This window comes from Sprattus sprattus, assembly GCF_963457725.1.
Source record: "Sprattus sprattus genome assembly, chromosome: 9".
Lineage (NCBI taxonomy): Eukaryota > Metazoa > Chordata > Actinopteri > Clupeiformes > Clupeidae > Sprattus > Sprattus sprattus.
In genome coordinates, this window is record NC_137928.1 from 25,936,388 (window position 1) to 26,008,476 (window position 72,089).

A 72,089-nucleotide genomic window follows, 5' to 3' on the forward strand; every position below is an offset into this window, starting at 1 on the left:
AGTCAAATCTCTAAATTTTCAGGTCTTTTGACCAATTTGCAGTGAGGACTGCACCATTAAAGTGTCTTGAGCCTCTGTTTTGTTGGATAAACTATTGAAAACTTTGAAAAGATCCACAACCAGAGAAGGAGAGGGGTAAGAGTGAGAGGAGGAAGAAGATGAGGACAAGAAGGAGGAGGAGTAGGAGGTTGAAGAGTAGGAGGACAGAGAGAAGGAAGAGGAGGACAGGGAGGAGGAACAGAATGAGGACAAGGTGAAGAAGGAGGAGGATCAGGAGAAAGAAGAAGGAGAATGGTCATCTCTAATGAGATTTGGGCCGCTGTGGTAGACCATGTTTTCATGGTTTTTCATTAGAACCTTCAGGATGGAGAACAAGTACGAAATCTGTTTGCCTTGTGTACTGTAATACTGCATATCAATATAATATACGTAGTGTGCTCACAGTATTTGTATTTTGCAGGACTGAAAGAGAACCACACTGTGGAGGAAGAAAACACACTTTCAATATTTTTTGAAAGCAAAGTAGCATTTTCCAGGAGATATAAAGGGTTTTGCATTTTCAGTTAGTTGCTTTGGAATTTGTGTTTAGAGTTTTGAGAACGAGGCATGCTTTCAAAAAATGTGTGTAAGCAATTGAGAAAAACTATAAGCATTTTGTATACAATTTTATGTCAATACAATCTGGTGGAACAGGAGACTAAAATTGTAAATATGGTTTGTGAGAACAACGGTATTGCTGTTTTATGTTTGACTATGAAAAATGTAGGCCTACACTGATACATTTTACAAAAGGAGAAAGGGCTCAATGAGTCATTGTCATTCATATGGTGTGTTTCGATGATTGTGTTTTCAATTGTGCACTTCTGTGTGCTGTAAATGCTTGGTAGTGTGCAGCTAATGCTTAGTTGTGTGTACTAAATGAATGTATGTGTGTGTGTTTTGAAAATATGGCTGTGTGTACCAAATGAAAACACGAGTTCCATTTTGTGAACAGTTAAGAGATTTGATAGCAAAGAGTCATCTTGCAAAGGGAGTGTCAGGTTTAGCATTTTGTGTGTGAGGTTTTCAATTTTCTGTGTGCAGTTTTGAGAAAGACGTTACTGTTTTGAAAAACGGGTTTTAGCAACAGTGAAAAACTGTAAGTTACTGCCACCATGGAGATTCGAGGAAGAAAAAACTAAGGTTCAGCGAAGAGGAGATTATGGGTCACGTTCGCTCAATCACTTATTGGGTTATATTGTTTTTCTGCCCGCCATCACCTACAGCGAGATGTTTAAAAGAACACGATTATAAATAATATGCTATTGGTGGCATTAATGCATAAACTGTCTTTTATAACAATATAGATGTGTATATGGCTAGATTAATACGTTCTACAAGGGACATGGGTTCACTTCAATATATCCCCACTGAAACAAATACATTTACCAAGTAGCCAGGCCTCTCCAAAATCACCGTTGCTCAATCATGGATAGATGGCACTATTCCTGAAGATAAAACTGTCATGGACAGACCACTACCACGTAAGTAATGGTCATGTTGGCATCACATATGACCTGGACATTCATTGAATATGTGTGCTTTCTGTTTCGGTAAATGTGTTCGTGGATTAAAGGTGGGACTGTTTGCATGTGGTGCGATCAATGGCTCCAATTACGTTCGGAAAGTTTAATTTCAGCTATCGTAGTGGGGAAATGTATATTGACCAGTGCGCCGTAGCAATGCGTCGAGTACCTGGGTGAATATTTGGCTGAGTGAAGGCTGAGATATACCAACTGCAGATGCTATAACTGTTTGAAATTATCCGGAGGCCAATATTTGCAAATGTTGCCAGGAGTTTAACAACTGATGGAATGGAATGTGATCGCCAGGTGGAGGGTTCGATGTCGTCTCTGATCTGGTCCAGTAATTGATGTATTGCGTGGCTGGTTAACCTGTACCGTCTAATGATTTGTGGTTCGCTTAATTGAAAAGTGTTATACGGGTTGAAAAATTATTTCTGTGCGCTGTCTCTGTCTTCTTTCTTCACCTTGCTCTTATAACTGCTGCCATATCAACGTTTTCAGACTCAATGGAAATACGCTTCCTGGTTAAGACGTGCTTTTATGAGGCGGAGAATTAGCCCGCAAATCAGAGACGTGCGCTTGCAGGCAGTTTTAGTAAATACCACGCTATACATCATTAGACGCACTTACCTTCTCTCCTCCCATTAAATTGCGCCTCACGCCCACGTTACCACCCACGTTTCCGTGCCATCCCACCTGTTTTCAAGTTCACACCCACAAAGCGTTACAGTTTTTTACAATTGCTAAAACACATTCTTGAAACAGTCACTCATTTTCTCTAAACTCTAAACACAAAACCTCATCTTCAAGCACTATTTACAACACCTCTGAATCCTCTTGCAAAATGAAACTTTCGCCTCAAAACAGTTTTACCTGTGCTCAAAATCAAACACTGCTGTCAAATCATAAACAAAGTGTTCAAAATTATATACACTTTTCAATACACCAAAAAATAGAAAACACACTGTTCAAAACATATAGTTCTCAGGGAGAAGTGCATCTTTTTTTTTTTTGCCTCAAAACAAATTTCATATCTATCATTGACTTTGATGAATGAAAACATCTTCTCTCATAGTAGCTATACAAATGTATCAGAAATTACTACTTTGCTTTGCTCTAATTTGTGTTGGTTCTTTCTCCTTTTTGTACCCCTATAGTACTGTACCCTGCATCTCACTACTCACTACTCACAACTCACTCTTGTTCTTGGTTGATATGAACCTGCAACCAGTCAAAATCTATTGAGCAATCAGTACTGTTACTGTACCAAATATAAAGCACAATGTTCAGGGCCATACAACTTGTTTACGTATTGTCCTTATACAGCCTACAATGCACTGTAGGCCTACTACAGTATACACTACCACAGTAAAAGGGACAAAAATCAAAGGAGTCAACCTGGTGTTTACTTGTCCTCCTCCCCTCACATTGTTTCTTCTATTCATTCTCAGACTTTCTCCTTCCCACCTTCAACAACCTGTTTGCTCCCTAAACTGGCTCATATTGGTTGTGTCACATCAGTTGATACAAGTTAAATCAATTTTGAGTGGTTGTGTTCAATCAATGACATTTGTTCTCTATTTGTATTTGATTGTTGCCACTTGTGTTTACCAGTATGGATGACATGTGAATTAGCAGAATATGTTTTACGTAAGACTGATAATGTGTTTAGAGTTTTGCTGAAAAGTCTAAGGGCCTGATTTACTAATATGCGAGCGCTGCTTAATCTGCGTTCGCAAATTAACGCACGGTGTTTTTGCGCATTTTACCTGGTATTTATCAAACCAGATCGCGCTGGGCAATCTGTGTTTACTCCGCCCTATATAGGGCCTGATTTACTAACACTGCGACCGCTGCTTAAACTGCTGTCGCAGATTACGCACAGTGTTTTTGCGCATTTTCCGTGGTATTTATTGAGGAAGAGAAAATGAAGGGTCAGCGAGGTGGATATATATATATATTGGTTCACGTTCGCTCAATCACTGAACCTGATTCAATGTGTGCGCTGCTATATTGTTGTTCTGCCCATCACCTACAGCGAGATGTTTAAAAGAACACGATTATAAAGAATATGCACAATTGTAAAAAACTGTAATATGCGACTCTACTCAAATGCGCCCCCTTAGTAAATACCGTTTTATGTTTACGACCGCTATTTAAGGCCTGAAATGGGCGCAATCCTGTTAGTAAATCAGGCCCTTAGACTTTTCAGCAAAACTCTAAACATATTCTGCACTCCAATGCACATGTCATCCATACTGGTAAACACAAGTGGCAACAATCAAATACAGATAGAGAACAAATGTCATTGATTAAACACAACCACTCAAAATTGATTGTACTTGTATCAAATGATGTGACACAACCAATATAAGCTTGTCTGGGAATTCCCTGCCCCTTCACTGCATTGCATTTGCTCAGTTAGTCTGGCCAACTCCTCATCAGCGATCCACTTCACTCACGTAATTGGACACGCCTTTAACCAATCAGACCAACGATACTATACAACGATACAACGATCGGTAATAAAGCAAACACATATTTTTTCTGTATGAATTGTTCCAGGGCAAGTTTCTGTTCTGTTTTCAAAGAAAACTTGCCTTATCGAAGTTTTGCGGTGCTTCCGCGGCCACCATGTCCAATGTTTAAAAACTCTCCGTGCAGTAGATTTTGTAACGTAGCCGTGGTAAGTTTAAATCCGCCAATGGCGCGCCAGGTAGCCAAAAGCCAGTTTGTGATTGGCTCCAAGGATTCTGGAAATCTTGAAATGAACGGCTATCCAAAGTTGGCCAGACCCAGTGCAGAGGCAAAATCAATTTGGCCGGAAGAAGTGGGGCGGGACTTCCCAGACTAAATATAAGCCAGTTTAGAGAGCAAACAGGTTGTTAAAGGTGGGAGGGAAAGTCTGAGAATGGATAGAAGAAACAAAGTAGGAGGACGAGTGAACAACACGTTGACTCCTTTGATTTTTGTCCCTTTCACTGTAGTAGTGTATATATGTAGTAGGCCTACAGTGCATTGTAGGCTATATAATGTACAATAAACAAGTTGTTTGGCCCTGAACATTGTGCTCTATTTGGTACAGTAACAGTCCTGACTGCTCAATAGATTTTGACTGGTTGCAGGTTCAAATCAACAAAGAACAAGAGTGTGTTGTGAGTAGTGAGATGCAGGGTACAGTACTACGTATAGGCGTACAAGGAGGAGAAAGAACTAACTCAAATAAGAGAAAAGTAGTTTCTGATACATTTTAAGCCACAAGAGAGAACATATTTTCATTCATCAAAAGACAATGACAGATAAATATGAAATTTGTTTTGAGATAAAACATTTTTTACCTCTCCCAGAAAACTGTATGTTTTGAACAATGTGTTTTCTATTTTTTGGTGTATTGTTTACTGACTGCTTGAAAGTGTATCATTTTGATCACTTTGTTTATGATTTGAGAGCAGTGTTTGATTTTGAGCACAGGTAAAACTGTTTTGAGGCGAAAGTTTCATTTTGCAAGAGGATTCAGAGGTTTTGTAAAAAGTGCTTGAAGATGAGGTTTTGTGTTTAGAGTTTAGAGAAAATGGGTGACTGTTTCAAGAAATGTGTTTAAGCAATTGTAAAAACTGTAAAGCACGCCTGACTTTTAAAGTTGTGTGCAGTGCAGTCAGACTCACAGATTAAGCAACAACATACAGCCACTCTCTGTATTATAAAATCAGAAAGGCCTGAAAAATGCTGGGAAACTAAATCAAGATGAGACGGCCACAGGCCTACTCTGGCTCATTTCACACACTGAATAATGTTTTAGGGCCTTGAAAAATGTCTCGTCTTTCAACCCATAAATTAGTGGGCTTAGACCCCTCGGTGTGAGAACAAAGGCAATGTAGTCAAAGTACCTCAGGTCAACAAACATCTGTAGGTTAATCTGATCACAGCGGCCTCTTTGAAGGGGCACCACAGCTGGATGAGCCAAAGTAATCTTCAATGACTTGCTACTACTTCACATAGATTCACATACTTTAACACATGCATTCAAAGTGAAATAATTGCGCTTTTCAATGCCAAGCCTCATCATCTCTCGACTCATGGTGTGGCCTAGTCTGGTCATATTGCACTACAGGTGGGCTAACATGTGTTTTGCCCCTGCCTGGAGTGACAAATAAGATATTACCTGTTTCTGTAGTAAAGGCAGTTTGGACAGTGTGGTGCCTCTCCTGGACTGTGTTGTGTGTGTGTGTTGGATGTTTTAAATGACTAGGGCTATAGGTGAGGAATCATGTCTGTACTTGATGTTTTAGGCCCCAATTTACTAGGCCTCTGGTTAAAGTTTTGTGGTTTGTGATTTACTAATGAGAATGGCTTAATTATTGAGTACGCTTCAGGACTTCTAACTGGCCACTCAGGTCAGCAGTGAGCTATAAAGAATGTGTAGGCTAATGATGGACCATGAGTGAAATTCGTGCCCGCTCACAGTTGCAGAGGCCTGTCCAAAAATGTTTTCTTGCTACACCACTGGTATGAGGATAAGGAAATATAGGCCATAATTAATTATATGCCCATATTAAATCAATTAGATGCTTTGAAGACACAGCAATTGTATTGTCCAATTTAATGTGACCTCTGGTATGAATCACGCTCACTTCATTCTTCTGTCTTCTATCTGAATACAGATACAGATCATTTTGTGGATTGAACAAATACAGATACAGATATAAATAATGACCTCTCTGTACACCTCTATAATTAAGATGTGGAGAAATCGTGAAAAAAATACTGTGTAGCGTCCACATTATGAAATGACCTTGAATGTCAGCCAACTGTGCTGTCCACAAGTAAACAATCACACACTACAGAAACAACCCTTTGGACCTGGCAGTGTTATTGTCTTGCTTTGCAAACATTTTTCAAGGGTAAGGAGGTGTTTGGGAGGTGGCATTACTCCTTAGTGGTTAATTAGGCCTTAAGAGGGTAATCTTGCCAGCTTGCTATTCTGTAATTATCCCCTACCACCTCTCTAATTAGTTGTGCTGTTCTGTTTGTTTGCAAACCGAGTGGGTTGCATCACAAAGAAGGTTTGGCTACATATTGACCTCACACAATATGTTTGTTGCCCAACGGTATCTCAAAAGGATAAAAGGTACAAATGATGTCCGTTTAATAATCCCAATGGGTTGTCGGGGCAAAACAACAAATTGGCATGCTATTCTTAACAATTGCGACACCTTTCCAAGACATGTATTTGTGAAACTGTCCTTGCATCATGCACAAACTAAGGCCTAATGCATAAGGCTTCATTCATTTCTAATGTGAGAATCTGAGAATAGTAGAGAATATTTAGCTATATGCATCTATATAGTCACAACCAATGTGTATACAGCCAATTATTCAAAGTGTCATTTTATTTTCAACAGACTGTCCATGTTTTAATATTTATGTTTATTGATTTTTTTATTGGATTTCTTTATGATTTTTGTTTATTGAAAATCATGTCTTAGTCATGCTGTATCCAGGGACGGGTAGTAACTACTTGTATGTAACAGAGTTAAATGCAACAATCAATCTCTTTACTGAGCTGAGCTGTCAAAAGTTTGTGCTAAGCTGCGCTCAAGACAACTTGACATCACTAAAAGGTGCCCAGTCATGGTGAATATGAGACCTCTCAGACTATTCCACATTGTTTGGTGTGGAATTGCATCATCTTCATTTACATGCAACACAACTTGTTGATATTCCCTAGCATGAAAACAACATGAAACCAAAGCATATCATTAACTAAAAATACCAAGGTCATTAGCTCAGAATGTGAATAATTTATCAACCTTTGATGAGCAAAACATGGATGAGGTTGGCAACAAACATTCTGTACACTAATTAAAAAGGTATTTAGCATGTTTCCCTTGTGTCCTTTGTGTTTTAGCAACATCGCCTGGACAACAGAACACAAACAATGCAGCCACAGATTTCATCAGAGACGCATAAGAATTGTTATTAAGTCTGAATATGAGAGACAGTCCGAGAGGTCAAGGTCACAGAAGAGACCAGTCTTAATCATTAGTGGGCAAGAATCCAATACAACCCTGAATGTAAAAGAAAAAAGAGAGGCGATGATGATTATAGATGATTAATGATGATGATGATGATGATGATGAACAGTGACACTGAATGAAGCTGTATACTTCTCCAGTTGTCAATAACCACCTGAAAGTGACTTAATTAGTGTATTAGTGAATAAACTGCTCTAGTATAATGTAACACGTCTCACATTGACTGAAACCCATTTTACAGGCTATTAGGCTGAAAGTGATTTAGCAATTACATTCTTCTGTAGGGCTGTGTGGGCTGAATGTTGTTCTCCAAATCAAAGATAAAATGAATGTCTTACTACACTAGGTTCTGTATAATTGAACTCCACATATCAGTGTGGAGAGGCCTGCAGGACATCACCAACTACAGGAAACCGTCCCCCCACACTACAGAGAACCCTCAACTAGCCGACGATCTGAATGTGTTTTACTGAAAGAAGCTGTATACTACTCCAGTTGTCCATAACCACTTGAAAGTGACTTCATTTGTGTATTAGTGAATAAACTGCTCTAGTATAATGTAACATGTTTCACATTGACTGATGTTACAGGCATACCACAGCCAAGTCAAAAGGATGTTTTAAACCTTTTTGCTACCATGCAGAATTATACGAGCAGTAACACAACTCTCATCAGTTATCTCTCCAGGCCTCTCAATGAGAAGATTCAGCTTGCTCAGGTACTAGTGGGCTTTTTCTCTATGTCAACTCTCTCATGATCTTCACCTTCATGAAGAAGGAAGCCTTCAGGACGGACACCCAATACATCCTCTTCGTCCAGACACTCTTCATGGACTCATTCCTCATGGTCCTGACCGACCATTGGAAATTACTTCCAGTTTCCAATCCCCTGGATTCCATGTTGTATTCTCTGCTTTCTATTGAGCTGGTTAAGCGTCGGCAACCTTTTGACCCTTGTTGCCATGTGTCTGGAACGCTATTTGGCCATCTACATGCCCCTGCGGCACGCTGACATCTCCAGCCCCAGGAACTGACGGCAAGGCCTCGTGGTCATATGGCTGATCAGCATGCTTATACCGACTGTCACGGTCGTGTCTTTCCTCTCACTAGTGCAGCCCCTGCTCCTTCTCACCTACGTGGTGTGCAGCATTGAAATTATGTTGGTGCAGGCCTGGTTGAGCCATGTGCGCAGTGCGCTCTTGCTGGTCTACTTTGTGCTAATGTTCGTCGTCATCATCTTCACCTACATTGCGATCCTGAGGGCTGCACGGGTTGCCTCGTCCGGCAAGAAAAAGTCAACGCAGAAGGGACTGAGGACGGTGATTCTGCACACTTTCCAGCTGCTGCTCTGTCTGGCTCAGTTGGTGTGCCCCTTTGTGGAGATGGCCATACTGGAGATTGACTTTGTGTTGTTCATCAATCTCAGATACTCAAACTTGTGTTCCTTATGGCCCCACTTTGTCTCAGCCCACTCATATATGGTCTGAGAGATGAGAAGTTTTATGTCGTGCTGAGACACTATGCTTGTTTTGTTCTCGACACAGCTTTCTTCCCCCTTCTAAGCTCAGAAAAGAACAAGTTAAAAGGCCATGCCAGAACAGGGCCTTTACAGGCTTAGTGTTCTCACTCTTCACCAATGTTTTTATGCCAGGACACAGTGTATCAGGCGTCATGATCAAACAAATGATCAGCCATGTAAAATACAGACGTAATGATATCAATATAGTTAAATTACCTCCTTTTGACATTTGTAGTACAAACGTTTGTACAACGATAAATAATCTATAATCCATCCCCTGTGCATCTTTCTGTATTAAAAAAATATACAATGGATAATGCATACTGGATATTTCAACAGGTTATGAACAATAATCCCTTTACCCTTAATAAAACAGCTCTTTTCAGTATGTCATGTACAAGACAAAGACATGAATTGCATTATAGACTTCAATTGAAGTGAAATTGCAGAATGACAATGTGAAGTTCCCATGCATTGGTATTGTAGGCCTCTGTAACATGTTACATAAGAAACTGAAAAAGCCACACAGCTAATCATGTGAAGAGGCAGTGAACCACACAATGTCTAGTCAGTTATCATGAGTTGAGTTTATTTCACTGATGGGTACTTTCACTAAAACAGGATATGGTTTCAGGCAAATTTGTGACAAGGTGCGCCTACAGGGGTTAATTAGAGATACAGTATATTCGACCACAACCCTCATGCAGATGATGTCAATCACAATGATATTTGTTTGAATGAGGCTGAGGCTATTTAAAGTCACTTTCCTGAGGCAGACGCCAGAGTAAGCTAAAAAGTGGACATGGTTAAGTGTGGAAAATCACATTTAATCACTATGTCCCATTAAATCAATAGTTGTAGCCATTCATTATATCTTCCCAAGGCCGCAACACCTCAGTTTATGTGTGGGTGATTAAGATGGAAGTTGTGTGCGGCTGTTGGCATATTGAAAAATCTATTGTACTAGAAGGCTAGTTATGTCAAGGTTGCTATAATTGGAGATATAACAACGTTTTAAAATGATTAGCATGTTGGAGAGGAAACACTGATGTTGTCTCTTTCCAGTTAACAACATAAATGTTGTGTTTTTTTTGTGAAGGAGGAATAGATAAGTATGTACATGGGGCACTGGCAAACACTTTTTTTATTTACATTTAGTAATTTGGCAGATCCAAAGCGAAGTACAAAGGAGAACAATCAATCTACAAGCAGTAGAGACCTAGTGTAATAATAAATACTATTTTACATAAGAAATACAAAAAAAACACTATGGAACTGGAAATGCAACTGAAAATTGATGGCTAATGTTAGGAGACAACTTCAAGTTGTACAGTCGTGGCCAAGTTTTGACAATGACACAAATATACATTTTCACAAAGTTTGCTGCTTCAGTGTCTTTAGATATTTTTTGTCAAATGTTACTAGGGAAGACTGAAGTTTAATTACAAGCATTAAATAACTGTCAAAGGCTTTTGAGGCATTGAGGTGGATGCAGGAACAGTGTTGCAGTGCAGTGTTGACCCTTCTTTTTCAAGACCTCTGCAATCCATCCATGGAGTTTGCCAGAATTTGTAGGTTCACAACTTCCACCCGCCTCTTGAGGATTCACCACAAGTTCTCAATGCGATTAAGGTCTGGGGATTCCTGGCCTTGGACCCAACATATCGATGTTTTGATCCCCGAGCCACTTGCCTTATGGCAAGGTGCTCCATCATGCTGGAAAAGGCATTGTTCCTCAACAAACTGTACCTGGATGGTTGGGAGAAGTTGACTCTTTGCTTCCACTTCAAGCCTTTGACACTTATTAAATACTTGTTATTATACTTCAATCTTACAAAGAAACATCTGACAAAAAATCTAAAGACACGAAAGCAGCAAACTTTGTGAAAATGTATATTTGTGTCATTTTCAAAACCTTTGGCTACGACTGTACTGTGCACTGTAGTGATCTCTACAAGACCTGACATGGTGTTGTTCTCTAAGTGAATAAATACTTTACTTGGTTGAGTTAGCAATGTTTTTTGAAGATGTGACTTATGACACCTTTGAAAGAAAGAAGGCAAAGTACGCTGAACCAGTAGAGAAAGTTATTAGAGGTTTTGTAGTCTACCACAGGTTTGTAATAGATTTCAATATTGGAGGTGACTTACAGTAGCGTTAACGTTATCACAGGCTCGAGAAAAGGTTAAGCAGAGGTTATTGCATTCACAGACTTCTTGGGGACATGTTTGTCAACCTTTAACATCTGAGGAGGCTTGAACACCTGTCCTCTCACAATGCTCTGGAAATTGGCATTGCATAGACAAAGCCTACATCAACAGTGCACAGGCCAAATCATCGGCAAATAAATATCTGATATATCAATATACATTGAAGTCCGAAATCACACCACACTAATTATGGTTAATTAAGGTTGTAAGTCCAATGTAGAGAAGGAACCTGTAGATTCTCTGCTCAAAAGTAAATGTATTTAATATTTAGACTTGACAGCATGTCAGGTTAAAGGGCTTTCTTCAGAAGGATTTTGCAAAAGCTTTATGTTCTCAAGGTATTTGACGCTGAAACATGATTGATAATCACTGAACTCAGTCATGTTCATAGTTTAGTTTAAGGTGTATTTCACTACATGACAAATGTGAGGCCTGAGTGAGACCTGCAGAGGATTCTGGGTATCAAGAAAGACCATCTGAGACTTTGCATCATCTTCCAAATGAACACAATGCTAATCACCTCTCAGTATTCCCCAAAAAACTATATGAGAATGGTACTAATTACACACAAACAGTACATGACAAGGACGGCAATGATAAGACTTGTGAATAATTTATCAGCCTTTCAATAACAAAGCAAAGAAAGTATGACAACAGTTCTCGTCATCCTACTAATTGGAGCTTAATGATCTAAACATTTTTGTTTGGGGCTCCCTGTGTCTTAGCAATGACACTTAGGCACAAAGATACACACACAGACACACACATACCTCTGGATCTCATCAGACGCCCTGCGGGACTGACACTGCTTCTGTAGTGTCACAGCCTTCTTCTCACAGGCCTGTGCCTCTGACAATCAAACTGACCTACCTGTCTACTCAGTAAGTAAGGGTACTCAAGGTTAGTAAGGCCAGGGAGTTTAGTGGTAATACAGTCAGCAAATAACAAAATATCATGAATATTAGTATTGCTACTACAGTTACTGCATTAGGTGTGGGAAGCACATGTTCAGTGGTGTAGTCCAGGGTAAACGCAGGTATACGGAGAATACCCAATTATTTTTCAGTCAGCATTGCGTATACTCACTTCTCAAAACAGGCCGTTTATCCTGCGCTGTATGGGCTGCTTAAAAATTAAAAAATTAAGAGTATAAGCACTTCTCCAGGGACCACTACACCACTCTACCACATGTTATGTTATTGCCAGGAGTGAAGTTGGCTCAGCCAAGGGGCCGTAAATGGCCCTGGAGCCGCACTTTGCCCAGGTCTGTTCTTGGTCAAATAGCCCTTACATGGCCTGGAGGTGTGTTTGGGGTCATTGTCCTGTTGAAATACAAATGCTGGTCCCACTAAGCGCAAACCAGATGGGATGGCATGTTGCTGCAGAATGCTGTGGTAGCCATGCTGGTTAAGTATGCCTTGAATTTAGAATAAATCACCAAGCAAAGCACCTCCACACCATCACACCTCCTACTCCATGCTTCATGGTGGGAACCACACATGTAGAAATCATCCTTTCACCTTTTCTGCGTCCTACAAAGACACGGTGGGTGGAACCAAAAATATCAAATTTGGACTCATCAGACCAAAGTACAGATTTCCACTGGTTTAATATCCATTCCTTGTGTTTCTTGGCCCAAGCAAGTCTCTTCTTGTTGTTGTTCTTCCTCAGTGGTGGCTTCTTTGCAGCAATTCAACCACGAAGGCCTGATTCACGCAGTCTCCAGTTGATGTTGAGATGTGTCTAATACTCTTACTCTGCAAAGCATTTATGTGGGCTCTAATCTGAGGTGCTGTTAATTTTCATTTTCTGAGGCTGGTAACTCTAATGAATTTATTCTCGGCAGCAGAGGTAACTCTGGGTCTTCCTGTCCTGGGGCTGTCCTCATGAGAGCCAGTTTCATCATCGCGTTTGATGGTTTTTGCAACTGCACTTGAGGATACATTTAATGTTCAAAAATCTTACGGATTGACTGACCTTCCTGTCTTAAGGCCCTTATACAGTACTCAAAACAGTCGTGTCGGATAGTTGGACAGTGGGCGGGCGGCCGGATAGTACGTACTAGTTAGCATTTGTGTCCCTTTATAGTACTCCAACGGCTGTGGGTGCTGAAAACAATTCTCTTCCAGAACAGTAGGGGGAATAACAGTTTAAGTGCCGAAAGACAAGCTACCCCATGACATTTTCGTGCGATGGAAATCGTTAGTTGGCTTTCCCTCTCCTGCTCAACTTTTACTTACTTCCCTCTCACCAGCTGTCGCTACTGAAATGCAACAGGTGTCAGCAGACATACACCTTTCTTGCTTCGTCTAATGTTACATATACACCTGAAAGGGCAAACTTATCTCTTTCATGGTAGGTATTTTTTGTGGGAGAAATAGTTGCAATCTACAACAAAATGATATGCTTATCTTACACTATAGAAACTGTTAAAAAACGATTAAATTAAATGAATACGTTCTTATTTTCCTTGGTATTTTCGTCATATTCAGATTTGCAATGATTTCTGGGTAATTTTTGTAATCTCTATTTGATCATGTGACGATACGATATAGGCACAACATCTGAACGACTGACAGTGTTGTACAAGTCCACACCTTTCATGAAATAGTTAAAAGTTCATACAAGTAAACATGAACTATAGTAATTATTTCCCCCAACGACAGCGTGTCTCGAAGTGTGGTGGAAGCCCAACTTGTGGGTCGCAGAGACGTGACAGGTGGAGCACAATGAGAAGAGATTCAGGAGATTTTCCCGTTGCAATGCCTTCCTTTATATACAGTAGCCTAACTAGAATATCGCACTAAACAACCACACTCAAACAAAAGGAATATTGTAGGCATATTGTTAGAACAATAGCAGGGCAGAGCACACGGATAATCCATATTCACCATCTTGGCAAATTGAGATACTGCGACTGGCGCGAATAAGCATTGAACATTCCATATTTGAAATATCTTTATAAGTAGGCTAGTGAAGTCAACCTGTTGATAGTATTCCCAACTCAATTGTCCTTCATTCTATCACCGTGTTTGAAAGGTATTGGTTAGGTAATAGCCGAGTGACAGCTGTTTTCTTTCTGATTTGACAGTAGCCTATAGGATATACGTGTGTGTTTTAAGCAAATAAAATGTGTAGCAATGTTTACGAAGGGGCAACTGCTATCGTGAATTATACAGTAAATACGTTGTGAAATGAAAGGAAAACACATCACAGCGAGTGCAGTGCATCACAGCGAGTGTGAGCGAGTGCATGTAGTATATGTTGATGCCGGAGTTAAATAAAGGCAGGCTATTCATAAAATACGTCAATGTGTCAGTAGTATGAACAGTTGAGACATTGACTCCGTGGGGCTCAGGTCGTTTGGACAAATTTTTTAATTGCTGTCGCTCGTGCTGGTTCTCTGGCAATAGGCTACTTGGCCGGCTCATGTATTGTGATATACAGGGAATAGTTTTCAAGGAAATGATGTCGTAGTGGGCCAATCACGGCCAAGGAGTATCCGTCGCCATGAGCGGACCGACAGAAATTTTTGCGGGGACACAGAGAGCTGTCCGACGGCTCTGGAGAGCACGGAGAGGGCGTTTCAGCTACCTGAGAAGGCGTTCCAGCTACCTGAAGGCGTTCCTATGTGCCCAAAAACGTGTCGTACGGAGTACCATAAAAAAGCCTTTAAAGTTATGATGGACTGTCGTTTTTTTTTTACTTAGTTGAGTGGTTCTTGCCATAAAATGGATTAAAACTGTAGTCGAATAGGCCTAGTCACTGTTTAGAGCTGTGCACCAACCCTGCCTCTGAACAACACAACTGACGGTCTCAAAAACATTAAGAAGGCAAGAAATTCCACAAATTAACTTTTGACAAGGCAAACAAAGGTGGCTACTGTGACGGCCGTACTCATCAGGCGTGACACTACTTTGAAGAATCTAAAACATATTCTGGTTAATTTAACACTTTTTTTGTTTACCAAATAATTAAATATGTGTTCCTTCATACAGTAGTTTTAATGTCTTCAATATAAATCTGCAATATAGAAAAAAAATTAAATAAAGAAAAACCATTGAATGAGAAGGTGTGTCCAAACTTTTGACTGGTACTGTACCTCTCAGTGTAGTCTTGATATCAGCTGATCAAAACCATGGGATACCCTCAAAGAACTTAAAAAGGCGGGACTCTCAATAGCTGTCTGGTGTTGGCCTTGTATTTCTGGATCAGCAACACATGAACTACCTTACAAAGGGCAAGGTAATGGCAACTCCCATTAGCTAAAATGGCTATTCATAAATTGTTGTGGATAATTATTAAGGAATATCCTTGTATCGCTGCCATTTTTATAAATGGTTATGTGCAATTTTTTTTTTAAATTCCACATATTCTTTTATTGTGTGTTGGGGTGTACATTTTTGGATCAGTAACAAGTTATTTATGTTACAAAGGCTTAGGTATACTGATAACATTCAATGGCTACTCATTTTCATTTATTCTTCTTATATTGTAATAGATGAATATGATGGGAAGGACAGCTTTGTGTGTTTTTTTTTTAATCCACTTATTTATTAATTTTGTTACAAGGTTTTACATATGAGTTCCTGTCTCTGTGTAAGACTTTGTGCTTGAGGGGCAAGGACATTAATGCAACTCAATATTCTCTGCAGGTTTGAGTCGGCAGCTGTCAATTCTGTTGTTTTACACATGAAGTGGTCCTTTACTTATAGCAACCAACTTAGCAACAATGTCAGGATTATATGATGAACAGGAGATGGGGATGGCATTACTGTGTCCTCCAAAAACAAATTGTCCATGACAGCTCCACAATGTTAGGATGTTATGTGTATCATGAATTGCATTTTTTGTAATATGTCCTAAATGAAAAACAAAAACAGTTTTGATGCAGTCACTCATTCCTTCTTCTCTTGGGCAGATTTCAGAGACATGTCTGAAAACAGCAGTGAACAGAAGATCCTGAAAGGAACTGACACCATTCGGCTCAACCTGACCACAGCCCTGGTGCAGATCTTGGTGTGGCCCTTCATCTCCATCAACCTCTTTATGTACTTCACATACCGAAAGAAGCCTGCATTTCGGGCAGAACCACGCTACGTGTTCTTCTCCCAGACACTGCTCGCTGACTCTGCCCTCTTCTTAATGACTGACTTTGTGATCATCACCATCCATGTTCACTTGTTGCTGCCACTAGCTTTCTGCATCCCGTTCACTGCCCTCCTTCACGGGATGACGTACGTCTCACCCACCTTCATAACGATCATGTGTCTGGAGCGTTACGTAGCCATTTGCTTTCCCATGCAACACGTCAATGTTTTCACCCCCGCCAGGACCATATTCGTTTCAGTCGTGGCGTGGTTTCTGAGCTACATGCGGCCGTTTGTTGACCTGTGTATCTTCTTTTCAACTGTGTCCAAGAGCTACTTAAATGGACTGAACTTTTGCTATTATGAAATTCTCCTGGTGGCCCAGTGGCACATGAAAATGAGGGGCAATTTGTTTATTTTGAACTGTCTGGTGATTCTACTAATCCTGTTCTTTTGTTATGCGGCGATCAACAGAGTCGCTCGACGTGCATCAGGGGTGGACAAGCAGGCTGCTTCCAAGGGCCAGCGGACGATGCTGCTTCACCTCCTGCAGCTCTTTCTGTGCACGCTAGAGGTCTTAGGCCCTTACATTGAGGCCCAGTTTATAAAGATCGATCTAGACATGTTTATCATTGTACGCTATTTCAATTTCTTGGCATTCACTATTCTGTCCAGGGCAATCATTCCACTTATCTATGGCTTCAGAGACGAGAAATTTTATGCTGCTATGAAAAGTGTTGGACTTCAGAAGAGGAGTATAGTTCATGTTGGCAAAAAAAAGTTACATAATGTGACAAATAGGGTAGCTCAAATAGAGATTTTATCTTGGAAATGACTGTAAGTGCTCTAAGTGCAGCTGCAAAAAAACAAAACAATGAAAGAAAAAGCAACAAACATGGAAAAAAAATCAGAGAATCAGAGAATACACACAGAGCACAGCAAGTTCTGTTGTTTAAGTAATGCACTATGCAGTCAAATGTCTTAGCTTCCAACTTCAATATAAAGAACTGAGCATCAGAGGGGATGTAGGCTACACTGTAAAAAAAAAATCTGTAAAAAAACAGTAAATTACTGGCAGCTACGGCTGCCAAACAAAAACCGCAAAATTAAAGTAAAACATCCTAATTCAAATAAAGTGCAAAAACCCTATATTTACAGATATTTCCATTTAAGGATTTGCAGAGAAAAACTGTTTTTTCTATAGATTTTTCCTCAATTAATACAATCAAACACCATTAATAAAGTTACATCCCTAACAGTTTAGCAGAGAAAAACTGTTATTGTACAGATTCTTCCTAATTTATTACGAGCAAACACCTTTTATTAAGTTAGGGTACTAAAAGTATAGCAGAGAAACACTGTTATTACAGTGCATGAAATGCCCTGTATTGTTATTCCTAGGCTTCTTCTTCTTCTTCTTCTTCTTCTTCTTATTCTTGTTACCTTTTTCTGCGATTAATTCAGCCCGAACCACTTAACGTAGAAACTTCATTCAAACTTTGTCGCGTAGGTCTTGTAAACGACACTTATGCTATGTATTTTTCACTTTTCTAAACTTTATACTTTTTAAGATATTAAAGAAAAACGAATATAAATTTCTCCCATTGACTTACATTGGGCCATTATGACATCATAATAGGGTCTTTAAACTGGCTTGCACCTGTGCTTTACTCTGCCGTGCTAAGGCAAAAGACCGTAACTTCAAGTTTGGTCAAAAATGAGTTTTTGACGTATTTGTAAAATATCAGCAGTAATTAAACAAATGTACTGATATTAAATGTACTACTAACATGCCATTATCAAATTAAAGCCAGTGACATCAGTATTTTGGTTGATTTCACGATGTATAGGCTACCGACAGTTAGCATACCAAGCTAGGTAGCATTACCATTAGAATTGCATGGCAGATATGCTAAGCTATCGGGCTATTCCCCCACCCAGTGCCTGTGGCTAGTCCGAAAAAGGTGCATCTAAATCGGGTAACTTCGCTTGGCGAGCGGGGGCATGTGGAGGGGGAAAATGGGCCTCATTCTCTATCGTTCTCTCTCTCTCTCTCTCTCTCTCTCTCTCTCTCTCTCTCTCTCTCTCTCACACACACACACACACACACACACACAAACACACACACACACACCCCCCCCCCCAATGGACTGACATAGATGTTTTATGTGTTTCATGTGACAATTCAAGTTCATTGTTTTATGTGCTTAATGTGATAATTCAATGGTGTGTGTGTGTGTGTGTGTGTGTGTGTGTGTGATAATCATTGTATTGGTAATTGTGATAAATGAAATAGTATTACTACTGATTAATTAATAGGGTCATTATTCCATTGTTATCATACCACTGAGCTTTAACATAGAAGTTACTGCCTTCTGCCTTAGTATGCTTCACTGACACCTGTGCCAAATCCAAAGAACCTCTTCTCTCTCTGTCCCTCTCAATTTAACTGTAACTAGGAACATTAAGACACCATCCATTCTCTATTTTTTTTTCTCTCCATCTCTCCATCTTTCTCTCTGTCAACTTTCTCTCACACTCAATCTCTCTTCTTCACTCCATTTTTATCTCCTTTTTTCAATATTTTCACTCTCTCTTTATCTCTTCATCCAGAGCCACTCTTGTTCACTCTTCTTTCCTTCTTCCACTCTTCTTTCCTTTCTTATTTTCTTCTTCCATTTTTCTTTCCTTCTTCCACTCTTCTTGCCTTTCTTTTTCCTTCATCCACTCTTCTTTCCTTCTTACACTTTTCTTTCCTTTCTTCACTCTTCTTTCCTTCTTACACTCTTCTTTCCTTTCTTCTTTCCTTCTTTCACTCTTCTTTCTTTCCTTATTTCCTTCTTCCACTCTTCTTTCCTTCCTTCACTCTTCTTTCCTTTCTTCTTTCATTATTTCACTCTTCTTTCTTTTCTTCTTTCCTTCTTCCACTCTTCTTTCCTTTCTTCACTCTTCTTTCTTTTCTTCTTTCCTTCTTTCACTCTTCTTTCCTTTCTTCTTTCCCTCTTCCACTCTTCTCTCCTTTCTTCACTCTTCTTTCCTTTTGTCTTTCCTTCTTCCACTCTTCTTGCCTTTCTTTTTTCCTTCATCCACTCTTCTTTCCTTCTTCCACTTTTCTTTCCTTTCTTCACTCTTCTTTCCTTCTTACACTCTTCTTTCCTTTCTTCTTTCCTTCTTTCACTCTTCTTTCTTTTCTTCTTCCTTTCTTAACCTTTGCATTTCATGCACTGGTATTTCCTTCAGGAAATGCATTTTCTAGTTTTACAATGTTTTCCTCGATATTTAAGATTAAAAACCTTCAATAAAGTGGCAGCCCTAACAGTTCAGCAGAGAAAAACTGTTATTTTACAGATTTTTGTATCTATTATTAATATCGAACACTTTCAATAAGGTGACAGTACTACAAGTTTAGCAAAAAATGCTGTTATTTTACAGATTCTTCCTAATTTATTACGAACAAACACCATTCATTAAGTCAGGCTTCTTTAATTAAGATTAAAAATCTTCAATAAAGTGGCAGCCCTAACAGTTCAGCAGAGAAAAACTGTTATTTTACAGATTTTTTTATTATTAATATCGAACACTTTCAATAAAGTGACAGTATAACAAGTTCAGCAAAAAATACTGTTATTTTATAGATTCTTCCTAATTTATAACGAGCAAACACCATTCATTAAGTCAGGCTTCTTTAATTAAGATTAAACACCTTCAATAAAGTGGCAGCCCTAACAGTTTTGCAGAGAAACACTGGTATTTTACAGATTTTCCCTCATTTATTACAATGAAACACCTTCAATTAAGTGACGGCAATTCACATTTAGCAGAGAAACTGTCATTTTCCAGATTGCTCCTACATTTTTATGATCAAACACATTCAATAAAGTGCTGACACATGCTCAAGATTGTAAAATGATGGTTTTATTTTGGAAGACAATTATTTCAAACATTGACTTGCAGGGTTTGTGATTGAAGAGTTTCAGGTGATGCAGAGTTTATTGATGGAGTACAGACGGGGAACAGGACACAAACAGAGTATACAAATCAACGAAAGGGTTAACAGACAGAGTTCTAACACAAAGATCTAGGAACATGAACTAAAGATCGCACAGAGTCTCACTCTGGCTACTGTGCGCAAGGGCAAAGAACAGAGGTACACGGCTACAGGCCGGACAAGACAGTCACATTACTCCCGGTGCCGTATGCACGGCACTCTGGATAATGCAGTCCTAAAAGTCTGCCGGCACCGAAATGGCTGACTCGGAAGCCAGCAGACAGGGAGCTTGCGGGGCTGGACGCCCACGGACAGAGAGCTTGCTGGGCTGGAAGCCAGCTGAGAATGGGGTTGTAGTTGCCGGTGGCCGGAAGGCGGAATCCCAGGGACGTAGAGTGGGCCACAGATTTAGAAGACTTGGGCAAAGGTTTCACCCTTGTAGTGACGAGACCAAACACAGAGTGAGGGGAGTGCAGGTTATATATAGGAGTGAATCAGGTGTGTGTGATCATGTGATTTGGGACCTGAATGCAGTGCAGCTGGGATGGTGAATGATACTAATGACATGCAGCTGAGAGCATGAGTGAGAGTGAAACAGGTGTATGTGCTTGTGTGATTGAAGGGGGCGTGGCCGGAGCGGAGCTCAGCAGGAACATCACAATAGCCTCTACCCACAAAAGTTAAAACATTTGACTTCAGACTCATATTAAACTACATGGAGTGAGTCAGTCCATTGCAAAGTAATTTCCCCCTTGTCTCGTCTTTATTGTTCTGCATTGCTCTGGGCCAGCCAGATCCAAGGTTAGGTCAGGTCAAAAGTATTGGGACACCTGATCATCACACATATATGAGTTTCACGCACATCTCATTCCAAAACTACTCTATAACAGTTGCCTCTCTTATAGGAAGTCTTTCCACAAGATTTTGGAGTGGGTCTGTTGGATTTAGTGCCCATTCAGCATTAGGGAATTTGGACAATGCTCTTGTGTGACTAGACCAGGCTTGCCGATGCCGTTAGAATGGGTCCCAAATATGTATAGTGGTGTTTAGTTCAGGGGTGGCTTGATTTTAACCGAATGAACAAAGTGAGTCTGTGACGGGGCACCTGTGTGACCCACCACTGCAGCCTGTAGGCTGCTGCTTTTGTGGACTGGGTGAAGGTGTTTTGGTGTGTGTGTGTGTTACATGTTTGATGTTCATGTCTTTGTTCAGTAAAAATCAGCACACATTCAATGTCTTGTCTCTGAAATTTTCTGTTTATTTAGTTTAACAATAATCATATTGTCATATTTCATACCGTTTGTCAACCGGTGTTTAGTGTCTAAGTTTGTGTTGTGAAGATGGCGCGATATATGGAGTTTATGTTTAATGAGATTTGGCTGCTTTATTATGTGTCGGCTATGCCGGCACCAAGCCTAATTGCTACCATGTGTAGTCTGTGTTTCCTAGTTGATTGGGAGTTTGATTGTTTAGGTATGGCTGCTGTGAGCCACAGGTGTTGGTGCCTTGCTGATTGACACACCTGAAATCAATGATTGGTATGAGCCAATTCAAGGTGCTTGTCAAGGCTACTTAAACTTACCTTTGTTCTTTGTTCAGGAAAGTTGCCAGTTTAATAGGACGTAAGTCCTTGGAGCTCTCACGATGGGCTAGTTACCTTGGTCCTTTTATTTGCTTTTGTTTTGTTTCGTAGTGAGAGTGATCGTGTTTAATAAGGACTCTCACTGACCAGTTAATGGTCCTTTTTATACATGTGGTCTTATGTGAATTGCTTATTTGTTGGTGGCTTCATGCATTTGTCCTTAGTGAAAACTGTATTTTTTATATTGATTTAGTATTGTCAGTGTTTTAACTGCCTTTGTGCCTTATTTGGGTTAATAAAAATACCCATCTTTCTAACATCTTCAACCTCCTGAGTCCTCTTATGAGTAACATCTTGCTCTAAGCGTGAAGGCTATCCCGACCTTTTACAGAGTCTTATCTTATCAGGATAACCCAATCAGCCAGCAAGATACGGGAACCTGTAACTAATATCATAGGTTGACTGACCTGTCAGTCTGACACAATGCGCGCACCCAAGACTATTTTGTTGCTATCATATGTCCATGGTTGCTATGGTAAACTCTGCTAAGTCTGTGCGTGAAAAACATAAACTAATACTTTCCTTGACTGGTCCACACATGTGTCAATCATGACTGTAGACCAATGAGATGCAAAGATATCCGAGTGCACAACAGAGAAGGTGGGATGTAATCAGTAATTCACGTGCATTTGTTTTGCCGTTTAGCCACGCAAGTTTTGACAGTTCTATAACGTAATGCAGGTGCACAACAAAACACATTTATTCTACATCATCATGGCTTCTAAAAATAAAACAGAGAGCCAGCCCCCAAAAAGATTGTTTTTATGGGGTAACAGTAGTATTGGAAGAGCTTCAACGGTTGGATGACGAGAAGATTGAAATAGAGTCTGGTATAATCAAAAAGCAGCAAAAGTCACGGAAGTGTATGGAGGGCTCACCGATTATTTATATTCTAACTTTTGATTGGGATGAGATATCAGTTCCAAATTTGTTCAAGTGATGGCATACCCTTGGGGGCACACAATTATATGACAAAACTGGGCATTTCTATTCATTTTCCTACTTACATCCACAGTAATCTAGATGTAAATGAAAAAAAAATAGGGAGCGCCTACATTTTGGGAAGGTTATCGACATCTTTCTAAAATTTCAGATATCATATATGGTACTCATAGCTTGACGGGTACTCTGTAACATCAAATTGAAATTTTCCACCATACTGTGCCTAAAACTCAAAAGTAAGCCTTTACATTTGGGCATGGAATTTTTAGGTCATTTAGGAAAAAACATCAAGGTTCTAACAGGTTAAATGAAAATGGGTTTGCAAAAATGTTTATGCTGAATTAGTGAAGAATTCACTGTAAATTTACATAGAATCATGCTAAATTGTTAGTATGTACATAAACCATAATATAATGAGCTACATATTAAATTACAGATTATCAGTGTAATTTTATTTACATTTGCATGTATTTCAGAAAAATGGAAAATGTATGTATAAATAATACAGTTATTTTCTGTAAAAAAAATTGAAATCCATGTAATTTGTCATTATTGGCATTATCCTTAAAATAGGAGTCGTGTTTTTAATTTATAGTTAACCTCCATTATTATATGTAGTTTTGTATACAATTTCAAAAAACAGAAAACCACTGTAAAAATGTAGAGTTATTAACTGTAAAATTAGGTTGTTTTTTTACAGTGTAGGTAATAATCATTTAAAATACTGACATGTCTGACAACCAAGCCGGATGTGCGTTAGAATGTTTACATACAAAATGTCCTTTAGCTCTCTTGCCGGTCTCTGCTCCAGCAGTTATAGGCTACCATGGCGAATAGAAAGGCAAAGCAGGTGCCCCAGATAAGGGTCTGCCTAACGTTTAAACATGAGCGGCTAGATGATATAGTCCAAACTGACTGAGGTAGGATAAAACTTTCAGACATATTTACATATGCTCGGAGGCAAACGCGAAAAGAGTTTGCTCGTGGGAAAACATGCAGTGAACAAAAGTGTCATTATTCTGTTTGTCCTTAAAGTTTGTGAGCACTTGGATGCCCGCTTCCCTGACCTGAGTGGGCTGCCTTTGAGCCGGACACGTTGGATCGTGCAGTTAGTAAATTTGATCATGGGCTGAATGATTTGACCAATCTGGCGAAAAGGTTCGCAGCGCTTCTGGAGGAAGCATAATATGCGGACCCGCATTTGTCGAATTCAAGTTCATGGTTATTGAAAAAAGGTGGTCGCTGAAAAGTGAGCATTTTCCAGATCTGGTACAACTTCGACATTTGTGGCACATTCCAAGCATCTAGCGCCGACTGTGAACGCGGTTTCAGTCTAATGAATGCCACTAAGACAAAATCGTGAGGCGAGAAGATTTGAGGTAGAAATTTCCAATATTTTCAATTAGACCTATTAGGCCCTATTCAAAGTGATCTTGATAACTGCAACAACATTTTGACATATAGTCAGAAAGGTGTGTCTTCCATAGACCTGCAGACAAGATGAGCCAAACAGCCAGATAGGCCTAGCTCCCTCAATGTAATTCAAATGACATGTTTTGTAGCTTAGTTTGTTGCAAACCACTCCAGTTATTACATTTATTATAAAGGCTACCTTTAGGAAAAAATACACCATAATTACTATATTTATTGTAAAGCACTGCATTAGCATTTTTCTTTCAATGAAGTTCTACTTAAATGTTGTACCTGCTGAGAAATGACTAAACACCTTGGATACTTTTATTTTGTGTATATATATATCATTATCATTCATAACCAGTGAACCAGTCATAACCTCCCTAAACCTTATTTATTTTCAACCAAAGATCCTTTAAGTTCAACTAAACTGACTGATAAAACACCATCATTAAAATGTTCTAAAGTCCAGCCATTATAAAGGATATTGAATAAATATCAACCTTGTAGACATATTGATGCATTTGCTGTCATCTCTTTGGAAACCTATGGCTAACGCAGGCTCGTGGTCTTGGTAAGGTCACGTGGTTTACGAATTGCTCCCCCCCCCCCCCCCCCCCCCCCCCCTATTTGACCCAAATGTAGTGGATTGTGACACCACTCTATTTGACCATGATATAAGTTACATTAATGACACATCACCAACCCCTAAACCTATCCTTACTGTAACCCAGCGCACATCTTGTAATGACTTGAACTTACAAGCAATGTGCAGTTTACTTGGCCATTAACTACGTATTAGGCACAGATACTTGACATAAGCAGGGCCTGAGTGTTTTCCAAACAAAGCATGTGAATATGAATATGAATGAGTTTGAATGAGAACATTCATCAGAGCAAAGCCAACCCAAGCCCATGTGTAATTCTCTAGCCTAACATTAAGTCTACAAATAAATACAGATACTTTTATCCAGTGATGTGCAAAATAATATATTGAGAAAACACCAATAATCGATATAATAGAGTAGGCTTTCAGTTTTATTTATTTTTATTGTAAGGGGGTGGGGGTTTACTATTTACTCAACTCAACCTAACCCTTAATTAAAATATATAAACATTTGTGTACTAACTTGTGGAACTTGGAACAGATTTAACCATAAGAATAATAAAACCTTAGTTTAAATAAAAAACTAAACGTTTTCCACATTTTTTGACATCACTTGTTTTTGTTGTCCTTTTTGGATATCCCAAACATGAGTAAGACCTCATCTGAAGCCCTGATGGTCCAGCTGCTGCTTCCTCAACCTGCACTACATCTGCACTGGATTTAAAAGTTTCCTGAATGCATTTCAAAATATTGCCTTAATGAACAAAATTACCTAATGAGAAGTACATGTGTCAAGTGCCTGTAAATTAATATGTTTATGTATATGAATGTGTATGGGTTTCTATGCTTACATTTATGTGTCAAAGAGGGCCGTCACTTAAGAGACAATGATTGCTTGGTGTGTACGTGTTTTGGACTGGGGAGGAGATTCTTCACAAGTCTCTAACGTGAGTAAAGAGACTCACGTGTGATGAATTAATGGCAATTGACTCTGATGAACCGATTGATGCCAGAGCGAACACGGGATGGGGATAGGTTGTTGCTCTTCATAAAAACAGAAATTGACAGATGGACGGGAGCTGGGAGGCGAGTGAGAAGCCATGTCATGGAAGCGGCTGGAGCCAGCAGTGGATTGACGAACGTCGGAGGATGATCATCAATACAACGCAAGCTAAGCGTTGATTAAGGAACGTCCGCACTGTCATTCCCCGCAATTGTCATCGCTCGTGTAATTGTGGATTGTGCCCTGATTTCCCGTGTTGTTTTAGAGGTGTGCAGCGCCGACTCGGGAGACCGGCATCTGTCAAGGGCTACAACCAGGAAGTGGAGCGCGAGGACGAGCAACGGATGAATTGTTTTACTACGCTCTCCACTCATCTTGACAAGGGAAGTAATAGTTCCAGCCTGCTTAATCCCTGCCATGTCCCTGTTTAGTTCACCAGCTTGGTACAGCCTTGCAGTGTACTGAGTGTTGTGTACTTCTTCACTCATAGTTTGATCCTCAAGCCACTGCGCTGCTGCGACGACCAGGGTCTGTTCGCGGTGATCCAGACTGCGTGATCTCCGCACAAACGTGACGTCACCGGTCAAGATCACATGGACTACATACACTTATAGGCCAGTGGGTTGGTGCCTTTGTGTGCTCTATATTTGTATTGTTTTATTTACTGGTCGGTTGCGGTCACCGACCAGTATGGACTTATTTTATATTGTGCAGGACTGTTTATATGGGTTAGGCCGGGGACATTAAGAACAGTCTACTGCCACCTGCTGACCTTAGGTTGATTGCCTTTCCTGCCCTTTTGGTGTGTAATGAACTCTTTACCACATTGTTGCGCTGATGAATTGAAGTGGCTTTTATGTACTTTACCTCCACTGCTTGATGTGCCATTTGATGCTGTGTTGTGTCACCTAAACTTGCTGTGGGTTGCATGATGTTTTAGATGCACTGATATTTATACGTAGGGGCAGAATTGGGTGCTATAGCCTTTGCCTGTTAGTGGGGGAAGTAACTGCCGGTGGTGCTGTCAAGCTAAAAAGGCACCGGATGCCAAAAAGAGCCCGGGTGACGTAATGTTGACTTTCTAACGCCTCTTGAGTGACAGTTTCTATGCCAACGTTAGCATTACGTAATCCGTTCACCACGTAGGCCGGGCGCTTATTAGCTTTAAGTCTCAGAGTCGTTCGAAAGCCATCAGCTACTTTTTAGTCGCTTAATATTGTGCCTTAACGGACACTACGCACCCGGACACTTTTTAGCTATCAGTCAGAGAGTCTCAAGAGTTGTTCGAAAGCCATCAGGTACTTTTTACACGCTCAATATTGGCTGCCGGTCTTTTGTAAGTAAGCACACATCAACAGGTTTCGCGCGCTAGCATCTATATTGCTAATAGCAATTCCTCCTTTTGTGCGACAATATTAAGCGACTAAAACGTAGCTGATGGCTTTCGAACTACTCTTGAGACTCTCTGACTGATAGCCAAAAAGTGTCGGGGTACATAGGATCCGTTTAGGCACAATATTAAGCGAATTAAAAGTTTTAGCTACACCTGCCTGCTGGTAACCTGTAAGTTAGCAATGTCCGCTAGCATGTCAAAGCTAGCAAGCCCCCGTTGTTCTTTAGTAAAATGTTGTGCAAACAATGCCCTGTTTTGTTCAAATTTAATTGTGGGTGCCGTCAGATATGTCTTAAAATCACAACACATTAAGGACTTTCTTAATTTAAGCACAACAACAGATGAATAGCTTCAAGCTAACAAGATAGCTCGTTACACTAGCACGAGCTAGCTAATGAAATGTGCTTACTTTGATACTATAACCAACTAGCTAATCAACCACTTTCCTACCAAAGTCAAACATCAAGCACATGGTTGTTTTGGTTGGTTTATTGTAGGTCAAATACAAGCAAGCTGGTCTCAGATAGCAAAGTACAATGCAAGATGCTCTGAAGTAAATCGCGTTAGGGTGACGTATTGGCGTTGGCATAGCAACTGTCACTCAAGAGTCGTTCGAAAGTTAACATTACATCACCCGGGCTCTTTTAGGCATCCGGTGCCTTTTTAGCTTGACAGTGCCCTATTACATCTGCCTACTGAAGTAACTGCCGGTGGTGCCCTATTACATCTGCCTACTGTTTTACAGTCCTGTATTTATTTTGTGAACTGTTGAAATAAACCTTTGTATTAACTCTAGTCCATCTGTGTGTTGCCTGTGTATTGGTGGATCTGGTTTGTACTAGTTTGGGGAAGTAAGCCCACGGCACGACACATGCAGTACATTTGTTTGTTCTGAAATTAAATTGTAATATGTAGGTAATTGGTTCAGGTTTTATGGAGCTATACTAAGCCTACATCATCTGTACTGGATTGCAGTGCAATGAAATAATGTAATGAATTATATGCTGCATACATTTGTGCATCCCAATTTATTGCACCTTTTTACTACCTACAAGTGTAACATGCATTCTCAAAATAGCCAGGGTGAATGATAACATTCATGGGCAAAATTGTCTAAACATCCCTTAAAACACTAGCCTGGATACCAGCCTGAACTCCGCCCACAAAATTTTTGGTCTGGAGATTCAGTCTGGAGTCGAGTTAGTTGGGAGGGTTTAAACGGCCCCGAAAAGTGATCTGACCATTCAAATTGTAAGGGCGGGCTTTATACGTTGATGGACAGATCTAGATAGAATACCGGTATACATCGAACAAAGATGGCGCCGTCTCGGAAGCTTAGTGGGACATATTTTATATGATTTAAGCTATCTACACGACTTTAGCCTTGAGTGCTAATTAAGTAACATCAACAGATATGACAGCGCATTCATTTTGAAAGAGGAACAGAGAAACGCGATCAAGGCATTTGTCGATTGAAAAGATGTTTTTGCCGTCCTTCCTACGGGATCAGGTAAAAGTTTAATCTATCAGATGGAAATACTACGTTGCTCTGATTGGTTCTAGGTATCCAATTCAGCGAAGAGGAATTTTCTTTCCTGGTTCGTTGAAACACGCCCCATAATCACAGCCCAATAGTCCGGTCTCAGACTCATATTCTGACTAGAATTATGAGTATGACATCGTCAGGCTATTAAAAAACAGCATTTGAATGCAATCTTTTCCACGTCTCATCTTAACCCCTTATGCTGATTTATCATCACCCTGCTATAGGCTACATCTGTAGCTTCAGACTGCTGTTTTTTTCTGTATCAATTCAATAGACACTTACCATGCTTAGTTGACTGCTGACATTGGTCAGGACATTACAGGAAATGGAGATAGCCTTATTACTATCCAAGGGATCATATAGGCCTACTTATTACCAGTTTATATCACTTTTGAGTTGCTAGCCTGCTGGTACTAGGCTCAACTAGCATGGTCCCATTATGTGGGGAGGTTATCCTTCTGGCTTCAACAAGACCAGCTGCTGCGAACACACTGAGGGATAGATTTAATGCAAGCAAAAGTTACATGCTCTACACACACTAACAACTTTCAAAACATGTTTCCATTGTAGAATTGTGTAGTACTGTGTTGGTAGTTTTCCTACTAGCTAGATAACTAACAACGACCTGGGCTTCTTGATAGCTGCTTACTCTCTGGGAGGAAAAAAAACTTCTGACACCTCTCTTCTTTTTAGGCGTTTTTTTCCTAAGCACAAAAGGGTCAAAGTATCATATATACTGATATGAGGCTTTATTATTTCCTGGCGTATTTACAGACATCCCAACCTGCAAAAAGTAATTTCAGGGAGGTATTCCCGCCCTAGGCCTACGTATTTCTGTTGTGGTCCCCAAAAGTTATAAAAGCATAATATCATTCTACAGTAAGGCATAATCAAGCATGTTGAAAAAGCCTATCTGAATTTTTGTCTTTACCTATTGAGGTATATCTTTTTATTGTATAACTTGTAGCCTATAAAATCGTTGTGTAATCCATAAAGAGGAGGCATACCTGAAGTGTCCTCTATTTTTGGAAATCAAAATATGGTCACCTTAATTAAAGTCAATTAACATTTAGCTGTTCAATACATGATTTTTGTGCTGCTGGTTTGTAATACCCTTCTTACTATTTCTTTGTTGTTTGTGATGTCAGGACAGTAGTGGTGATAATATTTTACAATCAGCCCGTCGCTTGTTGCAATTAATCAGTTCTTCTGGGCAACAAGGTGCAGCCAGTGGTGGCGTCACCAATCAACATATAAGGTTTAGTATTTCACTTTAATTAATGTACATAATTGTATTATACATCGTAGATGTATTGCTAATTAATCATTTTTTTGGGATACAATCCTGCAGGGAAGAGAGACCACTTCAAACGGAAATGACCAGGGCCTCGTTTCCCGATAACGACGTATCTTAACGTTCTACGTGGATTTTGGCGACATAGTAGACTCAGTAACACTTTGTATTTACGAGCGTTTCCCGAACATTATCTTAAAGTCAGGTGCACGAGCGCCACGTGCACGAGTTCTTAAGTATCTCTTAGGGTGGAGGTCGCCTGTTCATCGATGTCAGACGAGTCGATTTTCTCACTTGTGTATACATGGGTTTCTCGGCTACATCATCACTGGTTGCGTGTGCAATCTCGCGGCAGAAAGAAGCAAGATAACATTGAAGTGGATGAGAAAGCTGTGGAGGAAGGCAACATGACAGGGAGTTGTTGTCTGGTGAACTGCTCTAACAGAGTTGGGAAGATGTTCAGTATACCTAGGAGGAAGCATCCGTTTGCCAGGAAAAAATAAAATATCAAATCAAATCAAATATAGAAAAAGGCTCAACAATGTACAAGGTTACGTTTGGGAATATGTTGAGGGTGTGTGCAAGCATTCATGGCAACAGAATAGGGAACGGTAGGCTAAATAAGTAATAAACAATACATTTAAACTGGGTTTTCTGTATTCATTTGTATTAGGGTAGATGGCTTTCTGCCGCGGATTTGCGCGCGCAGCCTTCAATGTTTGTATACAAGAAACCCATGTATAGGCTCATGAATGAAGTTCCAATATGGGCCATTCTACCGAATTCGTGTAATATGCAGTCCCTCAACAATAAAAACTATTTACAAAACAATTAGGTATTTAGGCATAGATATTTAATTAGAAAATGTTATGGTCTATATAAACCCAATCCATTACATGAGATAGTGATAAGCTAAATATATACAAAATCATCATTTATAGGGTACTTTCTATTGGGAAGTAGCTGTCCCCAACCCTGACATCTAAATTTCAATGCCTTTAAATAACACTTTTCAATTTTTTTAGATTTTTTTCAATGATTTAATTTCAAAGGTCTTTATGATTGGGTTGAAACAGAACTTGGAATATTTATATTTATTGTGGGTTTAATTTTTAAATCAATTTACTATACTCAAAAAATCATGTCCCTAGTTTTCATGTCACTACCGAAACACAAGAGTTTTAGTCCATTGGCTGATCCTGTGTTTTAGCCACGACTCTGCATTTTTGACCATGCAGTGACACTGCATCTCTGTCCCTCATGGTTGAATGGTAAGTAGCTAAATCCCATAGTTTTTATATAAATGTGTTCCAAAGTCTGAAAATCAACATGTAACCTTAAGAATTGTCACTACCGAAACGCATGTTTTCTTCAATTAAGTAAACCTTTTGGGGTTTCATGGAAAATCTTATGTTTGTATGTGTGTTCACCTCTTCAAAGATGTGTTTGAAAGCCGTGTGCTTGCTAGAATTCTTTATTTATGCTTAAAGTTAGCTAGAATTGTCACTACCGAAACAGTCACTACCGAAACATATGGTAGTGACCAGATGCTTTGGGTAGTGACAAAATGAAACGGTAAGTAGATCAATCCCATATTTTTTAAATAAATGTGTTGTGTGGACTAAAGGGCGGCCCAGAGCACCTTTTGGATGATTTTGGGAGAGAAATGAATATCCATCCAACAGTGCAGTCACTACCGAAACAGTGCAGTCACTACCGAAACAGATAAATTGAACTTGAAAATTTGGTAAAAAATTCATTTCTATGGATTTCATTGTGAAAACCTTCAAGAAATATTTGTAAAAATACACTTCAGAGAAGGGAAGGAAACACAATCTGAACAGGTCAATAATAATACTTTTTTACTATAGTAAATGTGATGTTTCGGTAGTGACAATTTTTGGAAGAGGAAAAACATTCCGACACATTCTGAAAATACAATATAAAACTTGACTGTTCTTTTACTAGATATGTGTACTTTAGATATGGTACAATATACATACGGACAAAGTTTTGGGAATTAACCATAAAAAAATTCAAAATATATCCGACATGACTTTGCATCAATTCGGTAGAATGGCCCATATAAGAAGTGTCGACATAAGAACAATACCTCAATAAATATATATAGGCTAGAAAAGATCAAATAAAAAAACATCACTCAGGGCATAATTGGGCATTATTGAAAAACAACTACAAAAGGGCGCGTTATAAGAAAGTCATCTCTCTCTTTTTAGACACAGTACAATTAGGCAATATTAGTACAGTTACCAAGGAGAGTAGAAATACAAAATAAACAAAAACAAAAAACTCATAGGCTTCTTATGAACAAGTTGAACGGCTTCAGTGCCTTCAGGGAAACAACTCAAAGTTACTCATCTCAGGCACAGGCGCTACCACTGATTAAGCAAGCTGCCCCACGCGCTCAATGACATGTCAATTTCCTAATATTGCAGCCTAACTACACAGTCAGAAAAGCCATCTCCTTAGTTCAATAACATATTATTTTGTATAATCTTTATTTTCAGATACTCAATATTCTTTATTTCTATTTTGATGGGAATAGGCAGGTGAAACAATGTCTCATGATGTGCTATACACAGAAACATCATTTGGATTTATTCTATAATAGGCCGAACGACGCCCCTGGTGGATTGCATCGCTAACGGTGCAGATCCATACAAGCGATCTGGGCGACGCGATCTGGGCGACCCCATGCATTTCAACGGGAGCCAGCTCCATTGTGACGTAGACCAGCGATCTGAGCGACGCGCCTGATGAAAATTCGAACATGCTCAAACTTATGCAAATGAGGAGCGATTTTTCTCGTCTTTGACGGTTTGAAAAATCACTAGTCCAGTCTATTTCCACACGCTACACCACGCCCACTCAAAGCAATGGAATTTGATCGCGTCGCCCAGATCGCTTGTATGGATCTGCACCGTAAGTGTGAAGTTACTACTGGATTGCATCGCTAAGTGTGAAGTTACTACTGGTCCTGACCACACGTAGAATTCTTCTCAACGAAAGATAAACTTAAGTTAAGTTCCGCGTCGGGAAACCGCTCTGCAACGTAGGATCCCTCTTACGACCGATTTCAAGTCCTTTTTAGGCTAAGTGCGCGTTCGGGAAACGAGGCCCAGGTAAAAAGACTTTTATTGTAAATTAAGCCCTATGTATACACATTTCTACACTCTGTTGATTTGTACAGGGAAAATCAAAGTAATTATAGTATTATGTTGAATGCTCTGTTTCCTCCCATTATTGCAGATCTTTAAGTCTACGTTAGGAGACACTGGAAGAAAGCACACTGTTTTCTGTCTATTCTAAAAAATGTGTATGGTCCATTTCACTTAAGGCTAATGTTAAATTTGTTAATAAATGAAAATAAATCTAAATGATTTAATAATAATAAATGTGCTTTTCTAATGTAGTTACAAAAATCAGATGAGGTTGTTAATGTTTTTTGTGTGTGTGTTTTCCCCCTATAGGTGCTTTCCAGGTATTTTTAGCAGGGGCAGAGGGAAGAGGCGCTTTCCAACAGCAAGTCCTGTTCCTGCCAAGAGGCCTAAACCTTTGGATGTGGCCTTCTTTTTGTTACCAAAGAGATTTGAAAAAACGCCCAAAGAGCAGGAACAATTAATTCACATACGTGCAGGACTGGGCCGTAGGAATGCTCATCTAGATGAAACCACAACACATGAAGAGGTGATAACATGCAATTAGTTATTTGGGCCTGTTGTATTGTATATTGTATTCAGGCTATGAAGTTACAATGATTTGCTAGTTGTTATCGCTGAATCATTTATGCTATTTCTGATTTGAATGATGAATAGTTTTTGACGCTCTATTTGGAGAAGATTACAGTTGTTTCCATTTTTTCTTCACAGTTATGTGATGCCCTCAAAGTTTTATTCTCAAAATTGGGAACAATTACCGGTGGATGGCTACTATACAAATCTGCAGGTGGGCCGATATAAGTTTGTGTGTTTGTGTTGCTCTGCTCTAGTTAACGTCACATTATGCAATGCACAACACTCTTACTTTGTGGTACTTAAATAAGACTTTTAAATATTTTACATATTTGTTTTATTTTATAAGGGCATGTCTACCTGCAAATCAGCCACTGCAAAATAGATTTAAATCTACATTTTTTAAACATGACTTGTTTTGCTTTAGGTGACTTCTTTAGCTTGGTCTGTTGTCAGACAAGAAGTCTAGTTGCTTTGACTTAACTTCTAGATATAATCTATCTAATAAACTGTTGAAAGTTCTCTTTTCCTCTCCTCTTTTCTATAGGTGGCTGGGGTAGCCGACAGCTGTCTCTTATGGCTCCCGATGATACTGGCTATACAGGCATGATGTTGAAGTCTGTAACTCGTAAAAATCTATTCATTGCTCCAATTCAAGAGGAACTGAGTACAAACCCCCTACCATTGACGGATGAAGCATTCAGTAACATGCCAAAAGCCCCATGTCAGAAGTGTGAAGTTGCAGTTCCCCTTCCGCTCCTGACAGAACACATCAAATTTAGTAATGTCGGTGATGTTAGCAGTGATGACAACCTGGCTAATGTGGATATCAGTGAGCCTGAAGAGAGAGATTGTAAGCGTATAATATAACATAATCTGATTTTGAAAGTATATTATGTAGTTTTTTGTATTTTTTTTTATTGGAAAATATCACTTTTTACCGGTAACTTCTCAACAGCAGACATGCAGGAATGTCCTGTCTGCAAAAATATGTTTCCTGCTGACTCCATCGAGGTACATGCTTCCTCGTGTGTGGAAAGGTATCCATTAACTATTTATTGTTATTTTTTCCCCTCTAATCAGCAATGGTCTTTGTTTTACATACTGTTCAGTTGTAACACGAATACCTTAATGAGGGTAGGGCAGGAAATGAGGTGATGCATGAAACTATTGTAATTGAGGAAGAGCAAGCAGCAATACCTGTGCCATCCACAAGTTCTGCAGCTGTTCAAGATGGTAGGTGCCAAGGGCGTAACCATGGTTTAGACATTGGGGGGGTCCACACAAAAAAAAAATGTTAAATGCATTGCCTACAATTATATATGAAAATTCACACTTTTAGAACAGTTCGAGGACTACATTGACCATTTGAATTCACATCTAAAGGAATTGTGTAATTTCTCCGAGACCGTGACTGCCCCTCCACTTTGTTTTGGTGAGTTGCTAACTGTTTACTGACCTTAAACACACCTACCAATTACAATTATGCTTTTCCAGTAGTAGCCTACTGTAGCAAATATGATAGCTTCCAATGGAAAAAGACTCCATACCCAAAGCATGTTTATGTAAATATTTTAATTAGAACTAATGCTGTACTTCAACAAATGACAGACTTTCTCCTTAATGAACAGAGGCTGCTCTTTCTTGAGATGAGCTTCAGCTTGCACACCTTGCATCCTACCAGACATATTGGCTGCCCCATAGTAGTTTGGACCTTGTTTGTGAAAGGGGGAGATTTAGGCGAATCAAAACATCTTTAGCTACACTAGCTATGTTTTCTCCAGTAGTGGATGTGACCTGATACAGGCCTATGAATTTATCTCTGGGCTGCAAGTTTTTATCAACAAAGCGCAGACAGAAGGACTCTTGCTCAACCCCTGCTGCATCCTGTGTGCCATCAATTATAAGGGAATACATGCGCTGAACTCTTCTTGGTAATATGTGTCAATATGAACTCATGAATATGAACTTGTTCATACAAAGTTGCACAGGCATCCTGAGGGTTTCTACTGTACCTTTTTCCATTATAATTTGATATCATTTAATATAATTTGATGTAAATGGAACTATTTAAAGGCACCCAGTGCAACTTTATATAAACATTCAATGAAAAATAAACATTCAATTTCTAGTCTTTTTTACACGTAGTAAGTTTCAATAACTCCATACCATTACATATCGACATTCAAGGAGCAAAGATGAGACGTCGTTGTGTGGTGAGAACTGATAGAAAATCGTAAACAACAACAATCGCCGGTGGGGAGAGGCCATTTTTCCATTGACTGGAATCCTGCTTTATTTATTGTAGGTTACAAAAAATAAAGAAAATGGCGGCGATTGTTGTTGTTATTGATTTTCTATCAGTTCTCACCACACAACGACGTCTCATCTTTGCTCGTTGAATGTCGATATGTAATGGTATGGAGTTATTGAAACTTACTACGTGTAAAAAAGACTAGATATTGAATGTTTATTTTTAAGCCTCGAAAGTTGCACTGGGTGCCTTTAAAGAAGAAGATTCAAGGTTTCTGGGGATGTTCTTTTTATGAAGCTAGGAAAAAAACTCGCGGAGCTTCAAAGGCATATTGACAACAATAACAAACTCGTTTTATTTGCTTACATGTTTAGCTCGGTATCAACCCAGGTAGCATTCTGACGTTGGGCCAACGTCAGTGGTTGTGTTGGCCTAACGTTGGCTGCTGACGTTGGCCCAACGTAATTTTGTCCATTGGCCCAACGTTGGCCCAACCATTTAATTAGACCATCAGCAGACCTTTTGCCAACCCTAACCCAACCATATGCCAACTTATAACGCCTGCCCAGACAACCCCAAATACACCTAACCAACGCTTTGCCAACCCAAAACCAGGGCTGTAGTCTACGTGATACGCAGGTATACGCCGTAGTACCACCTAAAACGTTTGTGGGTTTGCGTATATCCACTAAAACCTATGTCTCCACTAAAACCTAGGCCAGGGGGGAGCTGTGGCACCAACCCATCACAGACAGTATACCCACCACAGAAAACTAGACTACAGCACTGCCCAAAACCTACCTTTTCTAACGTTGGCCCAACCATTTAATTAGATCATCAGCAGACCTTTTGCTAATCCTTACCCAACCATATGCCAACTTAAAAAGCAATACCAACACTATGTTAACCTTCTAATCTTAAACTGACTGCTTATTTCAGCAGAACACTCATCTTGACATTTTTGCCACCTTTATGATTAGTACAGTAGGCCTAATTTAGATATGACTTACTGCAATGAATTTACCAATCTGCCCTAAACTTGTAATCTTAATAGTGATATACCAACACACGATTAAGGGTTCAAATAAATACATTTAATAACAAACATTGATTTAATAATACACTTTTTATTATTGATGAGATCCTTCCTTCTTTGGAATCCTTTGATCAATCAGTTCTGCTCCTATAAAAATAACAGAAATTGTTTTATTATTTTGTTTTGCTTGCTCAAAATAACTTCATCATAAGAACATGTGTTGGTAAACAAGAGATTACGACATTTGTAATATTAGGACTGTGGACTAATGACTAAAAAAAAAACGTACAATGTCAGATAATTCAGACTCAGATTCACTCGATGGAGGATGTGTTGTAGGATGCACCTGCCTCTCTAAATTGAGGAAAGAAATTCAAGTTAAATACTTAATATTTCACCACTGTGATAAGTCAGCAATATAAGCATACAGGCAATTAGAAAAATATTTGTTTGATTGGTTGTTGAAATCTGTACCCTTTTCCGATCTTCTCTTCCTTCCTCCATTTCGATCACCGCTGTATTTCAGCCATGTTTTTATTCTTTCTTCAGCCTCTGCCGTGGTGAATTTGGAGGAATGGAGAGTGACAGTTAATATTTTGTGAAAGACAAACAGGAAGATATTATTTATTCCACCACCTCTTGAAATCAGTTTTAGAAACCACTGATTTAGAACATGACATAAGTGTTGTTCTGTAGGGTAGATAATATAATGAATGTGTGTAGGCTACCAACCTTTCAGCTAAATCATTGCTAAAAGTTTCTGGCATTATCCTGTTCACGATGTCCTTTGTGGTTGTCCAACCCAAACCCATGAGATGTTTTGCCTATGAAAAGAAATAGTTGTACATACATGATTAAGCTTGTCAAAAGGTGGAAAATAACAACACTATACACTCCCATCATTCTGTAGTTGAGTGAGTTCAAGAGGTGATTTCAAGAGCTATTTGTTTGGCCACTATATTTAAAACTATTCATTCTATGTATGCGTGTATTCCTATTTATTAATGTATTTATTCAATGGCTTATGTATGGTATTTATTGATCAGCAACTTGCATTTGATCTTAACCTTATTTCTTAACCTAACACATTTGCACAGGTTACAAGTTTACAGTAACTAGCATAAACCATTAATAGATATCTCATTTACAATAAATACATTCAAATATCCAATCAATATGTTCAATGTTCATAATATCAAAGTTCATTTAATTTCTTCTTAAAATAAAAACATGTAAAGTCTTACGGGTTTCGTGGGTCTTCAGCTATGAAGCTAACAAACTGTCACTTGTGATGTAGAATTTGGTTCTCTCTAGTTCGGTGGGAAGCTCGCCATCCAGTTGTCGTCTTAGTTCAAGGGGTATTAAGTCAGTCCGTAAGTCAGTAATAATTCAGTGTTGATAACTACACAAGGACAATCCTCGTCTCGATCTTCAAGGGTACGATATTCAAACAAACATCCTTGTACAGACATCAAGCAGATCCTCTGTAGTTTCACTCTAGCTAGCTGGCTAGGCTACACGTTAGCACTCCATTAGCATAACATAAATCATAAATTACAACTTGTTACTACAACTGTACGTTTTCAATAAACTCATATAAAACAATTCAACTTCTAAATATCATCAAACTGATTTTTCTAACTAATTGGGTCATCAAGACGCTAACTTGTTGTGAGTTGAAAAAGTTGTGACCGTAAGCTTTTTGAAACCGTTTTTCTCTGAGGGCGTATTCACACCTACCCCGTTTGGTCCGGACCAAACGACCAAACGGACCAGATTTTCGTTGGTTCGGACCTTTTGGGATGGTCTGAATACAAACCACCGAACTCTGGTCCGGACCAAACAAGCGAACCGAGACCGAGCTGAAAGGTCGGACTCAGTCCGGATCAAACAACCCTGGTGCGGACCTTTTGGAGGTGTGAAAGCAGACTGGACCTAATCCCAGACTTTTTGCTATTTGGTACCTCGGGGGCTTCCGTCGTTGGTCTGGTGTTGCTGGGTAACAGAGTGTAAAGTGCTACTGTTACCGGTATTAATTTGTCAAACTTTTGGGAAAAACGAAAAATCTTAATACAATGAGTAGGGGACAAACCTGGGCCGAGGAGGAGACCCGTGCGCTTGTGGACATTTGGACAGATGCCCACATTTCATATATGTTGGAGCGTACACATAAAAACGCGACGTATTTGGCATATTTTCTGAGAAAATGAAAGAGGTTTCAATCGTTCGCCTGATCAGTGCAGGCTCAAACTGAAAAAACTACGCCAGACGTAGGCCTAGGCCTATATAAAAATCCGGGACACCCTGTCAAAAAGTGGTTCTTCCAGTGATGCCAAGCTGAAGTTCAAATACTGGCGGCGGCCGTCTTTATTTAAAATTCGCCGTGCATATGTAAACTATAGCGTTTTTGCCGGTTTCCAGGGTCAAATTCAAAACTGACACCTAGCTGGCTCCATGCACCATCGAATTACCTTTAAAAAGAGCCCAGATTTAAGAAATTTGAACTTAGCCTACTACTAACAAGAGCATTAAATGTATATCGCGGGTGCATATAAACATGAGAGGGAGAGAGAGAGATGATGGAGGAGTGATTAAGAGAGGGTAGGCTATATGGATTCAGCTCTGTACAGCAGCAGTAACATTGTTACACAGTTGTGAAAATAGCAAAACATTGAAAATGCATATAGATTTGATAATATTAGCAATAACGGCACGGAAAGCGTCCATGAACTGTCTTAGCACATTGTGTTGCGTGTGTCGGTTCTTCTGACCAATAGCTGAACGACCTCGGGGCGCGTGGCTTTGTTGACAGAATTTGGTCCGTTTACTGAAACGTACAGTCTGAAAGCGAACCGCACCAAAAAAAAAAAAAAAGGTTCGGACCAAAGCAAGTGAACTATCGGACTTTCCTGGTCTGAATACGCCCTGAGTGTCAACGTCTCTTTTTTCCTTCTTTCAAAATAAAAGTTGCGCGTGCTATTAGGCACGCACTACGTCCTGTAGAGGGCGCTCCAACATTACATTTCATTTAATTTATTACAATTAATTAATTAAAACAATATTATATGCTAAATTCCTAAAATACTTATAAATATATACTAATCAGTCCAATACAAAATGTATTAGACTTTAATTCACTATTTATTCATATCAGAATCTAAAATATGTTTTGTTTAACCTTGGTTACAAATACTTCGAATATCTTCGCAGTCTAAAATTAATGATTTAAAGCGACAGGCACCCATTTCAGTTAACCGCACATCATGAGAATATAATGTTAGCCTATATTATGTGAGAAGGCCTCCATCAAGGGTAGACGTACCCTAACTATAGGCTAAAACTGCCTTGTAATTATTCAGATCATAATATTGTATTTCAAAGCATCCAATCATGGACAAATGAACACATTTTCAGATCATAATATTGTATTTTAAAGCAATCAATCAATGAACAAATTAACACATTTTCTAAAATCCAGGATTGGTTGTAAACGTTGGCCGTACGTCACATAGGTGAACAAAAAGTGGCCGAAATGATCAACGTTGGGCATATGGTATATGGCCCAACGTTGGGCATACGTTGGGCATACGTTGTGTGGGTCAACCAAACACAGCCAACTCTACCAACGTTGGCCCAACGTTGTACAGGTCAGCCAAAAATGGCCAACTGTACCAACGTTGGCCCAACGTTGGCCCAACGTTACATAGGTCACCCCAACCTAGCCAACCAAACCCAACGTTGGCCCAACGTCAGATTGCTACCTGGGAAGTTACTTACTGTCTGAAAAAACCCGCGTATGCTTGGCTGCTGGTCTAGTTTTCTCTGCTTTTTAGGTAACCTCAAATCCTCCATTACCCTATCTTACTTTCTTTGCGCTCTTTGCCACTGACGAAAAAGTGTTAGGTAACCATGCCAACGCAGAACGACGTGAGGTGGTTTCAAACGAAATCACATGTGTAGGAGGGGGGATTCACACACTTTAGTTTATCTAAACAAACGGAAATAAATTGAAAATAAATAAGACATGACAAGAGACCGATCCATTGCAGGGTTCATAGAAGGAGAACACATAGTTTACTTATTTTCTGCTGTATATTGGGGGGGGACAGGTTGGTATTTTCTCAATATTGGGGGGGGACACGACCCCCCCAAAGAATGCGTGGTTACGCCCTTTGTAGGTGCTGTTCAGACTTAGCAGTGGCACAGGGAAGGATACACAGTTTGAATGAACATGGTTGTTTTTTTGCTATCTTTACAGTTAGTCATAGATAATTTAACAACATCATTTGTATTTTTTATTCATATTAGGCTGGTTAACTGTCAGTGATCCCATCAAGGCCATATCTCAGTGTGCTGACAGTATTCGACGTATTCATGAAACAAAGAGTCCCTTACTTCTCAGCTTGGACATCAGAAAAAGCCCTGCTGAGCAGGACATGGCACTTATCTCCTTCTATAAACAACCTAATGTGGAATGGGGACGACCCCTGAATTGCAGACTTGAAGGTAGCTCCAATTACAAGTTACTGTAGTTGTCCAAAACTGACTTAAGTATTTACTCTGTCTTTAACCTGTCAAACTTCACATTGTGTAACAGGATATACTGCTATTGGACATGGTGTAACTCGGTCTCCACATGCATTGAGAAGCTGAGGTCAGGCTTTTGTATCAATTTAGGTATGTATCCTTCCAAAGAATCCTTCCAAACTGTATTACCTTTTTTTAAATTATTTTGTCCATAAAGGTTTATGATATTTTGCTTTATCTTGAAAGTTTAAAGGGTTCTTCTAAATGTATAATGCCTGTAGTGATGATATCTCTGACTCTGGAATGAGGCCTATTTTTTTGTTATTCTTAATTCAAATTTTTGATATCTTGACAGCAAATTCAAGTCTCACTGGGCTTTTTGAAGGAGAGCCGGGGCATTAAGTTCCCTCAGCCTCTCACTTTCTTGTGGAAAGTGACATGTTCGTAGTGGCCGGTCGAATGGTAGGGGAGATCCATACTGTCCGATAAGGACAAACAAAGTGTCCAGGACTTGGCCTATGCATGGGACCTCCCGTACCTAACTGACAACAACAGGAGGTGGCTGTTTGAAAAGCTATTGATATATGCAGTGAGTAAAAAAAGTTCACAATTAATTTTTATTTCCATCCAATCCTGTGGGTGATGTTATGGTTAAAAATGCTCATTGCTACAAAACAATTGTCTGTCGAAATTAAAATGGGGTACTTTTTCCAGATTAATTGGATTGACAGGTCTATAATACTGCAAGTGTACAATAGCAATAGTATGATTATTTCCTCATTCACCAGTTGAATGCAGTATAATAAGTGTATTTAAATGAAATTATTCCTTTCATATTGTACTCTTCAAGCCTACTTTTACATAATTTTATGGGTTATATTCTCTAATATCTAGTCTTATAACTATTAACAGGTAATAGGACGTGTTATGAGGCAAATTAAGCAGCTGAGACGAGGCATTAAAGAAACCCCAATGTGGACACTGGTGACCCTCAGACCTGACACAGTGGCCTTGCTTTTCCCGAAAGACGAGGCAGGGAATGTCAGCGCAGATCTACATGAGTGAGACATCATTGGATAGCTTTAAACCTACACTTTCAGAATCTGTGAATAACTCAAAATGTCTCTGGGGAGACTTGTGGCTGGTTTAGCCATGGCTGGTCACATATGCCTGTACCTTAGGAAGGATGTCTTCCGCAGCATAGTCCCTAAACGTTTTAGATCCACATGGAGGGTTTGCATTGATGAAGGCTGACCCGTCAATAATGATAGCATCAGCCTGTGGCGCTACATCAGGCTTGGCGATTCCAGATTCCAGTATGTGCAGAAGTTCTGACTTCTGGGATGAGTGAAGCATTCCATTATCACTCAGGGAAGCAGGAGCTGACTGGTTTTCATGCATGAAGAATTCTTTCAAGTCACACTGCCTTGTCTGGTCTTGTCATTGTGATTTTTCAGTCCTTCCATAAAGGTCTTGAACTGTTCCTTTCCATTTGTGTGGTGAACAATGACCATTGCTGCATTGGCTGGGTCAGCAATATCCTTTGTGTCCAACACCATTAGGTCAGATGAGTCCTCTAGGAAAGGATTGCCATCTGCCTGAAGAACTCTGTGAAGAGCATCCAGTTTCCCAAAGAAAGACTTTTGAGCACTCAGACCTTGCTCGTGATGCTTGGTGGCTGCTGTTGCATCCTTTCTAATGGATGAAGCCTCATATTCAGCAATGATGTGGCTTATTTCTGGCCCAGCAACCATCCATCGTCTGAGAGCAGCAGGATTCTCTGTCAGTCCAATAGCTCCACCATCACCCTTGATAACTGAATTGTTTTGCTCGTGGGCCTGATCTATGGCTATTGCTGAAAATTCTCTCTCAGAGATTGAGTTTAGTTTAACTAAAGACATCCTCTACACATATCTTGAAGGTTGGTTTGTATATTGAATGAGATCAGAGGGTAGTGCTACTCCTTATAGAGTACCTGACAGCCAATCAAATTGATTGTTTACTCTAGTATTTCTCGATGTCTGAAAAAGCAACTAGCGAACAAATCTAGCTACTATTGAGGTTTGGGTTTGAAATGTCACATGCTACAGTGCAAAAAAGTCACTATAGCGTCAAATCTAGCTATTATTTTTTACTTTCCTCTACGCATAGCTCAAAGGTTGGTTTGTATATGGAATGAGAACAGAGGGTAGTGCCACACCTTATATAGTACCAGACAGCCAATCAAATAGTTTGTTCATTCTAGTCTTTTTCTATGTCAGAAAAAGTGACTAGCGAACAAATCTAGCGACTATTGAGGTTTGGGTTTGAAATGTCACATGCTACAGTGCAAAAAAAAAATACTAGAGACAAATCTAGCTACGTACTATTTTTACTGTCCTCTACACATAGCTTAAAGGTTGGTTTGTATATGGAATGAGAACAGAGGGTAGTGCTACTCCTTATAAAGTACCTTACAGACAATCTCATATGTTCATTCTAGTCTTTTGCTATGTCAGAAAAAGTGACTAGCGAACAAATCTAGCGACTATTGAGATTTGGGTTTGAAATGTCACATGCTACAGTGCAAAAAATAAATACTATAGCGACAAATCTAGCTACGTAATATTTTTACTGTCCTCTACACATAGCTTAAAGGTTGGTTTGTATATGGAATGAGAACAGAGGGTAGTGCTACTCCTTATAAAGTACCTTACAGACAATCTCGTTGGTTCATTCTAGTCTTTTGCTATGTCTGAAAAAGTGACTAGCGAACAAATCTAGCGACTATTGAGGTTTGGGTTTGAAATGTTACATACTACAGTGCAAAAAAGCCACTATAGCGACAAATCTAGCTACGTGCTATTTTGTGTCCTCTACACATAGCTTATAGTTTTGTTGTATATGGAATGAGAACAGAGGGTAGTGCTACTCCTTATACAGTACCAGACAGCCAATCAAATAGTTTGTTCATTCTAGTCTTTTTCTATGTCAGAAAAAGCTACTAGCGAACAAATCTAGCGACTATTGGGGTTTGGGTTTGAAATGTTGCATGCCACAGTGCAAAAAAAGGAGAAAAAAAAGTAACTAGCCACAAATATAGCTACTATTTTTACTGTTCTCCTATACTGTATATCCCCCAAATACCTCTATCCTTGTTATTAACCCTTAACTTTATGTAGTTTTCCCCATGACCTATAACACAGTTAGCCTATGACATGTTTTAGAAATGTTTCAGATGGTTATAACTGGTAACTCCTGTCTGAAAATGTTCAAAAACATACTATGGGAGTCAGATATTATTGAAATCTAGTATAGGCAAAGATTATGCTGAAATGCAAAATTAGTCTAACCATGGTGGCCATCTTGGATTTTTGAGTGGCACCCATTCCTAAATCGAAGAGTGACCTTCAAAGATGATTTGTACCAAATGTCACGCTTGTATCACCATTTGAACGATTTCCCCCAAATATTGCTGTTATTTCCTCCACTACTAATGGTTAAATGGGTCTATTGGTTCAATGCAGTTAAACTTGGATAAATATGAATATAAACTGTGCAGATATATAGCTCAGATTACTCAAATTACAACATAACTAAGAAACCAAAAACACAATACAATAGAAAACCAGTTTCATGCTGGAACCACACAAAATGAATCCCTGGGTGAGCCGGTTAACAGAGGACATGGGATATCATTACCAAATTATGACCTGCATAACTATCCCCAGGTAGCCGCAAGCTGGCACCTGCTACGTCACAGGGCTGACCTGTGGTGCTATATAAGCAAAGTATCCCTGTTCATTTTGGTACTTTTACACCTGAAGTGTAGCAGTTCTTACAAGAGATAACCAATGGCTTGAATGTACACATCCCTTACACAGCTGTGACTTGGATCTAGATGCTGGAACAGAGTTGTTGTCTTTGGTATTTCTCTATGAATCTCTCTACTGGTTTCTTATTTAGTGGGTTAACTAAAAGATCTAAATCCACTCGTTATTTTCTGTTGATCAGATTTACAATGGCTTGTTATGTTTTGGTTAAACAGTGTAATGACAATGATACTGACAGTTTTTCGTACTTATGAGTAAAAATGTTGAGCACTGTTTTTTGTTTTGTTTATGATAATTATTTAAAAAACTTTAATTGAATTTCAAGAGCTACTTTTACTTTTACTTAATGATTTCCTCTGTGCACTTGTAATGTTGTTACATGGTATTAATGAATCAATCACACTCATGAATCTTCTGTGCATTTTGATGTGTCTTTGCCCTCAGGTAGATAAGCTATGTCTGAGAACAGTTCCCAGGCTGTGAACAGCAGTGGGCAGGGTCTGACAGCCATGCAGAACTCTCTGCGAGTCGCCATCACCACCACTTTGGTCCAGGTTCTAGTCTGGCCCTTCATCGGCATCAACCTCTTCATGTTCTTCGTGTTTCGGCAGCGAGAGGCCCTGAGGTCGGAGCCACGCTACCTGCTCTTCTCCCAGACACTGCTGGCAGATGCCTTCTTTCTGCTGTTCACCAACTTCGTGGTGCTGACCATTCAGGGCAAACTGCTCCTCCCGCTAGTCTTATGTCTGCCGCTGTGTATGGTCATGGAAGGCCTCAGTCATTTGTCACCCGCCATTATCGTGGCCATGTGCCTGGAGCGATATGTAGCCGTCTGCCTTCCTCTACACCACGTCGACATCTTCTCCCCGCACAGAACAAAGCTCTTCACTGCTATAGTCTGGCTCATCAGCTTCTTGAAACCTCTGGTGGACTTCAGTATCTTCCTGAGCCACGTCTCCGAGAGTTACTTCTCTCAGCTGACCTTCTGTTACTATGAGATCATGCTGCTGAAGGATTGGCACATAGCGATGAGGGGGAATCTGTATATACTGAGTTATTTGGTCGTTCTAGTCATCCTGCTCTTCTGCTACGCATCAGTCATCGTTGCGGCACGCAGAGCCTCTGGTGACGACAGGAAGTCTGCCTCTAAGGGCCAGCGCACCCTCCTTCTCCACCTGCTGCAGCTCTTCTTGTGCACGTTAGAGACCATCTGCCCTTACATCGAGGCCCAGATCCTGCTGACTGGTGATCTGCATGTGTACGTGGTGGTGCGCTCTTTTGACTTCCTGGTCTTTTCTATCCTCTCCAGGGCAGCGAGCCCCATCATCTATGGCCTCCGAGACGAGAAGTTTTATGCTGCATTTAGGTATTATGCCAGGTGTACCATGAATCAAGCTGCTCCAGAAAAATGAGCACACTGCTTAATAAATTGTGATGTATCTGAATGAGCCAACCAAGCGAGCCAGTTACTTTGCAAATGCTATTTGTTATACTTGATCATTACATAAAACTAAATAGCACAAGGTAGATTTATTCACTCAGTTATGGTTATGTAATAAACAAATTACCTCTGTGTTTAACTGTCCTTTAAGCCACTTTTTTGAGTCCTTAGTTAAAGGTACCCAGTGCAACTTTATGTAAACATTCAATGAAAAATAAACATTCAATTTCTAGTCTTTTTTACACGTAGTAAGTTTCAATAACTCCATACCATTACATACCGACATTCAAGCAGCAAAGATGAGACGTCGTTGTGTGGTGAGAACTGATAGAAAATCGTAAACAACAACAATCGCTGGTGGGGAGAAGCCATTTTTCCATTGACTGGAAGCCTGCTTTATTTATTGCAGGTTAAAAAAAATAAAGAAAATGGCGGCGATTGTTGTTGTTATCGATTTTCTATCAGTTCCCACCACACAACGATGTCTCATCTTTGCTGCTTGAATGTCGGTATGTTTATTTTTAAGCCTCGAAAGTTGCACTGGGTGCCTTTAATTTGTGTAATAAAGAGTAAGCCCTGACTTAAAAATATGAAATAAAACCAAACCATGCATGTTTATGTTTATGTTTGTGTTTAAGGTAAGATTGATTGATAGTCACTGGACTCAGTCATGTTCATAGTTTAGTTTAAGGTTTATTTCACTACATGGCAAATCTGAGGCCTAAGTGAGACCTGCAGAGGATTCTGGATATCAGGAAAGACTACCTTGGAAAGACGACTTTAGCATTGTGTTCATTTGGAAGATGATGCAATCACCTCTCAGTATTCCCCAAAAAAACAATACAAGCACGGTACTAATTACACACAAACAGTACATATCAAAGACGGCAATTATTAGGCTTGTGAATAATTTATCAGCCTTTCACTAACAAAGCAAAGAAGGTATGACAACAGTTCTTGTCGTCCAATTAATTGGAGCTTAATGAGCTGATATGTTTTAACTAACACCTGTGTCTTTGTGTTACCTAGGCAGATTCACACACACACATACACAGACAGTTTACTTCTTTATTTAGATTTGATAAATAAGTACATATCATGGCAAAATCCAAATTTGGCTTATGAGAAGTATTACATTTCAGAGATCTCAATCCATATTGTACATTGAGGGTATAGCTGACACCTGATGAAGAGGCTACCAATAAGTAGGGATGAGAATCGATAAGATTTTAACAATTCCGGTTCGTTATCGATTCCTGCTTATCGATTCGATTCCTTATCGATTCTTATTGGGCAAGGAAAAAAATTACTATGAACGAGTTTATTTAGATTAATTTCCTTTTATATAATATACTATGAATAGATGATGCACATCATATACAGTATGTATGTGTATACATTTACATGTTTTGAATAACCAAAAACAAACCTAAGAATAGGTCAATAAACTCTCAAAGTGGGGTCCAGAGACCCATAGCCTAGGGATCCTTTTCCTTCATTGGGTGCCAGGGGGTCCCAACAAAGAAAACAAATATTTGTTTTGATTAGAATTCCAACCATAAGTAACAGAATGTATGACTGATTTGGTAATGGGTTTCATACATTTTTTGCAATAATCTAAATCATCTAAACTCAAAAATCTAAAATAGATGGGGGAGCCTTGAAAATAATCCCTCCCTGGTCTAATTTGTGGCAGTTTAGGGGTCCTTGATATACCAGAGTTTGAGAACCGCTGTGCTAAATACTATTTGAACATGCCAATTACAGTGCTGTTTTTAAAAAAAAAGTGTATTCACCTTGAACTAAAAATAAAACTGACATAAACAAATAGTGAAAACTGGTTAACACAACGAAACAAATGGCACTAGATTTGAGTTTGTGAAAAAAGAGGACACTTCATTGCGGGACCCCGCCCCTCTCCTGCAAGTTCTTGGACATCTTTTTTCACATGCAGATGACCCTGCCCCCTTTCAGCCACAAAGTTTTGTTTTTTTTAAAACATATTTCATGTACTATTGTAAACGATGCAACTAGTGGAGACTGCAAGATACTCAGTGTTGCCAGATTGGAAATGCCGTATCTATCAGAGGCTCAAAATGATCATATTTGGAGGATAATTATCCCATCTGGGAACACTGGGAAGGCGGTCAACCTTGCGCAAAAAGGGAGATACCCTTTCCCAAACTTGTAAGGACATAATGACTAGTTTTTGAAAGACCCAGAGGAACAATAATATCTGGCAAAATCCCGGACATTTTTGGGTCTCTAAAAGAGGAAATGTTTGGGTAAAGGAGGACGTCAGGTCACCCTAACTAACACAATAGACTGTAAGAGTTTACCATAACAGATGAAGCGCTAACCTTAGCCGCGCGGCTGCTTGGTTGAGATTCATTAATGTTATCTTCACTCCATAGAGCTCGAAAAGGTACTGCATGCAGTATGGACAAATGTTTTGGAGTAATGGTAGTTTTTCCCCCCTTTGACGAAGGAGATGTTTTGCAAGCATTGCACGTGGCCCTGTGGTAATCTTTTAGCGTGAAATATAACCACCCTTTTGAATGGCTTTGCCTAGGCCGTTTAAAGCTGCCATGTTGGCTGCAGTCTAAAACAAAACAAAGCTGCATGCACGTGACATACCTAAATGGCACCTACATCGATACCAGAATTTAAAAAAAAAAAATCTAAAAATGAATAACTTTTTAAGGTATATACAGTATATAGCGGAATCGGGGAAAAAAAAAAAAAAATACTAATTTTGATCGATAGCGGAATCGAAAAGAGATTTGGCTAACGATTCCAAGGAATCGACCCACTCAGAACCGGAACCGGATCCCTACCAATAAGTGCTGTGAATTGTTTGGCCCTTTATTTAGAGTGTCCACAGATATGCAGGCCTTGCACACACACACAGAGACAGAGTGAAGTAAAGTGAAAATTACTCTATGGTGTAGACACACACACTCTGAAATCCACCTCTGCATTTAACCCGTTCAGGGAAGTGACACACACACAGTGAAGTGCAGTTACACACTAACCTGGAGCAGTGAGCTGCCTTTGGCGGCGCCCAGGGAGCAGTGATCGGGGTTTGATGCCTTGCTCAAGGGCACTTCAGCCGTGGATGTGGGCATGGGAGAGCAGTGGTCTACCAATTCCCCCGCCAAAATTGTTCCTACTGGTCGGGGATCGAACCGGCCACCCTACGGTTTCCAGGCTGAACCCTAACCAGTAGGCCACGGCTGCCCTGAGTGAGAGAGCGTGAGAGACACTGCTTCTGTAGTACCTAAGTGTCAAGGTCAAATTCAGTTAGGGCCTTCTCCTCCCAGCCATCTGTAAAATGACAGCAGTGCCTTATTTGACCCAGCAGGAGCTCAGGAGCACTGAAAGGGGGCTGTTCTGGGTACTGTTCGGCGACGCTCGCTAAGCGGTTTAGCGAGCTAAATTCCAGGCTAAAAAAAGACAACACCGCTTTAGCCAGTTCGGCGTACCAACCTTTGCTTTATCCAACGGTATAGTATCAATTCCTTTGTGTTGGTTCTCATTCATGCGTTTGTAACTTGTCTTACAAATGGAAATTACATCTAACCACGTCTGTTTTAGAACAAGTCTAAAATTTGAACAAGAAAAGTACACGAACATCCCAGAAAAGCTAGCTATCTCATGCACATTCACTAGCTCCAGCTAATCAACATTGCGGGCTGGCAGAACGTTCGACTCCTTGAGGAAGAAATTGTTCCAAACAGTCCTACCCTCAGATATAAAACGTATGAAGTTCACTGGTTGCGCACTTACATTATTATATCTCTCAACAGTTAATATAAATACACGAGTTACACATTTTCACTACAGCAGCTCCTTCCCTGCGTTTACGTCGCTCTTCCTCCAGTCTCTTCCTCTTCTTCTTCACTCCCGCCAGGGGTGGAGTGGCCATCGGGACGACCGGGAGATTTCCCGGTCGGCCGGCAGGCCAAAGAGCTCACGAGAAGCAGCCTGCAGACTGCCCTGCGCAGCCGTGTGAAGTTCATGAGCGGTCCATTGAGTTAAAACTAATAATACCAAGGCATGTTCCCGTGAAAATCCGCTAGTATGAAAGTTCTCCGCTAGTATGAAAAAAGTAGTCCAACCAATATATATTAAGCACTTGTTGTCTCTCTACATCTCACTTATGGTGTGTGTCGAACTCACTCTCATTAATCCAGCCTACTGATTTTTGCCTAGCATCCTATTCTTTTTATTCAGACTTTACATAACTTAAATGACCAAAAATATAAATTGGCCAGCAATTTATTTTTTTGTTTTGTTCATAAATTAATGTAGAATAGTCGGAGCAAAGCCTCATGGGAAATGCCTTTATCCAGTGAACGTAGGGAGATTAATGAGCGGCTGTCAGAGAGAGAGAGCAGGTGAAGCGGACCTGATAGAGGGAAAGAAGAGAAAGGAGAAAGGAGGGACCGAAAAGGCCAGAATGAAGAAAAGGCGGATGCTGGAGGAGAGTGCAAAATGGTCAAGAATTACGGATTTATTCCGAAAAAACCAGCCGGCGTCAACTAGTGATGCGAGTGGGTTGACAGGACACATTGTTGCGAATTAGCATAACATTTGAGTCAATACGGGACGCAATTTGTTCCGTTTTTCCATAAATGTACATATACAAATACACATGTCTGTCACCCACACATCAACATTAAATCTGACAATAATGATCAAAAGCCGCCCGTTTGTTTGTGGTTGATATATGGGAGGTGGAGGGGATGGGTTGGGCCAGTTTTGGGCACGTTGTGGGCCGGTGCAGTCAGAATTGGCCCAGTGGATTTTTGTGTCCCACTCCGCCCCTGACTCCCGCCTAACCCCTTAACCTCACCTGATTGGCCTGTGATATACAAATAACGTAAAACACATTCAAATCCCTTTTTTTTCTTTAGACTAATCAAAGTATTCTTACAACATTGTCATTAGTATTTGCTCACCAAAATATATTACACAGTCCATGAATTTAACATTGAAATTACACCCACTCTGTTTTTTAAAATTGCATCCACACTATATGAACCAACTGTAAGATCCACACTAGTTGTTAATACGCTTTTAATTCTATTTATACAACTTATGAACATTATCATTAACAATTATTATCTTACACCCCAAAGGGTTACAAAAACAATAACATTGTATCAAGGCAAATGCTGCATGGAGTCATAACAATGGGCCTCATTCTCGAACACTCACGTTCCGGCTGAGCTCCGCTCTGGCCAACCCCCCATCAGCACTCACTCACCGCTCACCTGCACCGCGTTCACACTCACCTGTTTACGAATCACCCACACTTGTTTACTAATCACCCACACCTGTCACTGTGCCTACTTATACCTCGCACTCCCTTTACTGTGTGTTTGGTATCGCACTACACGGATTACTTTCAAGTTCCTGCCTGCCTGATCATTGGATGAGTATTGTTATAGTTCGAGTTCGATTTTACCTCTGTTCTGTTTATAGCCTTAGTTACAGTTTTGTTCATAGCCTCAGTTACAGTTTTGTTCATAGCCTTATTTACAGATTGGTTGATTGCCTTGCCGAGTGTGAATTGTGGTTTGTTCTATTTCGTTCCTACTGACCGCCAGATGCGGTGCTTTCAGCACTGAATTATACATCGCACGTTTGTGCAGGTCGAGTAATAAAAACAACAGTCACATGTGACCTGGGTGACGTCGCCAATGTGCGCCAGCGCAAAAGGCCGTTCCACCCAGGAACACACCTCTTGCATCTTCTCGCGGGAACAGGTCGAAATTTGCAATTCGAATCAGACGCGAGTAGTTTCGTTACCGTTGTGGCTGGAGCAGTGACTATTCACCCTCTGAGAGACTGCGTCACTCGAAGATGATTTTGTGTGCATTGAAGCGGGTAAGCTAACTGGTTTATTCCTTACTGAGTGTAGCCTCGCTCACTCGCCACAGGGGGAAGTTACCCGGAACGGTGTTTCTAGCCGGTTCTCTGGATGTAGTGTCCGTATTATTATTTCATCAGCACTGTCGCCAGTAAGAGCCCAGGACCAGGACACACTCTCCACTAGGGCGTCAGAGAGCTGGGATATGGGACTGGGGGACGAGGCTGTGTCATTGCCCCCGCCCGCAATGTTGGTTGACGGACGACCTCATTTTGAGGTAGCAGCTCGTATGGGACGCATCGGGAACTCGATGTCCCACTTAATGCTGGCTCTCAATCAGACATTACAGGCGACAGAGGATGCATCTGCATTCCAGGGTCTGGGTGACTCCTCGCTGCAGGCCTTTGCCTTCATGTGGAGGGAGCTCGGTAGGCTTATGACCTACCTGAACCTGGCCCGTCGCCAGATATGGGTGGCCCAGTCCCCGCTAACCGAGCCAGGCAGGAGGGCACTGCTTTCTCTCCCTATCGTCCCTGGGGAGCTGTTTGGTCTGGCCGCACAGCAGGCCCTGGAGCACAGCGTGCAGGTCATGCAGGCTAGACAGCAATTTGCGAGCCTTCGTCGGGAGAACCCGGCTAGGCGCGGGCCCCCACAACTAAGAGCGGAGGCACCCGCACAGTGGCCAGTCAGGCAGCTGCGGCCACGTCAGGCTGAGAGATTTCGGCAGTCCGACAGATCTCGTCCACCTCTCCCCACCCAGACACGTCACCCTACACAGGGTGCCCAGGCTGCACCCCGCTACCCCTATAGGAATCGGAGGGGGCGGGCGGGCAGGTGGTGACAGCAGCACTCCGGCGGTCTCCAGCCAGCAGCTCAGGCGCTGGGAAGCGGTGACATCGGGCCCCTGGGTGCTGTCAACCCTGTCTCAGGGTTACAGGATCCAGTTCCAGAGCCGACCGCCAACATTCCGTGGGGTCCAGTCCACCATCGTCAACAACCCAGGGAAGGCCCTAGCCCTGCGTCAGGAGATCGTCGCTCTACTACAGAAAGGGGCCATCGAACAGCTAGACGAGAGGACACACAAAGGTGGATTCTACTCAAACTACTTCCTAGACCTCAGACATTTGAACACTCACCTCAAGACACTGAGGTTCCACATGCTGCGCACCAGGGAGGTCCTGCACATCCGGGAAGGCGATTGGTTCACCACCATCGACCTGAAGGATGCTTATTTCCACGTCCCAATCGCCCACACCACAGGCGATTCCTCAGGTTCGCCTTCGAGGGTCAGGCATACCAATTTCGGGTCCTGCCATTTGGTATATCTCTGGCGCCCCGTGTGTTCACCAGGTGTGTTGCAGCTGCGCTGGCTCCATTGCAGGCCAGGGGAATTCGAATTTTACCGTACCTGGACGACTGGCTTATCTGCTCCCAGTCAGAGGCACAGGCCCGCAGCGATGTTGCCGCGGTGATGGCGCATGTCACGGGGCTAGGGCTCAGACTGAACCTCAAGAAGAGCTCCCTAGTTCCCCGTCAGCAGACGGGGTTCTTGAGCATGACCCTCGACTCACTGGGGATGAGTGCTGTCCCCTCTCAACAGTGGGTCGAGAGAATCCAGCAGCTTGTATCACGCTTCAGAAGACACAGGGCACTGACCCTGAGGTCCTTCCAAAGCCTACTTGGGATGCTTACAGCAGCCGCATCCCTGATCCCACTAGACCTCCTGGCGCTACGGCCGTTTCAAATCTGGCTAAACGCCCTGGGCCTACATCCCGTACGGCACAGACACAGACTGGTGAGGGTTACCACCAGCTGCATGAGGTTCCTCCGTCCTTGGAGGAGGAGGAGGTACATGACCCAGGGAGTCCCATTGGGCGCTATTCTTTTCCGGAGGGAGGTAGTGGCCACGGACGCTTCTCAGGTGGGATGGGGCGCCGTGTGGCAGTGCCGGACGGTCAGAGGAACCCTCAGCAGAGGCACCAGCACATAAATGTGCTAGAGCTTCAGGCGGTGCTGCTTGCTCTAAGACACTTCCTCCCGGTGCTAGCAGGGAGGCACGTGCTGGTAAGATCCGACAATATGTCGGCGGTGTACAACATCAACCACCAGGGGGGCACCAGATCTCCGCAATGCTTGGGGATTGCCCGGCAGCTCCTGCAAGGTACACATCAGCACCTATTGAGCCTGAGGGCCACGTACTTGCCCGGCACGTCCAACAGAGCCGCAGATCTCCTGTCCCGGGGGAACTCCGACCCAAGAGAATGGAGACTCCATCCAGCGGTGGTACAGGCCGTATGGGATCGTTACGGCAGGGCAGAGGTGGACCTATTCGCCTCTCGGGAGTCGACACAATGTTCCCTCTGGTTCAGCCTCTCGGAGCCAGGTCCGCCATGCCAGGACGCACTGGCACATACATGGCTGAGACTGCAGCTGTACGCTTTTCCTCCTCTGCCACTATTCTGGCCCACCCTGCACAGGGTGGAAACAGAGGAGCACGAGCTGCTATTGATTGCTCCCCGTTGGCCGGGGAGAGTGGTTCCCCAGGTTGCTTCAGCTGTTGCACGGGAGACCCTAGTGCCTCCCAGTACCCAGACCTCCTCTCGCAGCTGGGCGGCCAGATCTGGCATCCAGATCCGTCTCGGCTACAGCTCTAGGACTTTGTGAGCAGGCGGTGGTCTACACCATTAACAGCTCGCGGGCACCCTCCACCAACGCCCTCTATGCGAACAGGTGGAAGATCTTCTCAGAATGGTGCCAGGGGCAAGGACAGGAGTCAACACACTGCCCCCTGCCAGCCGTACTACAGTTTTTATAGTCACTCCTTTTATAGTCACGCCCTCCACCATCAAGGTCTATGCTGCTGCCATCTCCGCAAAGCACGTTCGGATAGAAGGCGGGCCTGTCGGGTCTCATACCCTGGTGACTCAGTTCCTCAAGGGGGCTCTTCGATTGAGACCCCCACAGCGGAGGCGGGTGCCCCAGTGGGATCTCCCCCTGGTGCTGCGAGCACTCTGTGGAGCCCCGTTTGAGCCTTTGCAGACGGCGGAGCTCAGCTGGCTTTCGATGAAGACCGCTTTCCTACTGGCTTTTACATCGACAAGGCGTGTAGGGGAACTACACACCTTATCAGTAAGCGCAGATTGCCTGCAGTGGCATCCCGAAGGCGGGGGAGTCACTTTGTGGCCAAACCCCTCCTTCCTCCCAAAGACTCTTCCCTCCACATTCGCCAACCAGCCCCTCAGCCTGGCAGCTTTCGAGTCCGCCCTGGAGGAAGGACAAGGCCTGAGCGCTGAACTGCTGTGTCCAGTGCGCGCCCTGAGGACTTACATCACGAGAACTGTAGTGGGCCGCCAGTCAGACGCGCTGTTCGTCTGCCACACAGGTCCAAGACGAGGTCATGCACTCTCCCGGCAGAGACTGTCTAGGTGGATCGCAGAGACGATCTAGCATGCATACAGGCACAGTGGCTTCCCAGCCCCTCGTCATGTCCGAGCCCACTCCACAAGGAGTGTGGCGACTTCATGGGCATCTCTAAGGGGGGTTCCCCTCAGTGACATCTGCAGGGCAGCCTCCTGGGCATCAGGCTGCACCTTTACTAGGTTTTACAGGGTGAACGTGGTGTCCAATAACCCGGTCGCCGCAGCGATACTCCCTACTCACAGCAACTCTTAAAGCGGGTAGGCACTCCTCATGACTTTGTTTGTATTGTCATCCGGCGCTGAAAGCACCGCCTCTGGCGGTCAGTAGGAACGAAATAGAACGAAGGTTACGTAGGTAACCACGGTTCTATGAGTTCCGGATGACCGCCAGACCTCGGCAGTCACTCAGAGTTCTTGCACGAGAAGATTGCCAAGAGGTGGCTTCCTGGGTGGAACTGCCTTTTGTGCTGGCGCACATTGGCGACGTCACCCAGGTCACATGTGACTTTGTTGTTATTATTACTCGACCTGCACGAACGTGCAATGTATAATTCAGTGCTGAAAGCACCGCCTCTGGCGGTCATCCGGAACTCATAGAACCGTGGTTACCTACGTAACTAAAACCTGTGGTCTGTCTAGTGGATGTTCCATTTGCAATAAACTATATTTCTCAAAGAATTCCCATCTCCTTGTCGATCCGTTCCGTGACACGAACGCAGTAAAGAAGAATTTAAGAAGGAAGTTCTTCTGAACTCCAATTACAATATTTTTTTTTTGGCATTCATGAAAGTTTTCTCATCTGGGATTCGTTCTGAACTCCAGAAGAATTTCAGAACGCGAAATAGCAGTCGTAAATCGCCCAGAGTGTTCTTATGTGCAATTCCTCACAAAAACACCAGATAAAAAAATAAATAAAAGCACTACACGAACACTGCAAATGTAAGTGAATAAATAAATAAGCACTAAACTCAATCGCGTGGATATAGCCGTAGTGAAATAGAATGGACACATCTACATTATGCAACAGTACCTCCACCTCCGAGTCGCTGTGGAGGGACAAATTGCTTTCCTGCTGACAAGCATACCTCCAAAAATATCATGAATAGAAGTCTTGCTTCTATACAACTGCATTTAGTCAACCCAGCATTAGGTGTGGAAAACACATGTTTTGTTATTGTTGAGCTGCTGGTCCAACTATCTTAGGAAGCAGCTCACAATAATTTCATGCTCAATTTGGTAGTCTTTGTAGGCCTATATGCTAACAATAGACCAAGAATAATATTAGCCTAGAATTTAGGCATAGTACTGCATTGTGCCTCTGCATAGTCCACCTAATCAGTCTCTTTATGTCATTTTCTGCCAGTATGGTGCCCCTAGTGGCAACATAGTTAGTTTAGCATGTGTAGCCATGTCTACTATAACTGAGGTGAAGGCAAGGAGCTTATCTCAAGAGAGCTGAGGATTTAGCACGCTGGGAATACTTACGTCTGTTGTTTAATGCAATTTAATATGCAAAATGTCAGCCTTTACCTTAGGTATAAATGAGGGGAATTAAACACGCCATACCAAAGCTGGTAAAACGTTGTTGGCAGAGATAGATTAATAGCGAAAGGGAAATTCCCACAGAGAAGCATGTGATCTACGGTTATTGTTACGACTATAGTGGTTAAGTAGACAATGTTCTACAATGTGTCTTTTCAGATATTTAACATATTGTATTTCCTGTTTACATCACCTGTGTATTATTGTATTACCTGTTTATTTCAAACATTGCACTTACCTTTGTTAGATTTTTAAATATTAGTTATCTACTTGTAACATCCGTAATGACTGAAAGATCACTGAAAATGTTTCCTTTTTTGTTCATTTCTTCTAGCAGATAAACTATGGATGGCAACAGCAGCAGTGTTAACATCAGCGGTCATACCCTTCTGACAGGCAGCGACCCAGTGCGACTGGATGTGACCACCGCTGTGGCTCAGATCTTAGTGTGGCCCTTTGTCTTCATTGACCTTTTCATGTTCTATGTCTTCCTGAGGCGACCCACTCTGAGGGGAGAGGCTCGCTACGTCCTGTTCGCCCAGACCCTGATTGCAGATGGCACCTTTCTCCTGCTGACTGACTTTGTGGTGATCACTTATCATGTGTTTCTTCTGCTGCCTGTGGGTTTCTGTATTCCTCTCTGTGTCCTCATTGACGGCCTGGCGCACGTCTCACCCACCATTATTGTGGCTATGTGCCTGGAGCGATATGTGGCTATCTGTTTGCCACTACGACACGTTAACGTCTTTACCCCGAGCCGGACAAAGGTCATCATTACCTTCGTCTGGCTCCTGAGTTTCATCAAAACCTTTGTTGACTTATTAATCTTCCTCTCCCACGCTCCTGGGAGTTATTTCTCCCAGCTGACATTTTGCTATTATGAGATTTTGTTTTTGCAAGAATGGCACATGGCGTTGCGGGGGAACTTGTACATTCTGAACTATGCTGTTGTTCTGGTCATCCTCCTGTTCTGCTATGGGTCTATCATGCATATTGCACAAAGGGCTTCAGGTGACGATAAGAAGGCTGCATCGAAGGGGCAGAGGACTCTGTTGCTTCACCTCCTGCAGCTCTTCCTGTGCACGCTGGAGACCATCTGCCCGTTTGTTGAGACCAGAATCCTGGAAATGGGAGATATTGATGTGTACCTCATTGTGCGCTATTTCAATTTTCTGGCATTTTCTGTGCTTTCCAGAGCAGCAAGCCCCCTTATCTATGGCTTTAGAGACGAGCGGTTTTATGCATCTATGAAGCAGAACGCCAGGTGTGGAATTAATTCAATCTCCACAGACAAATGACAGTGCCACACTTTAAATATTCACATATACAGATGTAAAACAATTCTTAGTTTATGAATTGAACAAATGAATGACTTGTTGTGCTAATTCAATATTGATATGCACAATACAAGCCAACATTCATAAATGATTACCAGTAAATACAAATGATTACATCCATTAAATCAGTAAATCAATATTACATCCATTAAAGGAAATGTAATCTTATTAAATTGTCCCTTCATTGTTCATGCTTAATCTGTACCATGTTTCAGATCAAAGCAGTGGGCATGCTGCAGTATTCTAGCAGTTAATGTTGATAGTTATATGCAGTAAAAATTGATATTTGTGAAAAGATATTTTCATTTTCATAAATGCTCACTTTGAAAAGCATTTGCAGTGGCCACTATTATGAATAAAATATGTTTATATGTTTCACATGTTGTTTTCAAATTAATCTCTACAGCAGGGGTTTTCAACTGGTTTTGACCCAGGGACCACCATACTGACTAGAGAGTAATTTGCAGCCCATGTGCGTGCGTGTTTGTAACCACCGCCGCCACCCCCCCTCCCTCCGCACAGATTTTCGGCCTATAACTCTTAAATATGTGCAGTTATCAGGGTACATCACTAACCGCCGCCACCACGCGCACATATTCCGCCTGTAGCACTCAGTGTAAACTAGAAATGTGTTGAAATTACAAAGCAAATTTATAAAAATTACAAATTCAATTGTGAACTGATCAACATAGACTCATGTCGCGGACCCCCTGTTGAAAACCCCTGCTCTAGACGCTTAAACTTAATGCTCCAAATGCAAAGAATTCATACTCCATATTTTAAAAAGAAGCAGAAAAATACATGTAATTGAACCATGTTCACTGCACTACATGGCAGCCGTTAACTCTACCCACGTTTAGGCTGATCCATGTGCTTTTTAACTGAAATGCCCTACAAAATAAGTGGATCCCATTTGGGATAAATCTTGTTAGGATGTTGAGTTGTTCACATCAAAACCCTTAAAATAGGTGAGAATACACAAATTGTTGGTGTCACACCTCAAAATACCTCACAAGTAGCCATTTTTGAGCAGAACGTTCAATTGTGTCTGTTCATTCAGCATAGCTATCCAAATTCCCATGGTTTATAGGAAAAAATAGAAATGTAAATATTAGCCAATTGCCTGTGTAACATCATTTAATTTTGGGGTCTTGGTCTGTTTTTTCTCTGATGACAAGAGTTGCAGTGTAGTGTGTCTGTGTAACCTACAGAACAAAAACTCTGTTGCATGTTCAACTAGAGTTGAAGAGAGGGGTGGACAGAGACAAATTTCACATTTGATATGCTAACACGGCAAGAAAGATAGCACATATGTCTGTTGTCACAGTGACCTTAATGTTACCGGGTTCAAACCGCTCTGAGACACACAACTGCAGACACAAGTAAAGTGTAGCAGTTTTATTTTAGAGGGCCGGCAGCCACACACACACTTGGTTACACACAGTCCCTGGGCAAAATACAGTACGTGGTTTTGATCAGGCCTATCGCCACATGCCCCACCCCAGTCAGCCACAGGATGAAGAGGCTACCTACTATTGCCACAGACAGACACCACTTAGGGGGAGGAGTACAACACTATTTTCAGGGAGGCCGATTACAAATAATAAATACAATACATTGGGGGAAAAAACACAAAACTCAGAGTAAAGCCATACAATTGCCAGCTAGGCACAACACACGCATTATAATTCACACGTGAATACACACAGAAGAAAATGTCAGTGCACAGATGGCTCAAACACACCAACAGAAAGCTACACCACTGTTAAGGTTTGCTAGTTTGCGTCCATGACACACTAGGCAGGCGCTCGTCACGTTAGGATGCACATACCTCCCAAGTAAGTGGAAACCAATAAGCAGGGTGTGCTGCCGGAACCCGAGGTAATAAACCCATCTTGGTCGACGTGGGTGTCATATACGGAATAGAGTGCTATCTTTTTAAGAGGAACGCTACGTTAAGGTGTAATTGGCGGAACCTGTATAATGACACACATGCATTTGGAATACAAGTAAACGGCAAGCAGTTGAAACCGGTGTTAAAGATTTGATTCTGTTAACAGTTTAAATACAACACAAAATATAACATTGGCGACGAGAAATGGGCGAGCACAAGTAAGGAAGAAAACGAGAATTTAAATATGGATAAAGTGAGTATCCCGACGTTTGAGTGCTTCAAAGACCCGGCTACATTAGGTTGACGGTGGACTCGATGGCTAAACTCATTTGAACTTTTTGCGAACGGCAAAGGACTGTTAATGCCGATACACCTGCTGCAACTTTACAACGCAGGAGAGTTTTACTCCTACACCATGCAGGGCCTGATGTACAAGACATTTTGCTACCTTGCCTAACATAGGTGGTGCGGCTAATTACGGAGCTGCAACAGGTGCTCTAAATGCTTATTGTATACCTTGTGTAAATACTGCTTTTGTGCAACAGTCATTCCATGCACTTTCACAAAAACAAGGAGAGACAGTGCAACAGTTTGCAACTAGGCTCAGGCAAGAAGCAACAGACTGTGCTTTTGGTGCTGATATGGACAATCAGATTTGAGATGCTGTAGTGGCACGATGTTCGTCCGGCTATGTGCGCCGCAAACTCCTGGAAGAAGGACACGACCTCACTCTCGCACATGTGTTGGACGACGCATCACTCTGTGAGAAGATTGAGGAGCAGATGTCAGTAACAGCGGGGAAGGAGCTGCAAGTGCAAAGACAGAAAGCGTGAATAGCATAATACCAAAGCACAACCAAGCAAAGTTTAAGAGACTGCAAAATCCACAGAAAAGTAAGTCAGATCAGCAACATTGCTATAGATGTGGAAATACAGATCACTTTGGCAAAGACCCAAAATGCCCTGCTAGAGGGCAGAAGTGCCATAACTGTAATGGATATGATCACTTTTCCAAAGTATGCAGGACAAAAAAGAATAGGAAACAAACTGCCAATAAAATGCCAATCCTTTCTCTCAGCTGCAGACAGGAAGCTATATGCTTATTCATCTAACCAGCCTTTAACCATAAAGGGAGCTTTCAAGTGTGAAACTAAGATGGGAAATTCCAGTGAATATGCTGAGTTTATTGTCATTAAAGGACATGGTGAACCATTGTTAGGAAAAGACACAGCAGCAAAGCTTGGAGTACTGAGAATAGGAACGGATATAGCAGCAGTAGCTGATCTAAAACAGTTAGTACTGGCATTGTATCCTGATGTGTTTGAGGGTGTGGTAAAGCTAAAAGACAAGCAAGTCAGTCTATACATCAATCCAGATGTTCAGCCAGTAGTACAGCCCTTAAGGCGGATACCGTTCAACTTGAGAGAACCTGTAGAGAAGAAAATAAAAGAACTGTTAGACATGGACATAATCGAAGCAGTGAATGGTCCTACTCCATGAGTCAACCCAGTGGTAATTGTGCCGAAAGCCAACTCTGAAATCAGATTGTGCCTTGACATGCATCAAGCAAACCGTGCCATTGTCAGAGAACGATACCCTAAACCTACGGTGGATGAAATCCTGCAAGTGCAAGGCATGAATGGGTCCATGGTGTTCAGCAAACTGGATCTCAAGTGGGGTTATCACTATCTGGAGTTAACACTGGCATCACGCCAGATCACAACATTTGCTGTCCACAATGGAGTCTACAGATACAAATGATCGATCTTCGGTGTGTCTTCAGCCAGTGAGCAGTACCAGCATGAAATTGCCTCTGCATTAGCTGGAATAGAGGGAGTCGAAAACATTTCAGATGACATCGTAGTTCATGCAGCATACCAGAAAACAAACAACCAGCGTCTACATGCCGTCCTGAAGCGCCTGCGGGAGTGTGGACTTACATTGAATCCTGAAAAATGTGAGTTTAATATGGATCGCTTAGTCTTCATGGGAATCCCGCTGACAAACAAAGGAATTGGACCAACTGAAGAGAGAGTTAGGGCAATAGTGGAAGCCAGAGAGCCCGAAAATGCCTCAGAGGTGAGAAGCTTTCTAGGTCTAGTTTGTTACAGCAGCCGGTCACTGACCACAAACCATTGGAGGCAATATACAGCCCACGATCGAAACCCTGTGCCCGTGTGGAAAGATGGGTCTTACGTCTACAGCCATATGACTTCAAAGTTGTCCATGTGCCTGAAAAAGAGAACATTGCTGACCCATTGTCACGCCTGTTAGGGAAGACTGCTACAAAAGAGCAACATGCACATGTATCTGAAGAATATGTGCGGTTCATTGCTGTGAATGCCACCCCCAAAGCTCTGACAACAAGAGAGGTGGAGGAAGCCTCAAGGAATGATCCGGAGCTGATGGAGGTGAGAAAAGCTATAGAGATTGGACATTTTGAAAAATTCATGGCATACGCACCTACAATCAATGAACTGTGTGTAATTGGGTACATTGTGCTACGGGGTACACGCATTGTGTTACCAAAAGCCTTACAGGCGAGAGCACTCATGCTCGCGCATGAAGGACATTTAGGGATTATTGGAACAAAACGGCATCTAAGAAGCAAAGTGTGGTGGCCAGGTGTAGACAAAGCTGCAGAAAGATATTGCAGAGCATGTCATGGGTGTCAGATCACATCACAACCCGATGTACCCGAACCTCTAAGGCCAACGCCACTGCCAGACGGGACGTGGAAAGATTTAGCCATAGACTTACTTGGACCACTACCATCAAAACACTCAATCCTGGTTGTGGTAGATTACTACAGCAGATTCTATGAGTATGATATACTGACATCCACAACGGCTGAAAAAGTGATTGATAGTCTTGAGTAGGGTTGGGTACCGAGAACCGGTACTAATATGGCACTGGTTCCATACAACCGGTACCTACCCGGACCGAAATGTCAGGCAGATTTCGGTGCCTGAGCAGATTGAAATAAATAGCTGCAACAAATCATGCAGTTAAATCAACAAAAGCTACGTAAAATGTTGTCTTATAAACAGGGTTAATTTCAGGCTGCAAACATGAAACACGGAGGCTGGTTCCAAAACAGTATAAAAAAACTAGCGACAGCTAACTAGTAGTAACGGTAGTGGCGTAAGTACGATATGAATTATTTGGTTGCTAGGCACATTTCGTGGGGCACATTTCCAACTGCCCGAGCTCCCAATGTAAACGTTGACCTGTGTCGCTCATGCTCATTGGTGTTTTCATAGCAACATTCTTATGACAGTCGGCTCAGGCACAGAAAGGAAGCACCGAAATCTGCGTGACATTTCGGTCCGGGGAGGTACCGATTGTATAGGATCAAGTGAAGAGCAGGCAGCAACTAGCCATCAACCTTTTAACAGAGAAAAATCGAAAGGTAAACGGGCAACAGTGTTGCTATATTTAGCACAAAAAGATTCAAACATCACGATGTGCAGCAAATGCAACAAAACAACTGTGTGTCTAACGAGGGTAGAGAAGGCAAGAGTCAACGGCAGATCAGACAGAATGACAAATAAACGCAGATGACCGCAAACTTTCTCTAGTCTCTTAAAGGGGCAGTACACATTTTCTCGTACTCAGTGTGTTCAGGTAACAAGTTTAACTATAAACAAGGTAGAAAAGATGGGTATAAACAAATCAGAAAATGGTGAGTTTTCATTAAATGAATGCAAACAAAATAATACATTTTTGACTCAAAAGTCAATTATGCTCATATTTTTGCAAAAGAAGTTTCAAGCTGTAGTGTGTGTTTTGTATGTATTTATATTTATAGTGTACTTTAAAACAGTTAATATATTGTTCAATTTGAAGAAAAAAATTGCCTTGGCAATAAAAAAGCCTTTCTTAAATGTCGTCAATCGTTGTTTTCTTGCTTTAAAAATAAAAGTATCAGTTCAGGCACCGGTATCGTTTTAAAAGTATTGTTTTAGCACCGGTATCGGATAAAACCCAAACGATACCCATCCCTAGTCTTGAGTCAATATTCAGTCGACATGGATTACCTGGGACACTGAAATCTGATAATGGTCCACAATTCAAGTCAGATGAGTTCAGAAATGATTGTGCTGAGAATGGAATTACACATATGAGAACAACACCAAAGTGGGCTCAAGCTAATGGTGAAGTGGAGCGCCAGAATGCTTCAATCACGAAACGCATCCGAATTGCACAGTCAGATGGGTTTGACTGGCAGAAAGGGCTCAGACGATATGTCACTGTGTACAGAGGAATCACACACAGCACAACAGGGAAAAGTCCAGCAGAACTCTTGTTCAATAGGAACATGAGAGGCAAGCTGCCGGAAATCACATCTGCTCAACTGAATCTAGAAGTAAGTGATAGAGATGCAGAACAGAAAGGGAATACAAGCTGTACGCTGATGAGCAGAGAAAAGCAGAATACTCTGATGTGGATGTTGGAGATCAAGTTCTGATGAGACAAGAGAAAGTGGATAAGTTCACTACGACATTCAACAAAACACCACATACAGCAGTAAGCAAGCACGGGAATAAAGTAACTGTGGAATCACCTGCCGGAGCTCAGTACAGCCGAAATACAACCTGTGTGAAGAAGTACATTACATACCCACAGGAAGCAGAAGAAGTGAGAAACGGGGAGACTGAGTCAAACCCAGACCAACAACCAGCTATGGACTCTTACAGCTGTCCCGCTATGCCAGATGAACAGAGCAGTCCTCCCGCACCCCTACTAAGGCCTCAGCGGCACAGAAAAACACCTGAGAGACTGAAAGACTTTGTCACTACTAAGGTTGATTGAAAAAGAAAGAATTGACTGTTCTTTGTCAATATAAATGTTTCTGTACTAAAGCAGATGAGATACATATGAGTTATGATAACCAGTGTTTGAATGTTACAGGTGAGTTATGAGTGATTAGTTTAATGCTGTGGGTAACTTTAAAATGAGAAGCACTGACAGTAAGTTTTTGAAATTTTAGTTGTGTTTGTATTCATAACAGAGAACATTCCCTTGAAAGAAAACATGTTTATTTGGTAAGAGTTTTGTCCAAGTAAAGGGGGGATGTCATATACGGAATAGAGTGCTATCTCTTTAAGAGGAACGTACTTTAAGGTGTAATTGGCGGAACCTGTATAATGACACACATGCATTTGGAATACAAGTAAACGGCAACAGCGACGGCGCTACACCGGTGCTAAGGGGTGCTATAGCCCCGGCAAAAAAAACGTGTAGCCCCAGTTAAGCCCCTCTAGCATTTAAGCACTGTTTTGCAAATGTCGAGGATGATTTGAGAAATGTACCAAAGCGACTGAGAAAAACTATAAAGGTTCATACGTAACGTATGAATTCTGTTCCAATACAATCCATGCTTGCATGTTTGTACTGCGCCTGTACCCCGTTTACCCTGTGCTGTGTGTGTGTGAGAGAGAGAGGGGGGACAAGAGGGGGGAGTAGGCCATAAGGTGAACACTGTTTTCGTTTCAACCCGTTCCACTGTCTGGCATCTACACAATCTTTAGCTCATAAATAAGAAGGAGTCCTGCTAACCTACCAAAAAAAGTTTGTCGCTGAAGTTCCAGTCGATTGTCGATACGTCTTTGTTTTATGCAGAACTTCAGAGCGTAATACGATTCTGGATGTCCAGAAGATCCAGAAGATCATGGACTCATTTGCACTTAACCACAGCAACAGACGCATTGTCCTACTGTAAAACAACTCTGGTGATTTTTTTTTATTTTTTTTTTGGAATCATTCAAACAAGCTGTTTGCACTTCTCGTTGCGGCTGCACTTTGTAGCTTTGGAGTTTTACTATTAATGTAAGTTATGATGTTGTGATCCGAGACAATATTGTCAATGCATAGTTGTTTGTTTTCATTTATTATGCATATGGAATAAATACTTGTTGCATGTTGGATGTATTGTCTGGTTATGGGCAGGCGCATGGTCGCTGTCCGGAGCTGAATGTCACCTTTGCACGCACGTGAAACATTTCCGCCATTGCCGCTTGTATTACATTCTCGTGCTGTGTATCATAGCTGCTTTTATTGAAAAAAAAAAACAAGAACCTCTTAATAAAGTAAGTGACGTCATGAAAATAAATTATTTTCTTAGCTACCCCACGTATCGGTCAAGCCCCCCCTTAGCACCGGGAGAGAAAAAATCCTGCGGCCGTGCATGAACGGCAAGCAGTTCAAAACCGGTTTCCGAGATTTGATTCTGTTAACAGTTTAAATGTTGGGTGGGCGCCACCAACCAAAATGGGTTTTTCTACCTCAGGTTCCGGCAGCAGACCTGCTTAGCAAGGGGTTCAGCAGGCTGAGGATCGTCTCATCCACTCACAAGCCCCATTCCCCTGAGGATGATAAGGAGTTGTCCTCACCTTCCGATACACATAAAGGGTACACAGCTGCTGGGTCAAGTTGGCTTCACAGGCTGGCTCCTGGTCCATCAAAATCCGCTCTTGGCATCCAAGGGACCGAAACACTGTCTCCTACAGCATCGCTGCCGTTAGGCCTAGGAAAAAAAATATTGTGTTTCCTGTTTTAGCCCTGAAAAAATGAGGGTAGGTAGGTAGGGATTATCTTTTTTTTTTTTTACAATTGTGATTGACCGAGCCCCCGGTAACCGTCTATCTGTGGGTATGGCCACAAGCTCAGAGTCAGAGTAAAGTTTTCCAGTTTTTTTTGGTTTATTATTTTTCAAAAGTTCAAGTATCCAAAAGCAAATTCACAAACTCATTAATTTCATTCCATCAGGCATTCACAAATCTCTTATTTCCACAGCCCATATGGAACCACAGACAGCAATTATTTTATTAGTTTACCGCTGAAACTATGTGTCAGATTTAATTTTCATATACAATTTGAAATCTCTATCTGTCTGCAATACCGCTCGCGGCCACTACGCAACTTCGGCGCTCTCACACTTGCCATACGTACACAGTAATAGAAAGTACACGCAGCATCTAGTGTTTGGGCAAACCTGGATACAGGGCTGTTAATGATGTGTTTTTCGCCTGGAAGTCTCTAGAAAACTGGCACCTTATTCAATTTCAAGTTAAATTTAAGAATCCTCCTGAGAACACTTCAGCTGTGTTCAGAGATATTTTCTTACTATGGTCTTCCGAAGTCCGTAAGAAAACGAAAATGAAAATTATTATTTTTTTTTTTTTTTTTGAGATCGACAGGGAAACGCGGCCCACCCCCCAAAAAAGGCAAGGGTCGGCAGTTTTTTTAGGGTCTGTAGAACCTGATAATGTAATAATTTCCTGATAACGTAATAACCCTGATAATGTAATAAAAAATCCCTCATAAGTCCCTAAAAGATGTAATAAAACCTGATAATGTAATAATATCCCAATAATGTAATAAAGTGCATTTCCCAATAATGTAACAATCGCCATACCAATAATGTAATAAAATGTTACATTAATTGGAAGTTATTACATTATCAGGTTAGCCTAAATTTTGCAGAACCTGATAATGTAATACATTCCTGATAATGTAAAAACTTTGGTCAGTGCTGAAATGTTGGGACACCAGTTATTCAGACCAAGTAGTGATGCTGTGTAGACAACCACCCATATCTATGAGCAAGGTTCACAAACACATCCATCTCAAAACACAAAATAAGTGCAAATGAGGCAATAACTTGATCTGTTGGATATGAGTAATGGAAGGTGGAAAATGGAAAGGATGAGTCTTGATGTCTTTAGCCATTGTGTTTTCCACTGAAAGGACAAGCCAACAGAGGATCCATTCAAACTGCCTTGTCATGTGCAAAGTCAAGGGAAAGTAGAGGAAATGCATGTTGCATGATGTTTTGCAGTAAATAGTGTCATTTTTAAGGGACATTGCCACACAAAATCAAAAGAGAATTTGATAGAAATCAAATAGCGAAATGTCAGCTATTGATGATCAATGAGGACTTAGAAACTCAATGTTCTATGTGCCCATTAGCTGCCGGTCTATAACATACCAAAATCTTCTTATTTTTTCTCTATTAGTTGATTACCACTGAATATCCCTTTCACCATTGTAAAAATTGTGCATTCGCAATCATATAAAATATATACTGTATCTGCTAATAGTGAAGCAGCAGGTCTCTGGACAGCTTCACTGTTTGGACCTCTGAAACTGGAGACCTGATGCTACAGCACCAACCAAAGTTATTACAATATCAGGTAATTATTACATTATCAGGTTCTGCAAAAATGATTGGGAAATGCACTTTATTACATTATCGGGGTATTATTACATTATCAGGTTGTATTACATCTTTTAGGGACTTATGAAGGAATTTGTATTACATTATCGGGAGATATTACATTATCGGGAAATTATTACATTATCAGGTTCTACAGGGTCGGTCGGGAAACAGGAAACACAACATTTTTTTTTCCTAGGCCTTAGGACCGCCGTCTGGTCTCTTGTTGGCACTGCAAAGGCAAATCTAGAGAACAGGTCAACCATTACCAGTATGTATTGGTGGCTATCCCAAAGGACAGGTTATCCAGGGCTAGGGTCTCCCTATGATAGCTACTTTCGATGGAACACAAGAGTCCAGCTCTTGCCCTGCTAAGCACTCACTCACCCACCCACCTGTGGTTGTCTCTGCTCATGCCAATCCAGAAAAGCCTCTCAAGCAGTGCAGTCAGCAGTCGGAATCCCTTAGCCCAAAGCCACGTGATACTGAGTCCACTGATGTTACTAGACTATAAGATGAAGTATTCATATAATTATCAGTATTCTGCACGCTTAAGAAACAATTATTAGTTGCATGCAGAGCTCTGGACTTCACAGCCTCACATGTCGAGCAGCAGGAAGCCTCGATATTGAGTCCACGCAGTTTTACTTTCAGCGACAGGTGCCACAATTGCCACTCCCCCGTCTTTTCCCCTAAGTGCGGCCCCTGCCACACCAGGACTCCATCTTGTACATCAAGCCTTTCCCATTCCCCCACAAGCTGTCGCCCGGTGGCCTGGAGGGACTGCCGCTCACCCGGTGTAGGCCTGTTCCCCTGCTGACGCCACTGCCGGAACTTGGCCAAGACCAAATCCCTGCCAGGGCGCTCTGCCCACGAGCCCTACTCTGAGCGCTGCTCCGGTTCCGGCTCAGGTGCCTCTACTCACCTTGCTGCAGTCACCTCAGGAAGGCGAGACAAGGCATCTGCGTTCTGTTGGTATGCCCCTGGCTTGTGGCATAATGAGAAGTCAAAGTTCGCCAACTGGGCAGCCCACCTCTGGTCCACAGCCCTCAGGTTAGCTGTTTGCAGGTGGAGTAGAGGCCTGTGGTCGGTAGAGACTTGGAAGGTGGCGCCCCACAGGTAGTCTTTAATCTTCTCCGTCGCCCACTCCCATTTCAATGCACTGTAATGCTGGTCATTACGCTCCGCATCATGGAGTCCGCGTCTGGCGTTAGCGATGGTGCGTTTTTGCCCCTCCTGGACCTGGGCCAGCACAGCCCCCAGCCCATGAAAGCTGGCATCGGTGTAGAGCTGGAATGGGAGGCCAAAATCGCGTAGGCCAGAACAGTGGCTCTCAGGAGGGCTTCCTTGAGGTCCTGGAAGGGTTTCCCACACTCTGGGGTCCAGTTGACTGACTTAGCCTGTCCCCCTCAACAATGCATGCAGGTGGCCTGCCTTCCGCGGCAACGCTGAGACGATCTGGCGGTAGTAGCCAAAGAACCCCAGGAATGAGCAAACCTCCCGCACTGAAATTGGCACTGGCCAGTCCTGGCCTGCCTCCGTCTTCTTGGGGTCAGTTGCCACGCCCCCCTGGCTCACCACGTGGCTGAGGTACTGTACTGAACGCTGGAAGAGGTGGTATTTGGTGGGCTGCAGCTTCAAACCTACTCCAGTTGTCCTTTGTGCAGTTGAATTCAGGTGAGTACAAAATTATATCATCCAGATAAATAAGCAAAAAATTGTGTACCTGATTCCCGGGGCTTCGTTGCATAAGGTTGTTCAAAGGTGGCGGCGCGTTACATTAGCCGAAGGGCATCATTTCGAACTCATACAGGCCTTATGCAGTCGCAAAGGTCGTCTTCTCCTTATATGCAGGATGGACCTCCACCTGTCAATACCCACTGGCAAAAGCAAGTGTGGAGTACCATTCGGCTTTCTTTAAATTAGTCAGGGACTCCTCCACACGAGGGAGGGGGTAGGCATTCTTATCTGGACAATGTTCAATCTCCTGTAGTTAACACAAAACCTCCAGAAGCCATCCTTCTTCTCCACTTAGACCAATGGAGCAAGCCATGGACTGGAGCTCTCTCGGACAACTCCTCCATCCAGCATGTCATGCAGCAACGTCCTCAATTCCGCGTATAGGATAGGCGGCATGGTTCGGTTCACGTCCGCCTCCTGCCTGAGGACCAGCTGGTTTGGTGCTTGGACATCATCCTGTCCCAGACACAGGACATGGGCAAGTCCTGTAGTCTAGTCACCGCATGCCTCACTCTTGCCCACCAATAGCAGACTTGACTGGCTTTGAACACCTCTGGGACGTGGGCCCACACCGCATTCTCTGTTTGTGGGGCCAGCCAGATGGGGTTGCTTGTACGCAGCCAGACCACTCCAAGGCTTGGTCCCTGGTGCTCTTCTGCTTCAAGCCTCCGGCAGGTGGCAAAAGCCCGATCCAAGGCGACCACTGCTGACCTGGGGAGACACTTGAACACCGGAATTGGTGCCCTCCCTGCGGACGGAGGCCCTCCCGACAATGTTGAATCACATTCATGCCTAAAACCCCGTAGGCTGGAGGCAAGTACTTATCTTCAACTACGACTGTCCTCTTTCCTGGTACCAACACACCCACCAGCAAAGTCCAATACCATATACCTAACATAAGGCAGGGCTAGCCAGTTAGCAGCTTTCAATGTCAGCCAAGAGAAATCACCCACCTCTTTCATCTCGGTGCCCAAAAGGTGGTTTTAGAACA

General features: G+C 41.6%; 4 protein-coding genes across 4 annotated transcripts; all 4 read left to right on the forward strand.

The window, feature by feature from the left end:
• Positions 1 to 8,237: 8,237 nt before the first annotated feature.
• On the forward strand, positions 8,238 to 9,217 carry LOC308370397 (odorant receptor 131-2-like; the record flags this gene model as incomplete). Its single annotated transcript, XM_080845049.1, is given in 5 exon segments — positions 8,238 to 8,328; positions 8,331 to 8,457; positions 8,459 to 8,630; positions 8,634 to 9,033; positions 9,036 to 9,217. Coding segments are annotated over 5 exon segments (972 nt in total).
• Positions 9,218 to 16,260: 7,043 nt separating this feature from the next.
• On the forward strand, positions 16,261 to 26,361 carry LOC308370398 (odorant receptor 131-2-like; the record flags this gene model as incomplete). Its single annotated transcript, XM_080845050.1, has 2 exons — positions 16,261 to 17,173; positions 26,279 to 26,361. 2 exons carry the CDS (start codon positions 16,261 to 16,263, stop codon positions 26,359 to 26,361), a joined length of 996 nt encoding a protein of 331 aa, XP_080701176.1.
• Positions 26,362 to 46,082: 19,721 nt separating this feature from the next.
• Positions 46,083 to 47,039, forward strand: LOC308370399 (odorant receptor 131-2-like; the record flags this gene model as incomplete). The annotated part of the gene is made up of 1 exon (XM_080845051.1): positions 46,083 to 47,039. The coding sequence occupies one exon, from the start codon at positions 46,083 to 46,085 to the stop codon at positions 47,037 to 47,039; it is 957 nt and encodes a 318-aa protein (XP_080701177.1).
• Positions 47,040 to 58,251: 11,212 nt separating this feature from the next.
• On the forward strand, positions 58,252 to 59,205 carry LOC308370400 (odorant receptor 131-2-like; the record flags this gene model as incomplete). The annotated part of the gene is made up of 1 exon (XM_080845052.1): positions 58,252 to 59,205. The coding sequence occupies one exon, from the start codon at positions 58,252 to 58,254 to the stop codon at positions 59,203 to 59,205; it is 954 nt and encodes a 317-aa protein (XP_080701178.1).
• Positions 59,206 to 72,089: the final 12,884 nt, after the last annotated feature.